The sequence below is a fragment of the Callithrix jacchus genome, chromosome 18, assembly GCF_049354715.1.
Source record: "Callithrix jacchus isolate 240 chromosome 18, calJac240_pri, whole genome shotgun sequence".
In the NCBI taxonomy this organism is placed as follows: domain Eukaryota; kingdom Metazoa; phylum Chordata; class Mammalia; order Primates; family Cebidae; genus Callithrix; species Callithrix jacchus.
In genome coordinates, this window is record NC_133519.1 from 9,566,307 (window position 1) to 9,632,424 (window position 66,118).

At 47.9% G+C, this 66,118-nt stretch overlaps 2 non-coding genes and 7 pseudogenes across 4 annotated transcripts; 1 reads left to right on the forward strand and 8 right to left on the reverse strand.

The window, feature by feature from the left end:
* Positions 1 to 3,007: 3,007 nt before the first annotated feature.
* Positions 3,008 to 3,081, reverse strand: TRNAN-GUU (transfer RNA asparagine (anticodon GUU)). The gene has a single exon. It is a non-coding gene; the product is annotated as a tRNA-Asn (tRNA).
* An 18,893-nt stretch (positions 3,082 to 21,974) lies between these two features.
* On the reverse strand, positions 21,975 to 23,256 carry LOC128930072 (zinc finger protein 64 pseudogene; annotated as a pseudogene).
* Positions 23,257 to 30,104: 6,848 nt separating this feature from the next.
* LOC103790554 (kit ligand pseudogene) lies at positions 30,105 to 34,033 on the reverse strand (annotated as a pseudogene). Its single transcript, XR_013529329.1, has one exon. The product of XR_013529329.1 is annotated as a kit ligand pseudogene (transcript).
* Positions 31,742 to 59,509, reverse strand: LOC118149175 (protein FAM43B-like; annotated as a pseudogene). Its single transcript, XR_013529328.1, has 2 exons — positions 40,587 to 59,509; positions 31,742 to 40,477 (listed from the first exon to the last, which is right to left on the reverse strand). The product of XR_013529328.1 is annotated as a protein FAM43B-like (transcript).
* Positions 36,208 to 37,355, forward strand: LOC100403805 (palmitoyltransferase ZDHHC16 pseudogene; annotated as a pseudogene).
* Positions 47,671 to 48,683, reverse strand: LOC144580194 (uncharacterized; annotated as a pseudogene).
* On the reverse strand, positions 48,849 to 49,717 carry LOC128928078 (uncharacterized; annotated as a pseudogene).
* On the reverse strand, positions 49,849 to 51,719 carry LOC118142822 (rab11 family-interacting protein 5 pseudogene; annotated as a pseudogene).
* A 759-nt stretch (positions 59,510 to 60,268) lies between the features above and the next one.
* TRNAE-UUC (transfer RNA glutamic acid (anticodon UUC)) lies at positions 60,269 to 60,340 on the reverse strand. The gene has a single exon. It is a non-coding gene; the product is annotated as a tRNA-Glu (tRNA).
* Positions 60,341 to 66,118: the final 5,778 nt, after the last annotated feature.

The following is a 66,118-nucleotide window of genomic DNA, read 5'->3' on the forward strand; positions in this document are numbered from 1 at the left end:
GCATATTCTGAGCTCGCTGTAGCAAGGAGGCAGCCACTGTTACTTGCAAAATTTGGCAGAGACTTGAAGGCAACCAGAAGAGTGGGAAAGCTTTTTAAAGAAAGGCTTCAGGTGTGCTGGGATTGGGGCTGCCAGCATGGTGAGCTGCAGACAGAGGAAGAAAATACAAATATTTTACCCCAGAATATATTTCTTTGGCATATTTCAAAGTGGCCGTCAGAGAGCCAGCAAACAGAAGTAACCCTGCAAAGCTGTCTTTTTTTTTTTTTTTTTTGAGACAGAGTTTCGCTCTTGTTGCCCAGGCTGGAGTGCAATGGTGCCATCTCAGCTCACTGCAACCTCCGCCTCCCGGGTTCAAGTGATTCTCCTGCCTCAGCCTCCTGAGTAGCTGGGATTACAGGCATGCGCCACCACGCCCAGCTAATTTTGTATTTTTAGTAGAGGCAGGGCTCCTCCACGTTGGTCAGGCTAGTCTGAAACTCCCAACCTCAGGTGGTCCACCCACCTCGGCCTCCCAAAGTGATGGGATGACAGGCGTGAGCAACTGCTCCTGGCAAAAATTCTTTTGTAGGGGAAATTTACGCCTGCAGAGAATCTGCATTAATCCGGCCTTCTCTTGTCAGGATTGAGAAATAAAAATAAGCTTTAAGCTCTACGACCAGACTCCCTCTTGGCTGACAGGACCGCAGAGAAACCTTGAAAACTGAGTTTCTGGCTATGACAGGATCGGAGGTTGCACATCGCACATGCCCCCTTAAAACTCCTCCCTCACTAACTGCCATTATGAGGCAGGAGAACAGCAGAGCGAATTGGAGGTTGGATAAAAGGCAGAGTGAGTAAAACAGAAACAAGCAAGGTGAAGGGACAGGTGGGCAAGAAGCAAGAGAAGAGGCAGAAGTTGAGCAGCCAAAACAAAAAGATTTAAAAAGCAAGCAATGCTGGGCACAGTGGCTCACACCTGTAATCCCACCACTTTGGGAAATGGAGGTAGATGAATCCCCTGAGGTCAGGAGTTCAAGACCAGCCTGGCCAACATGGTGAAATCTCATGTCTACTAAAAACACACAAAAAACTAGCCAGATGTAATGGTACATGCTTGTACTCCCAGCTACTCAGGAAGCTGAGACAGGAGAATTGTTTGAACCTGGGAGGCGGAAGTTGCCAAGAGCCAAGATAGCATCACTGTGCTCTGGATGGGGTAACAGAGCAAGACTCTGTCTCAAAAATAAGCAAAAAGCAAGCAAAGACCCCATGGCTGGCAAGACCCAAACCAGTAAAGGGGCAGCTGCTCAGAGCTAGGCATGTACATTAGAGAGAAGAGGTATCCTTAACATGACCCCATACGATAATCAGCACATTAAAGCCCATGCATATGGACTGCATACATGCATGCACTTAAAATTATGGGATGGAGGCAACGTGCAAGCACACAAGGGCCAAAGTAACTAGGCAATCTCCCTATCAATCAAACGGCAAACACTGGCTAAAGATTAGCCGTCCTTGTGAAGAGAAGGAAAAAAGCACACATAAAAAGACCCAGTGTATACACCGAACTAACACTGATGTCACCTCCAGAGGTCAGGCCACTCTCCCCTCTCTGAGTGTTGCTGTGCTTGGTAAACTTTGCTTTGCTGCTTTGTCTGTGTCATGTACAGGTCTTTGTTTGGGACACCGAGAACCTGGAACTGCGTGGCACCATCTGGTAACAATTAGGCTTGTTTGTCCTAAGGGTTAACACACCAGCCCTCCGGAAAGGCTTGTTTCGCCGCTATTACCAACGAACGGCCTGAGGCTTTCCCTCCCATTTGTGATTCTGAGCAAACAAGCACCCGCATTCCCTCCTGATAAGAGACCACAGACCTGGGAATGAATCCGGCCAGCCTACGGAGGATGAACAGTGCGGGTTTTCATGTCCTCGGCTTCAGCTTTTGACGTCAGAAGGCCACAAACGACACTCTCAGATGTTTGCTCATGCCACCATTTCATGAACCCGGTTTCATGGAGAGGCACACAGCTTAATTGCACGTATGCACATTTTTCCTGTCATAAATATTCATATTGGAATATTATTTGGTACTGCTCCTGTGAAAGATACGTTCTCAGAGCTTCATGAAATTGGAGGCATGATATAAACACTGTAATGCAGCAATGGCGCATCCAGTTCCCTGCACTATAGAAATATCTGCGGGGAAGACACAACCGCAATGACCACACACAGGTGTACAAGAATGGTGACTGCGGCGTTCTTTGTCATCCTAAAACTGAAACCAACCCCATCTCACAAACTTTTTTTTTTTTTTTTTTTTTTTTGAGATGGAGTCTTGCTCTGTTGCCCAGGCTGAAGTGTAGTGCTGCAATCTCGGCTCACTGCAGCCTCCATCTCCCAGGTTCCAACAATTCTCCTTCCTCAGCCTCCTGAGTAGCTGGGATTACAGGCGCCTATAATTGATAGAGCAATTGCTCTATCAATGTGAACATGGGTCCCATGGAGAGGCACGAAGCTCAATTTCGCATCTGCACCTTTTTCCTTTCATAGATACTCATATTGTAATATTATCTGGTACTGCTCCCGTGAAAGGTACAATTGCAGAATGTACTCAGATTAGAAGCATTATACAAACTCTACAATGTGTCATTGGCGCACCCAGTTCTCTACACTACAGAAATATCAAATCCAGGCACATCCTGGGGATACTACTGACTCCTATTGTTAAAAAATGAAAAACTAGAGGCACATAAATTACTCGTTTAAGCGAATAACGGACTGAATTAGAATTTTATCGCACCAGAAGTGGGTTCCTGGCTCTCTGTTTTAGGATTCCTGAGGTGCACAGGTGTAAACCTGGCACTTCAGAAGATAATCTGGTTAAGAATCCGGTCGAGGAGGTGGGCTTGGCTTTGACTCGGATCAGTCATAAATTAGTGGCTTAGGACTTCGGGAAAATAAAATCTACCCCACTGACCTAGTGATTGACAATTCGTGAATGCTTTAAAAGTTCCAAACTAGCGTCCCTGGGTGGGCTCGAACCACCAACCTTTCGGTTAACAGCCGAACGCGCTAACCGATTGCGCCACAGAGACAGGTGCTGCGTTCCTACGGGGCACTATAGGTAGGGCGCACTCACTAAACTTCCTCCTTCTAGTCCATCCTCACAGCCCGCCGGCAGGACGATGAGCAAGGCCTTGGAAAACCGGAGAGACCGGAGCGGTCACGCTGGACACCCGCGCTTGGGAGATTCTGGAGCGAGGACAGATGAATGGCCTTCGCCCACCCCGCCCCTCGCCCGTTTCAGAAGCCCCCGGAATCTCCCTGGTCCGACCCCGCCTGAGCCCCCTAGAGGCCCAAGGGAAGCTGAGTGCCCGGCGGGCTCCCGGGATGGTTCTTCCCGTTCTTTGCGCCGGCTTCACCCAGTGAGGGAGCCTCTGCCCACCCTGCCCAGTCGCTTTAGGGGCGCTGCGGAGCTTTAGGGATCCTGTGTCCCGCACGGGGGCTCCACCAGGGCAGGGATGGGGTGAGGGTCGCTCGTGGGTCCCCTCGCGGGGAGCAGGGTCCTGCACTCAGCCGGGCGCACGACTAGGACTTTAGAATGAATCCATCGTTGCCCTTAGCTTTTAGTCCTCTGAGGAGCCTGAGAATGGAAATCATGAGGGCTTTTTCCACGGGGAAGTTATTTTCACAAAGGGTTTGTTGAGGTTGATTTCTGGGCACCCCGCGGGCGGCAACGGGCAGGGCCTTGGAGCACCTCCTGCGCGGTGGGGCCGGGGGCGCAGCTGGACGGCGGTGGGTCGTGGCGGGAGGGCGGGAGCCGGGAAGGGAAAAGCAAGAGCAGAAACAGAAACCGGGGAACGGTGGGCCAGACACCCAGACCTCCTGAAAGGCTCCAGTGGAGGCAGAGGCGGGACCTTCTGGAAGTGAACATTGGTTTCTTGGTTTTGGGGGGATTTTTTGTTTTGGTTTGTTCCTTTCAATTGTAGCAGAATGAGGAAACGGAGAGAGAACCTGAAAGAACCCCCAAACGCGAGGACCTATTGCCCCCCAAGAATAAGATCTTCCACAAGAACAGGCCGAAAACTAGGCGTCTGGGAATCCTGAAATCTTTGGAGAAGCAGCATCTCCTGACCCTCTGCGTTCTTTTTGACAAAGGACTTGCTTCCATTGTTTGTTCAATTGTCTGTTTGTTAAATGAATAAACCCCCTTCATATATCTTTCTAATTACAAACAATGCTGCAGTCGTCATTCTGCTCACTTCTCTCCGGCCACTGTGTGCTTCTCTAGGGTGGAGGCCTGGAGGGCAGTTGTTCCAGCAGAGGGATCACACGGCTTTTATTTCATTCCATTTTTCCCTTTGTTGCTTTATTAGCTATAACTCTTTCCTTATTTCGGCGACTGCTGTAGGGTTTCTGGGCTACATCTTTAATTCACCACAGTCGGCTTTCAAGTGACGTGACACCTCCCTTTCTGCCCTTTATCTTAGTGTGATCATGTATTTTTCTTTTATCAGTTAAAAGTTTGTAATTCGTTATTACTTTTACTTATTAGGTCAAATATTTTTTAGAATATCTAAATTCTAATTTAATTTAATCTAATCTGATCCCATCTAATTTAAATAAGAAAACGTGTAGTACATGCTTCCTAAAAGCCATTTCCAATATTCATTTCTTTGTGTAGGTCCACATTTTTATCTGGTATCCTTTTGCTTCCAACTGGAGGACTCTTAAGATTTCTTGCAGTGAGGGTTGGTGAATTATTTTAGCTTTTGTATGGTTTCTTTTTCCTTTTTTAAATTTTTTTGAGTCTCAGTCTGTCCCCCAGGCTGGAGTGCAACAGTGCCGTCCTGGGTCACTGCAACGTCTGCCTCCTGGGTTCAAGCCATTCTCCTGTCTCAGCCTCTGAGTAGCTGAGATTACAAGTGCCCACCACCATGCCTGACCAATTTTTGTGTATTTAGTAGACAAGGGGTTTCACCATGTTGGCCAGGCTGGTCTTAAACTCCTGACCTCATGATCTACCCGCTTCAACCTCCCAAAGTGCTGGGATTACAGGTGTGAGCCACCATGCCCGGCTGATAGTTATCATTTAAAGTTATTTCCCTATTAACCATTTTCATTATCTGTGAATTTCAGATTTTCCTAAGTAAGAACCTTAAGGTTACCCTGGGCATGATGACTCATACCTCATAATGCCAGCATTTTGAGAGGCTGAGATGTGTGGGTCCCTTGAGGCCAGGAATTCAAGACCACCCCTTCAAAACTCTGCCTTAAATACAAAACCAAACCAAACCAAAAAAAAAAACACTTAAGATTAGATAAATGTTGTTTGTTTGTTTTGGCCAATAACTCAAAACAGCTATTTTCATTAAACAAACAATATTAATCGCCTTATTTATCAAAAATTACACAAAGATAATTCTTTCTGGCCTGCATTCGTAGCTTTATAACCCTCATTTCAAATTTTGACACCTTATACTACACAGCAGAGATAAATATAAAACCACTTGAACAGTAAATTTAAATGAAAAGGTACATCGTCAATTCTGAAGCCATTTCTAATTCTGTTTTACCAATAATTTAAACCCAGTTTATTTACTAAAGATTTACTTACGTCACATGAACTTGTAAAAGCATTTGTCTTCAGGTCTATTTTTTCTGATAGTGTATTTAATTTACATGCTTTTTTTTCCCTTTAAGTCAATTAAATCGAGTTTTAAAAATATATTTTTAGTAAACATATATACACACATAATTATATAATGTATTAGACATGCTGCTAGGAGTAGATCTTACACATTCAGAAGACTCTTCTTTTTCCTCCTATTTTAGACTTCCAATTTTTTGATCACCTGTTTCGTTGCTCTAGGCAGTTGTCAGCTAGAGAGTCCTAATTTATATATTAAAGGAACTCCTCTTAGGTGAAACATCAGAGAGCAATATTTAGCTATCGAAGTATAGTGAGAAAGAGCCTGGCGCACTAGAGGGAGATGGAAAACGGATGCCAAATCAACAGAACATTACAGAAATCCATCCTAGGATTGCATGAGTACACCAGTTTTATTTAGATAGTTCTGAATTTAGTCTCTATCTTTTCATTGGACCTGAGCTCTCAGCAGAGCTCACACTGAATCCTAAATCTTCAATAGATAGAATTACCCTGGGTTAGGCTATAATTATTTTATAGTGCATTTGTTACAAAGATATTTCTCTAAGTGTCTAAACTACACCCTTTCTTATCTTAAACACCCCAGGAGTATCCTCTATTGTAATAACTATTTTAGTCAGTATTTCATTAAAAAAAATAGGTAGCACAATACAAAAGCAAGCAGTTTAAGATCTGACAGGAACTTTTCTGTTTACACTCTTGGGATTCCATCAGAAAAAACAGAGGTTTCTACCAAAAAAAAGTCTGGCAATCCCTCCATTTTCATTAAGAAATCCCAGGCTGTTAGAAACTATTTCAGGTCCCTCATGCAGCAGAGGGTGGCCAGGGAAAGGAGAGACAGACAGAAGTAACAGGAGAAACAGAATTCAGTCAGCTGAGAAGAAAAAGGACTTTTTCTCAAACAACAAGCTCCAAGAAGACAAAAAAAGTATTAACGACTTTTAAATAGATATATATTTTAATATATATTAACATATATGAATATGCACACATATTATATATGTTAATATATATTCATATATTGAAATATACACATTAAAAATCCTTTTAACCCTCATTACTATATTTCAGCTGGGACAAATAGCTGATATTTCTTTTTCTATTTCTTTTTCTTTTTTGAGACGGAGTTTCGCTCTTGTTATCCAGGTTGGAGTGCAATGGCGCAATCTCGGCTCACCGCAACTTCTGCCTCCTGGGTTCAGGCAATTCTCCTGCCTCAGCCTCCTGAGTAGCTGGGATTACAGGCACGCGCCACCATGCCCAGCTAATTTTTAGTATTTTTAGTAGAGATGGGGTTTCACCATGTTGACCAGGATGGTCTCGATCTCTTGACCACGTGATCCATCCGCCTCGGCCTCCCAAAGTGCTGAGATTACAGGCTTGTGCCACCGCGCCCGGCAATGGCTGATATTTCAAAAACAATCCAAATATCAATTGGAAAGAAATTGATTTAGGAACCAACCCAGATTGTCATGGTGAAAAAAGGGGCAGAAACTTAGCTACTGAACTGTAGCCTGGGGTACGAGGTGACGGCCATTGCTCTTTTAGTTTGGCTTGGCTAGCAAAAGTGGCCCTGTGATATAAATAAAGACCCTTAGGTACTCAAAACCTTTATTCTCTTGATGGCTGCTTTTTTTTCCCAGGCTCTCCCTCTTTTTTAAATTTTAATTTTATTATTTTTTAATCTTTTTTTTACCACCCAATTTCTACACTTTAGCTGTGGAATTTTTATTTTTAATTAATTTTTTTCATGGAATTATCCAATTCAGAGGCCTTCTTCCCCATAATTTGGAACTTTTTTTGGATTTGATCAAGTCAGAGAGAACTTGTCAAAACCAATGGAAAAGAAGGAAATTAAAACAAAACCAACCAAAAAGTTAAGAAAATTAATGATCGCCCAATTCATATGATTGCCGAGTGCTTTAGTGGGAAGGGGAAATTATGATCAGTTAGTTTTTAATCTTAACTGGAGTCATTCAGGAGAAATTCCAAGACAAAACACAGATTCGGTTATTTACCTAGGAATGGGGACCAGGCTGAAGACTGCTCTGTGACATCCTAGAAGCTGGAAAAAACTCAAACTCTCCTTCCCTGTTAGAAGTGAGCTGAGGGGGGTGAGGGCAAAAAAGAAAAACAGAAGTGAGCTGAAACCAGAAAGGAATTGCCTGCGCTCCATCATCACGGAAGTGGGAAAACTTGCCTTCATTGTTGGAAGCAGGTAAAACTCCAGAAAATGAGCTGGACAGCAAAATAAACCCTAGATCTCAACCACATTTTGGGAAATCAGGATTCTCTGGAGGCAGGGATCTCTGAGGCCTCAGCAAATTGTCCTATTGGTTTGAGCAATGAATATAGCTCAAGCTGGTACCAAGCACCAACTGGAGATTTGTCAAAGGTCAGGGCACCTCCACTCAGAATCCCCTCATGCTTATCAATTGTAAACCAAAAAGCCTGTGAGACAGATCTGAACTGACTTAGAAGGCTTATCATAGACTCTGACTCATAGATGATTTAGTCTTCCTATGAGTAGGAAGTAGCAGCCGGGTCAAATTGTGGGGACCTGGCAATAGTTTAGGTAGAACAGAGATTAAAGACTTTGTCTAAGCAGTAGCTTGGCAACTTCGGGAGCCAGCTCGCAATCCTGGAGGGATTAATGCTTGGCCTGAGATGTAACAACACTCCTCCAGGTTGTCTTTTAATGTGGGAAGTTCTAGTGTGTTTCTGTAGTGTGGAATGTTTACAATTAATGTCCTTGTCACATTTGCCAATACCCATGGCTGATCTAGACACAATATCCGATCACTGTTTAGCCCTGATGTGCATGTGAGGCTTTGGGCTGGTCATCTGGTAACTTCTCGCTATGCAGCGGGGATGCAGTAACTGGAACTTCAGAAGGAAGAGTTACCAGATACCTCAAAAGTGGTGAAGATATTAGAAGGCCTGGCCTTAGGGCCCAAGGAAGAGCAGGGTTTATGGGTAATAATCTGTATAAAACTGATAGGAAGCTATAAGGAGGGCTCTTAGAACTTTGGGGTAGGTGAAGGTTGGAGCCTTGATGAATTAGGGGCCTGTGGTTTCTTATACCATCAGGTGCCTGTACTCAGCCACCTTCAGCAGCTATCTGGCTCTAGAGAGCCATAGCATTCCAGGAGAGGAGAGAAAGCGGCACAAAGCCCTCGTGGTTGTGTCCCCCAATCTAGACAGACATAGTAGCATGCAGGGACAAAGCGAAACAGAAGACTAGGCAGAGACAATGTGAATCTGTTTACCACATATTGTAAATGCATTTAAAAATACTGTTAGCTCATATCTGCATGTAGCATAGTTATGAGGCTGTTGGACTGAGGACTTGATTTCTTTGTGACTCTCACCATCTTCAAAGTGAGCAACGAAGAATTTCTTCCTCATCGAATCACTAATGTGTTTTGGATCTCTCTGACTTCCTAGTTCACTGACCTCTGACCTCTAGACCCAGATTTTAAAGGCCCATGTGATTAGATTAGACAGCCTGGATAATCTCCCTATTGTAAGGTTAATTTAATTATATCTGTAAAATCCCTTTGCCATACAAGGTAATATAATCATGGAATTAGCAACCATAGGAAAGCTGCAGTGACTTTGAAACCAACCCAATCGTCCCATAGAACTGATGTTTGGCCGGGTGTAGGCTCAGGCCTGTAATCCCAGCACTTTGGGAGGCCAACGCTGTTGGATCACGAGGTCAAGAGATCAAGACCATCCTGGTCAACATGGTGAAACCCCGTCTCTACAAAAAATACAAAAAATTAGCTGGGCATGGTGGCGCGTGCCTGTAATCCCAGCTACTCAGAAGGCTGAGGCAGAATTGCCTGAACCCAGGAGGCAGAGGTTGCTGTGGAGATCGCACCATTGCACTCCAGCCTGGGTAACAAAAGCAAAACTCCGTCTCAAAAACAAAAGAAAACAAACAAAAAAAAACCTGATGTTTATGGTTTCTTTCAAATAAACCTAGAAATTGACCCTCCCAGTCTTGAAATTTGAGAAAGTTACATTTGTATTACCTGAGTTCCTTTCTCAGGAAATCAACTATGGGTCTTCCAGAGAGTATCAGAGAACTGAAATTTACCAGAGTGCCCCCTCTGGATAATGAGATGTGAGACCTCATCCCGTCCTAATTGCCTCAGCGCCCACCTGTTTCCTGTTGACAAATTCCTCCTTCCCTCCTCGCCCTAATTTCTCTTCTCCTGCATGTAGTTACATTTCTTCCCTGCTCTCTAAACTCCACATTTGAGTTGGTCGGAGAGCTGGATTTAAGGCTGATCTTTGCCTCCTCAGCTGCAGAGCCTGAGGAAAGCCTTCTTTCCTGTCAGTGACTGCATTTCTATGCAGTGAGCACAAGACTTAAACCCCTGGTGTTTCAGTAACAACTGTGCTAATAGTAGACAAAATAAACAAGAGATTTGTTTTTGTTTTTTTTTTAGATGAAGTTTCACTCTTGTTGCCCAGGCTGGAGTGCAATGGCATGATCTCAGCTCACCGCAACCTCCGCCTCCCAGTTCAAGCAATTCTCTTGCCTCAGCCGCCCGAGTAGCAGGAATTACCGGCACGCACCACCAGGCCTGGCTAATTTTGTATTTTTAGTAGAGAGGAGGTTTCTCCATGTTGGTCAGGCCGGTCTTGAACTCCTGACCTCAGGTGATCCGCTGCCTTTGCCTCCCAAAGTGCTGGGATTACAAGCGTGAGCCCCCATGCGCGCCTGAACAAGAGATTTTAACACAAGTTACCAAAGTCAATGAGGGGTATTTTGTAATGATAACAGGTTGATCTATCAGGAAGAAAGTGCAATTATAAACACAGATGCATCTAACCGAGCCTCAAAACACGGGAAGCAAACGATGACAGAAATGAAGGGCGGCAGCAGCTGCAGCAGGACGCGGGAAACTGCGCGCGGTGGGGGGGGGGGTGCGCGCGGGGGGGGAGTGCGCGCGGGGGGGGTTGCGCGCGGGGGGTGCGCGCGGGGGGGTGCGCGCGGGGGGGGTGCGCGCGGGGGGGAGTGTGCGCGGCATCCGCTGCCCCGCCGCCTGCACCCCCGGGAAGCCGCCCGCCAGCGATGGGAACCGCAGCTTGAGCAGCGGCTTGGAGGAGGACGCCCAGGACTTCTTCACCGCCAGGACCTGCTGCGTCAGGAGAGCGCCCCAGGGCAATGTTGAGAAAGAAAAGGAAACCAGGCTGGGCGTGGCAGCTCACGCCTGTAATCCCAGCACTTTGGGAGGCCCAGGAGGGTGGATCACGAGGTCAAGAGATCGAGACCATCCTGGTCAACATGGTGAAACCCCGTCTCTACTAAAAATACAAAAAATTATCTGGGCGTGGTGGCAGCGCCTGTAGGCCCAGCTACTCGGGAGGCTGAGGCAGGAGAAGTGCTTGAACCCGGGAGGCAGAGGTTGCAGTGAGCCAAGATCACGCCACTGCACTCCAACCTGGCACCTGCCTATGGAGTGAGACTCCATCTCAAAAAAAAAAAAAAAAAAAGAGAGAGAAGGAAACCCAGTTACATCAGCAAAGAGGAGATCAAAGATAAAGTTCAGGCCTGGCGCAGTGGCTCAAGCCTGTAATCCCAGCACTTTGGGAGGCCAAGGCGGGTGGATCACGAGATCGAGAGATTGAGACCATCCTGGTCAACATGGTGAAACCCCGTCTCTACTAAAAATACAAAAATTAGCTGGGCATGGTGTCACGTGCCTGTAATCCCAGCTACTCAGGAGACTGAGGCAGGAGAATTGCCTGAACCCGGGAGGCGGAGGTTGTGGTGAGCCGAGATTGTGCCATTGCACTCCAGCCTGGGTAACAAGAGCGAAACTCCATCTCAAAAAAAAAAAAAAAAAAAAAAAAAGAGAAAGTTCATAAATACAACTTAGCAGTCACAGAGCAGTTGAAGATGACCATGAATTCAAACGGGATTTACTTTTCAGACAGTACCCGTCTTGGAGGCAGACTTAAGCTGCTGTGCTGTGCACACAATTTACTGAGACAATCTCACCTTCCTAAGCATTTAAGGAAAGTTGAAAAGAAATAGAATTAGCAGCTATAAAATCTGTGTGGCACATCCTGTTTAATTTTGCACGTAGCTTGTCTTTAGGACATTGATGAGGTCTAGTGACAGTGTCGCCCAGCACGTTACCTTTATTGCTCAGGGAATGCCTTTGTGACTTTTATGCTGGTTTTACTACTCGGACTATGGCCTGGGTTTAAGCATATTGTTCTCAGCCACCTGGTTTGTCACTCATTCATCCCAGTAAACTTACATTTTGGAGGTGTTAGTTTCTCAGATTAAGACACTTGTTAGGACCTAAAGTAGTAGCTGATGGGCATCTGAATTTTTTTAACGACTTGAAGTAGACTGTCTAACTAGGCGTCCTCATCTGTATTCATCCAGAACCTCGCTCACTGTCATGCACACTACACATTGCCATTTGGAAACCTGCTGTGTTGAAATTCTGTCCGTTCATGGTTCTTGAAGACTGAGGTTTTTCCCCAAACACTGGTTACTGCGGGAGCATTTTTAATGTGTAAGTGAAGAAAAAAGGCCACTAAGGTCAAAGATTTTTTAAGAATCATTGTATAAATCGTTATGTTCTACTATGTAAGCTTTGCTGTAATACTGTTTCCTCTTCAGCATGCGGTGGTACAGGAAGGGTGTTAAATGAAGGGGAAGGATTGTGGGAGCATCTTAAATGGCAGAAGTAAAAAGTTACAATATTTATCATTTTGATGGGTTTCAGTTTATTTTTGTAGGGAAGGCTTTTCTCTCCTAACATTGTTTCTAGAGTGGCAAAGTTGTTTCCATTATTAAAAATAAAGCTATCAATTAAAAAAAAAGAACTGAAGGGAGAAATAGACAATTCAACAATAGTAGATGGAGACTTTAATGCCACATTTTCAATAATGGATGGAGCAACTAGGCAGAAGATCCATAAAGAAATAAAAGATGTAAACAACACAACAGACCAGACATCTATAGGATACTCCACACAACAAGAACAGTACACGCTTCCTCTCAAGTACGCATGGGCCATTCTACAGGACAGACCATCTGCTAGCCCTTAAGATAAATCATAATAAAAGTAAAAGGATTGAAATCATGTAGTTTTTGCAACATCTCACTAACTAATACTCTCACAGCACAGCTGCAGGTTAGCATGGAGGGCGTGAGGTTGTTGGCCCTCCTTCCTTCAGTTTGTCATGAAAATGGAGGCGACCATGGTTACACATGTGCAGGCCAGTAGCCCAGGCAAGTCAGACAGCTGAAGGGAAAAGACAGATATTCCATAAGAGTCTCCCTAGTGTCAGTCTCACAGAACCAGGGAGGAAGTGATCACAGGAAGTGAGGGGTGCGTCAGGGCACTGCTTCTCTTCTGCCTATCTGTGCCTGTCATTAAAACCTCAGCTTCTGTCCCACTAAACCCCATTGCACAGGAATGCCGAGGATCACCACCCACTGCCACAGACCACGCTGCGTCTGAGAGTATATCCTTAGGCCAGTGGCTTTGGGTCAATGCACATCTTTAGTGCTCCGTAAAAACTGCCTCAAACATATGAAATAGGAAGTTTATAAGTCATTCCAAATTAGGAGGCTACTACATGTGTTTAAAGAGATGCACATAAATTATTTCAGTGATTGTGACAAACTGGAAAGAGAGCTCGTGGAGTTAAAATGAAAATCATAAGTGATGAGCATAAAGTACATATATAGAGATTATAACACAAAGCAACTGACACATAGAAGAGGAGAGTGGGGTTAGGAGTTATGCATATCAAACTAGTCTTCTAATTAAATGAAAAGGCAACATGGGCCAGGAGTGGTGCTTACGCCTGTAATCCCAACACTTTGGGAGGCCAAGGTGTGAGAATAACTTGAGCCCAGGAGTTTGAGACCAGCCTGGGCAACATAGTGAGACCCCATTTACACACACACACACACACACACACACACACACACACACAATAGCTGAGTGTGGTGACATGTGCCTGTAGTCCTGGCAATTCAGGAGGCTGAGGCAGGAGGATCCCTTGAGGCTGGGGGTTTGAGGCTGCAGTGAGCTGTGATCACACCATCACACTCCAGCTTGAGCAGCAGAGATAGACCTTCCCTATTAAAAATCAAATTAAAAAATCTAACGTGCTTCCCCAGTGGGGAAAAAGATGCCAGTATAACACTGGTTTGCAGTAATAAGAATAATAAGACATTGACCAAAAGCCTTTTATTTTTTATTTTGTTTTTATTTTTTGAAGACAGGGTCTCACTTTGTCATCAAAACTGTAGCGCAGGGGCGTGGTCTTACTTCCCTGCAGCCACAAACTCCTGGGCCCAAGCGATCCTTTCGCCTCAGTTTCCTGAATCCCTGGGACTGCAGGTGGGCACCACTATGCCCGGCTCAGTTTAAAATGTTTTGTAGTGGCAGGGTTTCACTATGCTTCCCGGGTTGGTCTCAAACTCCTGAGCTCAAGGGATGCACCCACCTTGGTCTCCCAAAGTGCTGGGATTTCAGGTGTGAGCCACTGCACCTGGCCTCAAAATCCTTATGAGTAAATTATTCACACACTGAACAGAATATTCAGGGTTTTTTCTTACAGTATTAAAATGATGTGGAAAACTGGAGAATAAAGAGAAATACCAAGACTATCTAAAAGTGGGACATTTTTAATTGGGAAAAAAATGACTTCATGACCGTCCTCAAGACAGTGCTAGGACTTCGGGAAATATGTATTCCCTGATGTTTTCTATGCATTTGCAATGACAAACAATGAGAATGTGGGTAAATTTTAGAAAGAGAGAGGCCTGTGGTTTTGTCACAAGGGTATATAAAGGTTGAGAATGACTGCTGAGGGCGGGGTCTCCATTGGTGGTGACTTCAGAAGAGACCTTGTGTTTCCACACGGCCTAGACACCTGGAAGACAGAGATCCTAATGTTCCCCGATGCCCCCACTTCTGATTCTGCTGCTGTGACTCCAGACCGTTACCGCACACTTGTCTTAGCTCCGGCCTTCCTGTCAGTCTGAACCACAGACAGTACCTGGGACTCTAAGCTTAACCACCTCATGCCTTGTGTTTGTGGCTAAGGATATTCAGAGTTGTGGGATGCTGACAAAGTTCACCCCAAAAGTAACTTATGACTCAGATCTGCTGTCTTTACACCTGTTTAAATCCCCTTTTTTATGTGAAGAATCTTTATTGAGGTATAATTTACATACTATAAAATTACCCATTATAATTGTGGAGTTCAATAATTTTTAGTAATTTACCCAAGTAGTGCAACCATTCCCACAATCCATTCATTTGTTTTATTTTATTTATTTATTTATTTATTTTTAGACAGATTCTCACTCTGTCACCAGGCACCAGGCTTGAGTGCAGTGGCCCGATCTCAGCTCATTGCAACCTCCGTGTCCTGGTTCAAGCAATCCTTCTGCCTCAGCCTCCCAGGTAGCTGGGACTACAGGTGCGTGCCACCACACCCAGCTAATTTTTTGTATTTTTTAATAGAGACAGGGTTTCACTGTGTTGGCCTGGATGGTCTTGATCTCTTGACATCATGATCCACCCGCCTCAGCTTCCCAAAATGCTTGGATTACAGGTGTGAGCCACCGCACCTGGCCTATTTGCTTTGAATGTATTATTTGTTTGGGTTTCTTCTCCCTCGGCTCTGGGTCTACTTCCTGCACCAGCTTCAGCATGGCAGTATCTCCCACCACTTGTTTTGGTCCAAGGGCAGAAATGAGCATCCTGGAAACCAATCAGTACTAATGCTCTGAATTGGAAAAATGCCAACAGAACTTCCGAGACCTCAAAGAGACATTCCTGACATCCACAGCTACTGCCTACTCCCTGGTCACCAACCTGAAGAAATACGGTAATTCCCAAAGGGGCACGGTCACCAAAATAATAAGTGATCGTCCATCTCTCCTCTGTGTAATGAAACGCTGCAGACTTTGTTTCTGTCTAAATTAATTTATCCTGACTACACTCCCAGAAAGGTAGAAGTGGGCATTTTACTCTCGATTTGCTGAGGACAGAAAAGCTGAAGTACAGAGGTGTAACATTTGCAGGGAGAGTGTAGTGAGGAATAGAGACTAAAACCTTGGTTTAGGGATGAAACTCTGTTTCCCCTCTCAGCAATGCATAGCAGCTTCTACAGACATGTAATAACACTGCTGGGTAAAACATCTCAAGATTCAATTTAAACTTTTTTGAGAGCATCCATTGACAAAGCACTCTGCCAGCAGCACCAGGGTGAGAGAAGTAATAGTGTACCCCATCTGCCTTGAAGGAACTTCAAACCGCCTGTTCTCGGTGAGTCACAGGTACGTGGAGATGTGGACTTCCATAGCGGACATGGAGAAAAGTCCTGGCGCCTGGACCAAGACTCTCTTCCCCTGTGAGTTCAAATGAGCCCTTCCCCATGCTCTGCTTACATTGACGTATTTCCAGAAGATCACAGACTTTGTAACAGCCCTTCTGTCTCTCCCTGAGTATCAGCTTTGCGGACAGCAAGCAACTGCAGGTGGACCTCCAGGGTCAGAGCCCTGAGACACACGGCCATAGTGAGCACAAGGCCAAGGGCAGCAGACCGCTGTTCCCAGGAGAAGACCAGGCCAGGGCAGGGGCTTTCCTTTCCCCTCCACAGTCAGCTCTGACATTGGTAAATCCCCTGTAAAATCCCAAACTCGTTACTGATATGGGGTAAGGGAGAAGCCGTAATGACAAGGAAATGTGGGAACCAGGGCAGGAGAGGAACAGGGATTTGGAGGACTCTGGTTAACATTGGAATTCAGTTTGCTTTCCAATTTCTACAGTTACTCTAAAATAAATCATTGCGGGGGTGGGGGGGTTAAAGTTGCTGTCCGACTTACTGTCATGGGAGAGTGAAGCCAAAAGCCCACTTGTTAAAGAAGTGAAAGGATGAGCTTTGGTGTGTGGAAAAACTCATTTTTTAAAAATTTCATTCATTATCATTGTAGGACAAAATTTTCTCAAGCTAGAGAAATAGAAAAACGTTACCTAAGATCTTAGTATAAAGGTATTACTGTGCAATGATTAAAGAGCATATACCCCAGAGCCAAATTTCCGGGCTTCAAATCTAACAAACGGATCATCACTCTGCCTCAGTATTCTCGTCTGTGCTGGAAATAGATTGGTAACAACCTCTTTGGATGGTGGTGATGGTCACCTGATGATAATTCTTAAAAACCTACTGTGGCAGTACCATGACAAACGCTGTGTTGGTTCTCCCTTTAAAACACCACCTGTTAGCATTTGGGCATCTGTCATTTGAATCTTCCTCCTCCATATGCAGTTTTACACAGTTGTATCCAGATGGATGTTTAAATCTTTGAAATATTTTGGGATTATTGAGACTCTTGACTCAGGACAACCATCAGTCCTACGGTTCTCAGTATCTTCCCAAACACACAGGAAGTCATTATTTCATGCCCTCACGTTCATGTTTTACTTAAGAGGCTGTAAGGCTTGGTACACTGGCTTAAGATTGAAGTCATGGCTGGGCATGGTGGCTCATGCCTGTAATCCCAGCACTTTGAAAGGCCAAGGTGGGAGGATCATCTGAGGTCAGGAGTTTGAGACCAGCCTGGCCAACATGGTGAAACCTGTCTCTACTAAAAATACAGAAATTAGCTGGGTGTGGTGGTGCACACCTGTAATCTCAGCTCCTCGGGATGCTGAGGCAGGAGAATTGCTTGAAACCGGGAGACAGAGGTTGCGATGAGCCGAGATTGTGCCGCTGCACTCCAGCCTGGGCAATGAAGTGAGAGTCCGGCTCAAAAAAACAAACAAATAGATTTGGAGTCAGACCTCAGGGGATGTAAATTCTGACTTCACCTCGTTCCAGCTGAATCGTCTTGTTAGGTTACTTTATCTGCCTGTGGGCTTTTCTTTCCTCAGCTCTAAAATGGGGAGTAGTTGAGAGATTGGGGAATAAAGATATGGAAATCCCAGTGTGAAGCCTGGTACTGGGGACACTTTATCCTTGAGATAGACCCTGTCTCCTGCACTGCAGTCAGTGACCCTGCAGCAGCAGGTCCAGCCTCCCACTGATGCAGCGCACCTGTCTTTCCTCAGAGTGTGAAGAGGACAAAGATCTTACAGAGTCTGTGCTGGAGGAGGAGCTGGAGTTTGAGGAGCGGGAACTGGCTGAGTTGCCGAGACCAGCTGCAAGGCTCCGGTAAGGAGGTACCTCTGTGGGAAGTGAATCAATACCGTCTGAAGTGGGGCAGCCCAGGCTGGTGAAGAAAGAGCAAATCTGTGCAAGGAGAAGGGTAGAAATGTACAAGCAGACACAGAAATAGACTAAGGCCCCAGGAGGCTATGGCGTAGCTAGCTCTCTAGGGTTTTCCACTCTAGCATATTAATAACATGGAGACAGCTGCCTGCGTTGAAATACTTGCAATGTGGCTTCTGTCTGTGTGTCCTTGGTCAAATTTACTTCTGCATGTCATTTACCTGGGCTACCTCATTTATAAAATGAAAATACTGACAGAATCTACCTTAGAGGGCTATGAAGATTACATGCACAATTACAAGCAGTTAGAACCATCTCTAATGCATATAAAATCCTGAACAACAATTTTGTTAGGATTATATTTGTTTCCATTTATAGGTGTGATGATTATCATTAATGGACTAAAATTTTCCATAGAGATGATTTTCTGAAGTGCCCTTGATGATGGAGTATTTCTTCTCCAAGCTTGTTTTAAAAAGCATCATCCTAGGTGGAGTATTAACTGGTAAGGCTTTTGGATAGATGATTGAGCAGCTGTTGCATGGAAAATGAATTATTAATTTGCTCGGGACCAGCATTGCCTATCCTTAGAGGGTTTCAGACATAAGGCAGAGTGTAGTATTCAAAACTTCCAATCCTTTGCTGAAATGAAATCATAGACACTCAAATGTGTAAAACTCACCAAAGCAGAGATATCTGATTGAAGCGGGGGTAACACTGGAACCCGTTTCTCCTCAGTGTATGTCTTAACTTCCCCTGACACTTTCTAGAAACTCTAAGGACTAGAGTTTGAAAGGTGACCTGTAGATAACTACTTAGAAGAACAGCACAGCAGGGAGGACACTCAGGCACTAGATGGGGTGGACGACGGTAAATGTTCACTCCAGCTCTGGGATTACACGGTTCCACACATTAACTGAGTAACCACATGTGTGTGTGTGTGTGTGTGTGTGTGTGTACATGCTACTGGGTGCTGTATGTTGGGTAATAGGTGGCGCTGTCTTTAGATTCACAGAGCTCACACTCTACATTGAAACCCATGTGTATTAGTCCATTCTTACACTGCTATAAACACATATCTGAAACTGATATGTGAGACTGAGACTGATTTATAAAGGAAAGAGGTTTAATCAGCTCATGGTTCTGTGGGCTGTACAGGCTCTGCTTCTGGGCAGGCCTCAGGAAACTTACCATCATTGCAGAAGTTGAAGTGGAAGCAGGCATGGTCTTCATATGGCCAGAACAGGAGAGAGACAGAGCAAGGAGGGAGGTGCTCCCCTTTCAAACAAGCAGACGTCGTGAGAACTCACTCACCCTCACGAGAACAGCCAGGGGGAAATCTTCCCTGGCAGTCCTCTGGTTTGGAGTAGAGGTGGGACAGGGTATTTGTCCCCTTTGAGACTGGAGTAGGTTCTGTGTGAGAGTAGCAGTAGGACAGTCACAGGCTGACAGTCTGTGGCAGGAAGAAAGGTTACAACTGGAGAGTCCAGAGGGCAGCTGGGAAGTGTTCTCTTAGCTGGGGAACAAAAGACATTTTAAACATTTTGCTCTGCTTCAGACAGCTGATGTCATGCTGATGATTCACCACATCAGGGACACACTGTCCAGCGGGCTCAGGCAAGCCTGCCAGGCCACATCGCTAAAGAAACAACCTGAGGCCTCCTGTAATGATTCTCACAGGGCAGTCTGAACACATGTGTAAAGGGTTGCGTCCCTGATCGTAATGGAACCTGCTTAACTTCCGGCCAGCACTTTCTAATGTTGGTTTGCAGAAAACTGCACAGATAAGAAAGGTGAAGACAGGCAAAAGCTACTGGCTCCCAGGTAACTCGAGATGATGAAGGGCTGATCATGGACCAACCAAATCTAGAGACGATTCCAGGGTTCAAGAGGTTAAAGGTCCCAGATCCAGAAAAATCTAGAAAAAGCAGAAACTGCTGATTGTCCCTGTTTTGTTCACTGATTATACAACGTGTCCTTTTACAAAGGGTTCTCTGTTCTCTTTGCAGCTCTTCTGTTGGTTCCTATTTCTTAGTAATTTCTCACATTTAGTTAACTAGTCAATCTTACAGAAAATTAAACTAACCAGGGATCCCTGGTTTCTGTATCTTTAAAACCTATATGGTTAAACCAAAGTGAGATGCCTATTTGCTTTCTGCACAGTTGTCCCAAATTCTATTGACAGATATTTTATTTTTATTTATATTTTTGGTAGTTTTATTGGAACACAGACAATTGTTTTTTTTCTTGCAATCTATGGTTGCTTTTGTGCCAAAACCACAGAGCTGAGTCGCTGCAAAAAGATTTTATGCCCCGCCACACACACACACACACACACACACACACACACACACTCTGCTGGAAGTATTTAATATCGGGTTCACAGCTTCTTACTCACCTCTGCTCTATTGGCAGTCCGAGTTTGATAGGTGATACCAGCTTGGATCTAAAACCCTTACAGCCCCCACAGCTGTTAACAACAACAACAAAAGCCTTCTAAACAGGCGGATGGCTTTCCTTTTTATCTGAAGAGCTGTAACAAGAAGTACAAGGAACGTTTCTGTGATTTCAATCTATGGGTTCCCCCTTGAAAGGTCAACAACCTTCTAGAACAGAAATGCAGCTCAGACTCATGGCAAACAGCAGAAAGGTAACAATAGCACCAGCACTCAGTAACCAAACACTTTTCTGCTCAAAGCCATTATCTCCACGGAGACTAATTCTATCCTGGGTCTCTGCCATCATTTTAACCTTTTCTTCTTACAATAGAGATTCAGCGGTACAGCATCACCCACCTGATGTAAAACTTAACGGGGTCAGATTTGCCCAAACTACCGCCATTAACAAAACAATCTAGTTCCTCTATTTCACAGGTGAAATAGTCTCTTCTATACAACCTATAAAAGTTGACATCTTTCTTTCCTGGTTTACCAAGAACAGTGGATCTACTTAATCTATTTCACTTCCAGAGATATTCAGCTTGATGAGGGCACACAAGAATTTATATTAAAAATCACAGTATTTGAAGGAAAGATGCCAGAAGTAGAAACCAAGCAGCTGTGGGAAAGTGATATATCTCCACTGAGATTTCATAGCCTCCTAAGGGTCCATCTATGAGAAGAGGCTGGATTTTCCATTGTCAGTTCAGCAAACGCTACATGCTTTGTGTGATGAAACAGATGCTGGTGTGAGGGTGCCCCACACATCACATATCCCGTCCCCAAGTCCAGGGGCCACTGGGGCTCTAGACTTTTCTCTCCAAATAGAAGTAAACAGTTTTGAATTCCACAACAGATAATACACACAGGCTGGGCTAGTTAGCTTGATATTTGGTGCCACCTCCAAGTCAAACTTCATTTCATTTTACTACAGTAGAAACTCACTGAGAAATCCAACATGCGTGTATCATCAAGCTACTGAATGGGGCGGGGGTTGGGGGCGGAGACCGGGGACGGAGACCCTCGCACCATAACTGCCCATGGAGGACTGCAGAACTCAGTGTTCCTTACGTCACGCTAGCACGATTTGCCTTTTTACTGCAAGGCAACAGGTAAAAGAAACCACACAAACATGTAAGGCAAACACTCTTAGAATGGTCACCCAGGTTATGAAACAGGTTTTCCAGCAACCCCGGACCTTTCATATACACCTTCCTCACCTTAACCCTTCCTACTCTAGGGATTAGCTTCCGTTTTTCTGTATCATCTAACTAGTTTAATAATTCCACCAGAGATGGATCCGTTCTAAAATTGGAATCCATGACGTAGAAGCTAGCGCCATCAGATAGAGCAGGGCTCAGCAGACCCCACGTTTGAATGACCAAGTCGACTTGCTCAATAATCCTCGAGGAAGAGACAAAGGCGACAAGTGTTTCCAAAGCACTGCTTTGCTTTCGTCCCTGTTGCCCCAGCGTCGCCTCTGGAGGCCTGTGATGCGGGAGCAGCGTGGTGCCCAGAGCCTGTGTCACTGGCCTTGCTCTTAGAGAGCTGGGCAACAGCACTGCTCAGAAGTCCTGACAGCTGATGATCCTCTTCAGCTGAGCTAGAGGTCTTAGCTGGGTTCTAGGGGGGCCTCGAGCTGCCCACAGAGACCAGGGTGCTGAGCTGCCCTGAGGCGCTGCTTTCGGGTGGGAAGGTGACCAAGTCTGAGTTCCTGTTCTCACTCTGATCACTATGCTGCTGCTTGGGGCATCTCAGAAACTCATCCCTGGCGAAGGAGGCGCCACGGGTCTCACAGCGAAAAGCTCTGTGTCACGATCTTGGCCTTGTGTTGGGAGCTGCTCTATCTGGGCACTTCTTTGCCCAGAGGGGCCCAGTTCTCCATCTTGGCCTCGTCCCTGTGCACCTTGTCCATGTGCTTGGCCAGGCTGCTGGGCCGCTTTATGTCAAAGCTGCAGAAGTCACACTTGAAGGGATGGTCCTTACAGTGGACTCTGCTGTGCACGCGCAGGATGGCCGCGCTGGAGCAGGAGTAGCTGCACTCAGGACACTTCTCCGGGTGGTCAGCCTGGTGCAGCCGGCTGTGCTCCAGGAGGTCAGCCCGGTCCCGGACCTGGAAGGCACAGTGCAGACACTTGAAGGTGTGCTTGATGCGGATGTGCGATTTGAGGTTCGCCTTCATGGTGCAGCGGACGTCACAGAACTCGCACGTGAAAGGCTGCTCCCCAGAGTGCACGATCATGTGCTTTTTCAAGTCGAGCTGATTTTGAACTTGGCACTACACAGCCAGCACTGGAAGGGGGTATCCCCCGTGTGGGACCGCAGGTGGACGGTGAGCTGGCTGGAGTTGCGGCTGGCATAGGGGCAGAGCTGGCATTTGTATGGCCGCTCCTCCGAGTGGATCCCCAGGTGCTTCTTGAGGCTGCCACTGTCCACGGCGGTGCAGTCGCACACGTCACGCTTGTGTGGCTTCACACTGGTGTGGCACCACACGTGCATGATCAGGTTGTCCTTCCGGCTGAAGAACTTGTCACAGAAGTCACACTTGTGCGGTTTGTCTCCCGTGTGGATTCTAAGATGGCGGTCCAAGTCTTTCATGCCATGCATAGTTTTGAAGTGGCGACCTGGGTAGCAACAGTTGAATGTCCTCTCTCCAAGGGTGGCGGTTTGTTCCCTTGACTCTGAGGCAAGAGTGATGACAGGGGCCTTCTGAGGGTCACTGCCTTCAGTGGAGAGGCAGGTCGCTTTTGGAACATCATTATCAAGTTCCGAAGCGGGCTCCCCGCCCCCCCCACCTGCGGGGCCACCTCCGCGCACTCCCGGCGCACAGGCCGCGGCTCCTCGGAGTTGAGATGCTGAGGCTTGGCATGCTTGCGCCGTGACATGGCGCGAGGACTGGGTTCCCGGCGTGTCCCTAGGAGTAGCCTACTTCACACATTGGCAGATATTTTATAGCCAGAAAATTACCCTGAAAAGCAAATTGACACCATACCAAGTATTTAAAGCTCCGTGTCTAAAATCCGCAGAAGCCCTGGGAGGTTCCGTTGTCTCCGGAGCCGGTACTCAATGGGCCACTCCACATAGTATTAAATAAAATTCGTATGCAGCATTTGAAGCCAATAGTGTGGGTCTCTGTGTGTTCTGAGTGCCCTGAGTGTATTGTGGAGTAGTTGCTGAGTCTGCTGCCGTATCTATGTGCTATGAGGTCACTGCACTGATCACTTGCTGATCTCACTTCTGTACTAGGTCTAGGCACACTATACTCCCAGTCGAAAGTGGATTTATCCTTCCTCTTTGATAGGATGGTCCCTCTGGGTTTTGGTGCCTCTTCCATGAGCTTCAGATCAGAACTAGCTAAGAAGCTGTGGCTCTGGGCTGCCTTGGTTTAATCCCTCCTCTTGCCTACTCCACCAGGCTCAGGTTGCAGGTCGAGTCGGAAGAAATGAATGAAATCCTGGAGGACTCATGACTCATTCCAGCTGCCATGACTCCCACCAGCTTCCCAGCAGCAACGCCTTCCTGTCTGATGCACAGGACCCCTCTACTGTGGATGTAGCCAGTGAGTGCTCCCTTTATAAGAAAAATAAAGGTCCATTGACCTCTCAATAGCTCCTACATTCTACAGGCTCACCATCTGCATCTAAACTGAGAGATGTTGTTTTCTACAGGCAGGCCCTAAAGATTCTCTTTAAAAACATGATTAGGCTGAACACAGCTCTGGGATCAAGTCTCAAGCACAGGTCCCTGGTGGGTCAGGTAATTTGCTCTGTTCCTGTCCTCACCTCAGTCCCTCTGGCCCCCCCCGGCATCTGTAAGCTGATACAGTCAAAGCAGGCTGGAATGGAGAGAGTGTAGAGGATGCAGACTCCCTGCCGCCGCTGCAGCGCATGTACAGATCTGCTTACCAGCTCTCCTTCTTTAAAATAGGACATCTTACCTTCCTGAATTTTTTTTTTTTTTTTTTTTTTTTTTTTTTTTTTTTTTGGTGGTTGTTGTTGTTTTGATACAGGGTCTCTGACTCTGTCACCCAGGCTGGAGTGCAGTGGCATGATTCAGCTCACTAAAACCTAAAACTCCGGGCTCAAATGATCCTCCCACCTCAGCCTCCTGAGTAGCTGAGACCACTAAGCCTGGCTATTTGTTTTGCCAGGGTCTTCCCTTGTTGCCCAAGCTGATCTTAAACTTCTGAGCTCAAGCAATTCACTCACCCCCACCTCCCAAAGTGCTGGAATTATAGACATGAGCCACCGTGCCCTGCCTTCCTGAAATACTCTTGATAATCACAGTTCCTGAACAGTCTCCCTAAGCTGTTCTAGCCATCCCAAGAATGTTGGCAGGCTTGCCAGTATGTTTGGAGGTGCTGTTATAATGGTTCCTGGGCTTCAAGCTGCAGTCTCCATCTCCCCTTGGGCGCTTGCTTTCCCATAAGATTCCATCTGACTACTAGAGTCTCAGGGGATTTCTGTAAAGACAAAACTTTAATCTTGGGAACACTTTGTAAGTAGCCAGGATTCTCAATCTTTGCGCAGCCCCAAGGTATTGTTAAGATCTTTGTAAGTTTAGTCTGAATGATGTAATTCAGTCTAAACCAATGACGATGATATCTGCTACAGAATAGGCTGAATCTAACAGCAACGTCACCAGCCTGCCCTCTTCCCAGAATAACTCCACTCTCGCCACTGGAGCTCCTCCGGGTATATACGAGCCCCTTGGGTTGGTAACCTCATTGGTGTCTATAGATTCAAACCTCAACCGATATCTCCTCTCCCTTACTTGAGTGTTTGAATTCACTTTAGGGGCAAAACTTTGGGTCGTTAGGGGACCATACACCTTATATATTCTTCTAGGCAAGAGAAAAAGACTATATGAATTCACTCACTGAGCTTTTATAGTAATATAAACCGTATTAGGCTTGTCATTTTGTCAGTGGTGGGTATAGGTATGTGGCTTCTATTACTCTATTACTTCATCCTCTGATGAAGGCATCCTTATTTTTCTTTCCAATGTCACTGTAAGGTGCAGATCAAGGTCTTTACCAACTGTTAAAGATCTGGGTTAGGCAGAGTGGTTCACACCTGTAATCCCAGCACTTTGGGAGGCCTAGGTGGGTGGATCACTTGAGGTCAGAAGTTCAAGACCAGCCTGGCCAACAAGGGGAAACTTCATCTGTACTAAAAATACAAAAATTAGCCAGACATGCTGGTGCATCCCTATAGTCTCAGCTACTCAGGATCCTGAGGCATGAGAATCCTTTGAACCTGGGAGATGGAGGTTGCAGTGAGCCAAGATGGGGCCTCTGCACTCCAGCCTGGGTGACAGAATGAGACTCTGTCTCAAAAAAAAAAGCTCAGGAGAAATATTTTGTAGAGAGGTAGTACCTACAAGACATCTCGAGGAGGAGGTCACACCTTTCCCAGTGCTGGTAAAGCCCTGCTCAGAGACCTTCAGTGATTTCCCACCTCCTTCCACCTGCCTTATACCTCCCATATCTCCATGTGGGAGGCAGCGCTGTGGAGTTTGCTTAGCACTTGGCCGTGCTTTGCTGGAAACCTGAAGAGCTCTTACAGGAAGTTGCCTTTTGTTTTCTGATGAGAAGATGAAGTTGGCAAAAGAATGGTGAAAGGCAGGGATCTTGATGACAGGCCCCTGTCTACCCCTCTAGTGATCGGCATTCTTCATTTCGCATCTCACTCCATGTCCTGGGGGAATGGCTGCAGGAGAGGAGACCCAGAGCCAGCGGCAGCACCTGAAGGAAACCCTTTTCATCAACAACTGCCTGCGAGAAAAGCTGGAACGTTGTCTCAGCAGCTTTGAGGGAAAATAGGGCAGGAGAGGCTCAAGTCGGTCTGTTCTGGTACTATGTATTTTCTAAAGGCATGTGACTGGGGCAGAGCTTTATAGATTTCAAGCACATTGACATACTTCACTTATTCACTGTAAATGTCCCAGCTAGAGAGGTAGGGCTGCTACTACCATTCCCCCTTATAGGTGGATAAATAGGCTTTGACAGAGATTTGCCTCCATCTCAGGGGTATCTACCTCCAAAATCGTTCTCATGATTCCTAGGCTGTCTGCTGTCATCTGCCTGCTGCTGTACCCTGCCTGCTGTCTCCATGCTTCTTGTGTGATTAGCATTCAGTAAAACACAGGTTTCTGAGCACCCCATGTAGCAGAATGAGAGTCTCCTCTGCTGCGATCTCATCAGCTTCCCTTAGGTCTTGGTTACTCTTCATTCTACCACTCCAAGGCCATTCTCTCCAACCCCCTCCTCCTAGATTGCACTCACACAGAACCATCATTTCACAACATTGTACTGGGCCAGAAGAACAGTCACCAGGTCCCTTCCCACACCAAAGCAGCAACTATTTTGGAAAAGCCTCCTTCATATTGCAGCCATTGGGCATGAATCCATGTGATGTGCTGGCATTTGTTGAGAAACATGTGAAAATGAACCTTCTGCCCCATTGCACTAAGTTCTACCCCTGAGTCCCCACAGACTCTTCCTGGGCTAAGATAGAGACAAAGAACATGAAATGTGCAGAAAGCATTCTCTTAAGCAAATGTGTACAACATGTCTGAATTGTCATGATTTCCTGGAACAGGATGCGCTTCTGAGCTCTATGGGAAGATACAGATTCCATTGTCCAGCTGCATAATGAAGACAGAGTTCTCAGAGAATACCAGAGACTCCCCTGGTTTACCCGAATCAAATTTCCAGAGGTAAGTTCAAAAAAGCCACAATATGAAGTCACTCTCAGATGGGTCCCTTCTTTTGTCACACCCCACTGTGGAAACAAAAGAGCACGGGGAGGCCAGAGCTGCCCAAAGCCTCATGACCCACAATTCTCATTATTCTCAATGTAGAGAGGCTGCTTTCTAGATGCTCCCCCTACAGGCCCCACACTGCCAGGCTCCAGGACTAAGCAGCTCTGAGAAAGACACTATTTAGGTACAAGCCACACTCCACTATTGCAAACTGAGAAGAGAAGATCAAACTTAAAAGGTGAAAAGAATTAAGAAAACAACGATTTTAACTGAATACTTTTTATCAAGATTAAATCAGCTTTCCCCTAGAGTGCTGAAGGAATAAGAATCATAATCTACGTTCTAAGTTACCGGTCTCTGAGGAAGTATGAAATCAAAAAGGTGCCATAGGCCGAAAACAGCACAGAAGTGCTCATTTCAAACTGATGGAAATAAGACACTGAAAAATTGAAATCAGCATGGGTCATCTGGCCCTTGGCAAAATACACGTTTGCTGGTTGACATGATAACATCCCAGCTCCCTTCGAGTGCCTAGCTCTTACCACTGAGGAGAAAAATCAAACAAAAACAAAAACGTTCAAACACAAAAATGTTCACAAACCTGCAAAGGCTCTTCAGCCTGTCCCTTAAACTCCAGACCTGGTACTGACCAAGCTCTGCTGTGCACAGTGCCCACCTCAGGGTCCATTCTGGCACAAGTTCGGTTAGGTATAAGCCAAGATCACATGGGAGTTTTTTGTTTCTTCTAACCCTCTCATTCCTATGTTTGCTTTTGCTTCCAAAGACCCTTCTGAGTGAGGACTGTCCCCAGACTACTGGAGTCACTTAGGCACAAGCTGGCCTGATGGTTCGGAGCTGGCAAACATGGGAGTTTCTGTGAATCCCACAGCACCCGGCAACCCTGCTGCAGAGTATTTCCCCATGACGTGCAGGTGTCTAAAAGCCCAGCTATTGACTTGAAGGGAGGCTTTGGGATGAATGAGCTTTGGGAAAAGGGAATCCAGAGGCCAACTTTGCCTTGGAGTCCAATTGAGAAAGATAGTGATTGACTTGAGACGGTGAGAGTCGGAAAGAAGCCTGTGGTGAAAGAGAAAGAGAATGGTGGGAAATAAGGTGGGTCTACTTGGTGGGAAATAGGGCGGGTCTACTCAGTGGCTTTAAGTCATTCTGTCACGTTATAAAGCCTGATGAGGTTTTAACTAACATAAGTGCCTGAGCTCTACACATAGAGATTCTGATTGAAATGCTTCCAGGTGGGGGAAGCCATGAGCAGTCTTAAAGAGCTCCCAGATAATTGTAACATGCGGCTAGAGATTAAAAGGACCGTCTATCTACTAGAATCTCAATCACCAGCACAGAGGTGTTGCAAATGTGCAGTTACCTCATAGAAAAGGCTTAACATCGGCCATCGATGGAATTTGCCTTCATCTCTCAATGGACTTGTCTGCACAGCATGGAAAAAGGAGAAGAGAAAAAGCGGTAGAAGGATAGAGTGAACCTACAGTTTGCCTATGTAGAGCAGTTTCTCAAACGTTTTTGACCACAAGATGCAGTGAGAAATATACAATTCTTTGTGATCAGCTTTTTAAAGCTCATTGACTATGTGTAATGCGTCCTCCCTAGCATTCACGGAAAGCCTGCGGTAGTAAGCAGTCCACTCTATTGATTTCACAACCCACAAGTGCTTCAGAATTGCAATTAAAACATTTTCAGCTTTGCTCAGCCTTTTTATCAAGCGAACTCCCAAAGAACATTTGCTGTAAGAGAACATTGACTATAAACAGATTTCTGTGAAGCCTCATTTCTGTCCCAGCCAGCAGGACTCAGGAGTCCCTAGAGCCTGTTAGTGTTCTCTGGATTGAAGCCTTCGCTCTAACTTCCCCTAAACTCTGATGTGGTAGAAACGTGTGAGGCCTCGATTCTCACCGCAGGCCTCTCACTCTCAGGTCATCTGGCCTTAGCCTCTCGTCACCATTGTCTCCTTTGGCTAAGATGGAGCTGCACTTGGTGGTGTCTGAGCACCTGCTGCTTCCGCATCCTAGGGCTCTTCCCTTGGCACCATCACTTATTTAAGAGGAATAGGACGTGGATTTAGGAGGGTTATTTCTCTGCAAAATATCCTCTCTTTTTCCTGACAAGCTGTTTCTGAATGTGCATGTTTAAGGCTAAGCAAATCCCTTCCTGGGAGGTGTCAAAGACCCTTATTTCTCTCCATAATACTCCTCTGGAGTTGATGGTGAGGAGGAGGTAGGGACCTAGCTAGCTCATCTGCAGTGGGCTTGAGCAAGGTTTTTAGAATCATAAGGTGAGTGGGTCCTGTGTCTGATGCCGCAGGCCGCTAGTTCATCTCAGGAGACTTTCTTTTCCATCTGTTATTAGTGTCTCCTTCCAGACTGTAGGTCACTACCAGAGAGGATCCACTTAGCCGCACTCAGTTTGCACCTGGCCTATGTCACCACCCAGCTCTCACTCAGCCTCAGTTAGGTGTCAGCAGCACCTGACCACAGATGAATGTTCAGTGCTGTGTGTGTTTGTCTGTTTCAGGTAACGACTAATGTTGGAACTATGAAAAGTTCTTCTCTACTTTTAACAAAGCTTAGTCACAGTTACTCAGTTGAGAAGAAAAACTAAAACAACAGAACAATTGAATGTCCAAATACGAAAGCTCCATCTCTGAGAACCAAATTTTACATCCACTCCAGATTTGTGCTCCAAATGAATAGTTATTTGTAGAAATCATATCCCTTCACCCTGCAAATGTGATAACTGCCTGAGAGACAGTGATGCCTGGATTCACAGATAATCCCCTTTCCCCATCCTGTGTATAACTGGAGTCAACAGCAGCTGGGGGAAAATGGCAAGGACTTGGAATCAAGACTAAGTTAGAATAACCCTGCTGTAGACTATTTATCAGCTTCTCAGCTCTTCAGCATATGTCTGTTTGCCTTGAAGGATGAGAGTTTAGACGCCTCTGACAATAAAGTTTATTGTATACACATTCTCTTGCCTATGATTTTTTGGTACAAATCACAATTACAAACTTTCTTGCTCCAGCTAAAAGCAGGAAACTCAGTCGTGAGTGTGTTCACTACATGTATGCCACAGAATAATAGCAAACATTTTGAACACATCTCTTGATTCCAAAATTAATGTTAGCACTCAGTAGTGAAACTACATGTATCTCCAACTCTGGAAGCTGCAGGCAGGATATCCTGTTTCCTTGCAAGGAAACATCCATAAGCAGGGCAGCGTCACACAGGTGCATTCCTGGGAAACCCAAGGAAACAGCGATAGTGACGCAGAGCAGGTATGACCCCAAACTGGTTCTTGGCCTGGGAAATTTCTTCCAAACTGTAGTTTCCTTTCCTGGGCACACTGCCTAGGGGTTAGCCCCATAGGACTGGTGCCTGTGGGCTACTAGCTAGTTGTATTTACATGCACTTTTAATTATATGCCAATGAAGAGGTAGGTTATTCAGAACTTTCTAGAAAAGGGACAGGGACTTTCCAAATATAAAGTAACTCCCAGGCTATTGCCAAGGTGTGTTGCCATGGCATTTCTAAACTGGTCATGGTCTCAGTGGGAGTGTCTTCGTGCAAATGGCAGTGAGGGCAACTAGAGGTCACTTTTTTTTAATAAGCAAAGATAAATTCCTATTTTTTCTCAAAGCAGAAATGACACAGTTAATGTCCAAGCAGCTAGCATCCAAAATAGTGTTCATCATTTTTCTATTGTTCATGCATTTTATTAAACTTTAGTGTTTTAAAAATCGGCAATCCATGTAACTTTCAATGGACCAAAACATTTAATAGGTAGAACACATCTTTCCTCTCCTACCATGTCAGATTTAATAATTTGCTTAATTTGTTTATTTAACTCTATTGATTAAGACCATGTCCTTGAGTGTTAAAACCAAGCTACTAGGTTTGAGGACAAAAGTACATTTATTATACTCTCAAGCACACTAAGCAGCATTTTCATATGCTCAAGCAAACTGAAACCACTGGTTAAATAAATCAAACTACTAGATTGAGAAGTATCTACTATTCTCAATCTACACACAACCTATACACATAACTCATAGTAATCTATATCTATTTTCCTGAAAACAATTCAATGCCACACACTGAGATGGACCTATCAGCAATTAAATTGATGTCTGGTTTTATGACAATCAAGTATCCATGGGATATCTGAGGGCGTGAACACCATAATAAAGTTTCTCAAAGCACCTGGGTTATATCTTAGAGAAATTATTCGTATTTAAGGAACCACAGCATGTTAGAGAAGAAAGGGACTGTAGGAATCATCTGGGCTCTTTGGTACAGAAAAGAGCAAGGGCCACTTACTGGAGTTGTATCTGGATTAGCTTTGAACAGAAGCTAAAATCCAAATATATTAGAAATTCTTGGATTTTTGAAATGAAAGCAAAGCTAGCAATGAGTTTTTCATGCCCTTTTGTATCTCTATATTGAAAACGGTCATCTCACGGTTGTAGAACATGGCAACACTTATCACCAAGGTTAAGTTAGAATGGAAAGCTTTGGATTCCTTTGTGTGTACATTCAAGACATGTTAAAAGGACCTTCATCAAAGTAAACATAATCAATGAGAAATCACTCATTGACTTTAGTCAGATGTTTTCTTGACTATAAAAAAAATTGGCAAGGGATATTCACATAGTGTCTTACAAGTTCTAGTTTAAAAGCACAATATCCATCTTGGGAATTCCTGCCACATTCACTCTTAATATGACAAACACTGTCACACATTTTAAATAGCACGCTGACATGCATAACTACATAAAGCTTTCTTTTAATTTTTAATTCATAAACCTTAGTGAATATATAGTGCCTGATTTTAAATAAATGGATCCTTTAAATAGATAATGGTGATTATGCTATAAATAACTAGTTTAGCGATTCCTTGCATTCCAAGTAACCTAGTTTTCAACACCCATATTAACATGTGGGTGTGGTTTTCTAACCTTAGATACTAAATATCATGATTTATTTTTATTCTCTCCTGGGGTGGAAATTGAAAATGGGACCATATTACATTCAGCGTTTTCTCCTAAGTCCCTTTACATAGCTTTGTAATAGTTGTAGAATATAAACATGTCATAACATATTTTGCAAACACAATTTATACACTCTATAGCGGTCAAGGGAAAACGCAGACTTTTCCAGGGGTGCCAGTGTCCTCCTCAGCAAAGTGCTCTGCTGCTCGGTGTTCTTAACTTCTTCCTGCGATGACTCTTTTGGAGAGTCTCCCCTCAGCCAACACGTAATTCAGTACTGTCTCCCTACATGGATGGAACCAGGCAACCATTTACATGTGTTTGGCGGGATATGGGTGAGCATAGTTTACATCAGGAAGAGATCAAAATCAGACCCATATAACTCATCAGTAACTATAAACTGACATGTTGCCAACTCCAATCACAGTTCCCACTGCTTTCTATACTGTACAGTGGCTGATGCTACTGAGTTTTACACATTTTTTTTCCAGATCCCTTTGAGAAAAATTGTTACCGCTACTATCCAGGCTGAAATCTACTTGCAGTGACCAGGATAACTAAGGCTGCAGTTTGTAGCTGGGGAATAAAGCTAGGTGTTTTTTTCAGTATTTAGACATTTCTGGGGCCATGCAAATGGTGCATGCAGTCTGAGACACGTGCTTTTCTTCCAACATCAGCCGCAGGTACTATAGAGTCCTGCTCCATGCAAGTTCTTCCTTATAGATGATTAATTCAGTGCCAGTTTCACAGTAAAACATTCTGTTCCAATTTCAGAATCATCCATAGAAATAAGTCATAGGCAGCAAGAACAGATAAAGATGTGGTCTGTCACTCCAGACAGAATTTGAATTTGTTTAAAGCTGCTTAATTTATGAAGCAAACATGAACTGTTACCAGCCAATGTACGAAAGTAACAGTGTCGATACAAGCCACAATTACACTTCTTGAAATTCTCTTTCTTTCTCTTGCAGCATAATTACCTCATTATCCTCTTCATTAGTTCGTGTATTTTCAACTGTCCTTGTAAGACTTGGCTGTCTCTTTTTCCAGTATAAGGCTCCAAAAGCAAAGCCAATTATAAGAGAAAAGAGGGCTGGCAATGCCATGGCTTCCCAGTATAGGCCGGAATCTCCAGGGGGATTTTTGGCCTTCCTATTACCGCTACTGCTGTCATTCCTGAGGGAGTTGGCTGCAACAGAGGGTAACATCAATGGTTTTGTGGCACTGACTCTGGACTCTTTCTCAGGACTTAATGTTGAAGCAGCCATACAATCACTAGTTTCAGATGCCACTACAACGTCCTTAAAGGCATCTGAAGATCTATTAAAAATTCTAAAGAATTCTTCAGGAGTAAAGAGCCTGGGTTCTGGGCTCTTGAATGGTTTTTTTAGATCCTTAGATGAGTTTTCTTCCACGCACTCCATAAGGTCATCCAATGTGTTCACAAGTTTGTCTATGATAGAATAATTACTCAAGCCTTCAGAAATATTTGAAAACTTGTCCGGAAGATCAGTCAAGCTGCTTAACAACTGTACTACCATCTCACTTAACCAGCAATGACTTGGCAAAACATCCATCCCGGGGACATATTTGAGGGTTATCATATACGCTTTCGGAAGATTTGCCACCAATTTAGTGACGTCTTTTACATTATTAGTCACACGATTCCTGCAGACCCCTCCAGTTTTGACGAAAAAATTAAATAGGAACAGTTGAAAATAAATGCAAGTGAGAATCCAAGTTTGTGTCTTCTTCATAAGGAAAGGCAGCGCTGCGATCCACCACGAGCAGTGGTGTGGCGACTCCGTTGAGCTGTTCTGGAGCTTCAGCATACTGCACGAGCAGCGGCGGCAGATAGTCCACGCATTGGGTAGCCCGAAGCGCAGCGCCCTCCCCACTGTCCGTGCTTCCTACGCTCTTCTAGTCTCCGCACCAGGCGGTGAGTGAGTAGAGGTCACTTTCATCCTCATAGGCTGCTTTCAGCAGGCGTCTCCTCCGCACCAAGCGTTGACCAGATGCTGCTCTGTCGGTGGGATTGTGACTGGAAAATAAGTCCTGCTGGCGTCCTACCTCATTTCCCCGTGGAGATCACATGCTCCTCCTTCATCTTACAGATGGTCTTGCAGAAGGGCAGAGGCTCATGGCAACTGCTTCCTGCTGATGTTATGGGCACAGACCCTGCCTAGCATCGGAGAAGTCGAGTCTCCGGAAACCTGTTCTAAACGGCCGAAAGGCAGCATGTCTTTATTTGCTGGGTCAGAAGAGGGAGTGGGTTGGAAGCCGGTGCCAGCATCATCTTTACATGGAATTGTTGTAATCTAGAAGACACGAACTTCACAAGGAGGTTCAACAAGCAAGGACCAAAGATAGGTCCTAACAAGATACCTATTAAAGGTTCTAGGACAGGTAAAAAGCAAGTGTCTGCAAGTCTTAGGAAGGATAAAAACCACCTGTCTGCTGGTGGAGGTGCCTTCATTGAATTCCATCAGCAGCGCAAAGCAGTAAGATAGAAAACATCATAATTAGGAGTCAGAGAAAAACTGAGGCCTTCATGCTCATCCACAGCATCTGGTTATTAATACTTCTCTGTGCATTTGCAAAACAATAGCTTTAAGTCATCTGGGTGTTTGCAAGTGTAGGTCATGGCATCTTCCTCTGGCATCCAGGAGGACTCCTAAGAAACTCTGAGGCTCGGCATGTTGGCTCACACCTTTAATCCCAACACCTTGGGAGGCTGAGGCAGGCAGAGCATGAGGTCAGGAGTTCAAGACCAGCCTGGCCAACATGGGGAAACCTCTTCTCTACTAAAAATACAAAAAAAAAAAAAAAAAAAAAAATGAACTGGGGATAGTGGTGCATGCCTGTAATCCCAGCTACTCAGGAGGCTGAGGCAGGAGAATTGCCTCAACCCAGGAGGCAGAGATTACAGCAAGCTGAGATCATGCCACTGCACTCCAGCCTGGGTGACAGAACAAGCCTTCATTCCTCCCTCCCAGCCAAAAAAGAAAGATAAGAAACTTTGAAATTTAACAGCAGTAGAAGTGCTTAATAATTCCTGATAGGGGCCCTTTCATTTTAGTTGTAATTGATTCTTGGGATCCTTCTTTCTTAGTTTTTAGAAAGACTAAGTCTCCTGGTTGAATGGGGAAGTTAATCCTTTTCCTTGTGGGAGAAGGTTACATTTCATTTCCATATGCTTGAAGGGCCTTTTAAACCCGGCCTAAGCTGATATTCTGTGTGTCTTCATCAGACAGGAGGTCTAAGGTTAAAAGGCCTTCCATGTCATTTCAAATGGACTAAGCTTTAAAGTTCGCTTCGCAAAGAGCCATCCTCACATGCAAAAGGGCTATGAGTAGGAGAGAAACTCAGGACTCTGAGGTCCCCTGAAAGAATTTTGCCGATGTCATGGGCTGGCTTTCTATGTTATATGAAGATTGAGATCTCCATGAGGAGTGAAGATAGGTAATGTGTAAAGCTGGGGCATTACCTCACTGGGTCACGTCCCTGTGAAGAGAGGTCAGTTAACGCCTTGCAAACCTTTTGGTAACCCAAATCTTGGGGTAATTTCTTTCAGTAAGAATTTGGATAAGACAGTATGCAACTCACTGCTGGGCTGGGCTGGGCTGGGTTACTGAGTTCACATCTGCTTTTGTCCCAACCTCCCTCCCCGAGGGTTGGCAGCACAACCAAGCGAGATCAACACAACCAGTTTGTGGTGTGTAAGTGCACACCAGGGGCAATCACGGCTGGAAGAAACTAAGACCGACATTGTACCGGCGAGGCTCTAAAGACGTGTCCGCAGTGCCCATGCCTACGGACTGGAGCTTAATGAAAGCCTAAGAGAAAACAGAGAGAGGAGATGACAAGCCGCTCCCTTTACCGCGCTGTTCTCGCTGCTCTTCATCAGGCAGCCGGCAAGCGATGAAAAGATGTAACTGTGGCTGGTGTAGGTGCCACTGCCCGGGCTGCCCTCCTCCCAGTTACACAGACATTCGTCTGCAGAAAAAATGCTCTATCAGTCACTGGCCCCAGAAGCTCTAGGCCGTCCAGCCTTCCAGCTTCGATCTCTATCCAGGACTCTGTACGGGAAGCGCTCACTTACCGGGAATGCGGTATCTGATGGGTGGCGCCATGATTGCCACTGTCCCAAAACCCAAGTGGAAACGAAGTCGACTTCTCATTGGCCAAACCCAGGCACAGTTCTGCAGAACCATGCGAGGCCAGCGGAGCCTGCTGCTGGGCCCGGCCCGCCTCTGCCTCCACCTGCTTCTGCTGCTGGGCTGCAGGTGCCGCTGTCCACCTCTGCTCCGGGGTCTAGTACAGCACTGGCGCTATGGCAAGGTCTGCCTGAACTCCCTGCTCCACCTCTCCTTTGGGGGCAGTGACACCACTGTCGATGCTGCCTTTGAGCCTGTCTACTTGCTGGTAGACAAGGTGATCCGCTGGTTCAGAGTGGTGTTTGTTGTGCTGGTGATTTTGCTGACAGGCTCCTTTGTGGCTGTCGCCTACCTGTGTGTCCTGCCTCTCATCCTCCGAACCTATTCAGTGCCACGACTCTGCTGGCATTTCTTCTCTGCCACTGGAATCTGATCCTCATTGTCTTCCACTACTACCAGGCCATCACCGCTCTGCCTGGATACCCACCCCAGGGCAGGAATGATATTGCCATGGTCTCCATCTGTAAGAAATGCATTTACCCCAAGCCAGCCAGAACGCACCACTGCAGCATCTGCAACAGGTGTGTGCTGAAGATGGATCATCACTGCCCCCGGCTAAAGAATTGTGCAGGCCCCTATAACCATCGGTACTTCTTCTCTTTCTGCTTCTTCACGACTCTGCTGTGTCTACTGCAGCTATAGAAGCTGGGACCTTTTCCGGGAGGCTTATGCTGCCATCGAGAAAATGAAGCAGCTCGACAAGAACAAACTACAGGCGGTTGCCAACCAGACTTCCCACCAGGCCCCACCGCGCACCTTCTCCTTTCGAGAAAGGATGACTCATAGTAGTCATGGTGCTGCTGACATGGATGGAGTGCTCGGTGGTAGTGTAGCAGCCTGGAACACCTGCCTCAGCTGTGGCCTTAGCTGCTCTTTCGACCAGGCCATTTCCCCTAATAATAAAAGTGTCTCCCTCTGGTGTCCCCTGCAGCGAATAATTATTTCCTTTGGGAGTTGGGCAGCATCTAAAAGTTCTGAGTAAAGTTGTTTGGGGGACCCTTTCCTTCCCTATGGCTGCAGGAGCATGGAGCTCCAGGAACCCAGATTCACAGTCCGCAAATACATTGGCTCTTACGTTCCGTTTGTTTGCTTGTTTTGTCAGAGTCTTGCTCTGTCGCCCGGGCTGGAATGCAGTTGCGTGAGCTCAGATTATTGCAAACTCTGCCTCCTGGGTTCACGTGACTCTCATGTCACAGCCTCCCAAATAGCTGGGATTACAGGCACCCACCACCACACCTGGCTCATTTTTGTATGTTTAGTAGAGACGGGGTTTCACCATGTTGGCCAGGCTAGTCTCAAACTCCTGACCTCCATTGATCCACCCACTTCTGCCTCCTGCCTCCCAAAGTGCTAGGATTACAGTCGTGAGCCACTGCCCCGACCTTAAGTCTTCCCATAGTTGGAATGTCCTAATTAGAGCAGCTAACTCTGCTTTTTGAACAGAAGTATGAGAAGGTAAACCCTTGGCCTCAATGACTTCTTGTGGGCTAACCTACCTTTCTTATTCCCTCATAAATAATGCTATTTCCCTCTCTACACTACTCAGCATTGGGGTTAGACAAGGGCTGGTCTTTAAGGCTGGGCCTTCTAGAGCTCTCTTCCATGGTTTCCACACAGAAGTCCATGAGTTGGGGATCTGTTTCTTGAGACGTGAGGTCCAGCAACAGCGTAGCAGGGTTTAAAAATCAGCATACTCTAAGGGTAGCATCTGGGAAGTCATGCAAAAGGACCTGATAATTAAGCAGCTGGTCCCCTGGTAGCCGTTGGTATACATTTGGCTCCAGGACCCTCTGTACTGTACTTCGTGGGGGATTAAGTGGGGGTACTATGACATCTCATTGTTGTCCTAAGGTAAACTTACTGGCTTCTTCCACCAATAGAGTGATGGTAGCCACAGGTCTCAAGCCTCCTGGCCGCCCAGCTGCCACCTGCTCTAGCTGTTCAGGGAAATAACCCACTGGTCTGAAGTAGTTCCTGAGCCTTCCAGTCAGAACATCCAAAGCTCTCCCTTGTTTTTCACACAGCAGGTGAAAGGTTTTTCTAACTTTGTGAGTCTCAAAGCAGGGGTTGTTCCTAGCTTTTCTTTTAAGGTTAAGAATGCCTGTTGACAGGTTCCATTCAGATTCAAAGGCTTGTGACCACTCCCTCTTGGAGGTTCATAGAATGGTTTTGCTATGAGCCCAAACCTGGGAATCCAAACCTGGCAGAATCCAGCTGTTCTCAAAAAGCCTTCTGAATTTGAGAGAGGTGGAGTGCCAGATGGTCCCTTTTCATCCCTGGGCCAAGATCCTGGTCTCAGGAGTGAGCATGTGTCCCAAATACATGACGTTACCCTTTGGACAGAAATTTGGGCCTTTGAGGAGATACTTATGCCAAGATGCAGCATAAGTAGACACTCATTTTTGCATCTGAATGGACTAATCCAGACACTCATGCTGCATCCTGGCTTACTTGGACTGTCCTGTCCCCAAGGTTTTAGGACAGTCCCCATCTGTTTGGCAATGCATTGGCAAAAGAGTTAAAGGAACCACCGTTAATTAATGGATCCCTCTTATAATATATGTAATGCAAAAATGTATTGGGAGTCTATAGGGGTAAAGGTTTTAAAAGAAAACATCTTTTGCATTGAACACTGAACCAATCAACATCTTCAGGGACTGGAGTTATTATGGCGTAAGGATTAGAAGCAGTGGATGACCGCAACTCCTGCCTAATTACCTGCCCTGAGATCCTGAACAAGCCTATGTTCCCCGTGTGGCTTATTAACAGGAAAAATGGGGGTGTTACATTGAAACTGACAGAACTGTAGTAATCCACACTTCATTATTAGGGGATGGATGCCTCTCTGAGCATCAGGTCTAAAAGGATATATTTTTTTTTTTTTTGAGACACAGTCTCACTCTGTCATCCAGGCTGGAGTGCAGTGGCACGAGGCTCACTGCAACCTCTGCCTTCCAGGTTTAAGCAATTCTCCTGCCTCAGCCTCCTGAGTAGTTGGGATTACAGATATGTACCACCACACCCAGCTAATTTTTGTGTTTTTAGTAGAGACGGGGTTTCACCACGTTGGCCAGGCTGGTCTCTAACTCCTGGCTTCAAGTGATATGCCCACTTTGGCCTCCCAAAGTGCTGGCATTACAGCCGTGAGCCATCACACCTGAAAGGATATTGTTTTTCCCACAGATAATTAACACCGGGTTTTAACATAACCTGGACTGGGTACCTTAACTGGTACATTCCAGGAACTTCCGTGTTGCACACAGAGGGGTCTACTTGAGAAGTAATATGTGGTGGAAGGAGGTTTTTTGTTGTTGTTGTTTGTTTTTGTTTTTAGTGACAGTGCTGAAAAAGCAGGTCCACTTTATTTACAATGATCAGTGACACATAGATCTTTGGGCTTTTTGTGGCCTTGCAGAGACACCTGGGGGGGTCCACTCCCTTGGTTGGGTTAACACACCCTCCTTCCTCGTCCTGCTGGGAGAATCCGCAGCTGTCAGGACCCACCTGCTCTGAGGAGCGTCGACTTGGGAGCAGCTCTGCTGTGTCTACTTTCTAGGTAGTTAGTGTCCCCAAGCACTGCCAAAGGTTCTCCTTACCTCCTTTGAAGCCCCATCTTGGACCTGGTTGAGGGGCCCCTACGAAGGGACCACATACACCCATCTGCAGAGAGATGGGGCGGGTGAAGAATCCCGTGGTGGGTGCCAGGGCAGCGGCCTGGTGCATGGCTGTTACCTGGCCTAACCTGTTGTTTCAACGTCGGTGGGACCGTCCCAGTGTTCTCCAGAGGCAGAGCAGTCAAGTCCCAGGAGTCCTCCAAGGGGTAGAGAGGCGGGGCTTGGGCGTGGGAATTCCTCCCAGCGTGTATGGCAGCGGACTCTGCCCACCACCGGCCCGGCCTCAACGCTCCCCGGCCGCTAGATTCTTCCCCTAGGAGAATGCCTCTCCAGGGTAATCCCCCACCCCCGGCACAGGGAAGAAGGCTGGGGGGACCAAGGGCAGGGTCGTTGCCTCCACCCTGGCCAGGATCCAAACCCACCCTCCTGGATTTCTGGAAACTTACCCTCCCTTCTCTTGAGAGGATGTTTTGGAAGGGAATGAGGAGATCTGTGGGCAAAGAAACTTGGTGTAAAGCGTAGGGGGCGGGTCCACAATGGCAGGCCCGGGCACTATGGGAGTGGGGAGCGAGGAACACCCGCAATAATCAAGGGCATACCAGGCATCATCACCCTGAGCCAAAATGAGGCGGCGGGGCAAACAACACGGAGACCACAGGGGAGACACGGGCCGGGGACCTGGGCAGCGGAGGCGGGCAGGGCCGGGGTCGGAGGCTGTGAGTCTGGTGGGTTGGGCCTGAGTCCTGTCCCTCCGCTCTCAGCGCGCCTGGCCCTCCCGCTCCCTGGGGCCGGCCTTCCAGCCGCAGGGCTGCGGGAGCAGCTGGGGCTCGCAGGCTGCACGTCCTCAGGTCTTGGGCCAGGCTGAGCACCTCCGGCCGCTCGCGCTGGGGGGCTCCCCTTTCGCGTTTCTCCGCGTCGTCGTCGTCCTCCTCCTAATCCTCCTACTGGATGCTGCTAAGGCGTGGCTCCCCGCGGCTGCGCTCGCTCGGCTGCGGCCGGTAGGCGCACTTGGCGTTGAGCAGGCGGCCCAGGGGGGCGCGGGGCACCTAGGCGGCGGCACCCCCCGCGCGGAGGTGCTGCCGGCGCAGGTGGCGCGCGTCGCTCTGGTGCTGCAGGCGCTTGAAGTCGCTGGAGGCTGCCAGCGCGGTCTGGCGGAGCAGGAGGTCCAGGACGCGCGCCTTGTGCGCCCTCGCCAGCAGCACAGCCTGGCAGCGCAGCACCACGGCCTTGTGGCGCGCCTGGTGGCGGTAGACCCAGGCGAAGACGCGCGGGTGGCGCCCGTCCGCGGTGCAGTAGGTGATGCGCAGCAGCAGGTAGGTGTGCGCCGGCCTGCGACCCCCCCGAACCCCCGGCGGCGCCGCGCTCGCAGGGCTGCATGAGGATGCCTCGTGGCCCCAGCGTCAGCTTCATCTTGGTGCCCCCGCCCGGCCCGCAGCGAGCCCAGATCTTGCCCACGGCGTCGTTGGTGCAGCCGTCGCCCTTGGCGTGCAGGGTGACGGCGTTGCCCAGGTACCACACGGTGTAGGTCGGGTCCTCCGTGTTGAGCTCCACTTTCTGGCGCCGGCTACGGAACACGCGGCCCAGGCGCTCCAGCGGCCAGTCGGGCAGCAGGTCCGGGCAGGAGCGCAGGAAGCTGGAGCGCAGCGACGTGTAGGCGAGCGCCGGACTCAGGCTTTTCGCCTTGCACTTGGCATCGTCCTCCACCAGCACGAATTTGTTAGGTCTCTAAGGTAGCATCAAAGCGCAGCCAAAGAGGCTGGGGTCGTCGGGAGCTCACCTGCGTCGGGAGGTCGGGGGAGGGAAGGCGCGCAGAAGTCCACCGCCCCGGAGTCGCGAGAAGCCTGGCAGCGCCGGAGACAGTCGGTGTCCGGAGATGCCCAGTGCCAGGCAGGGCTAGCTTCGCAGATGCTCGGTGCCCAGCAGGGTCGGCAGCCAAGGTGCCGGACGGCAGCCAAGTGGCTGGGGACAGCTTTTCCCGGGAGTGGCTCCAGCCGTTTGGGAAGGGAGGAGGGGCCGATGTTGAGAGTGGGGTCAGCTGGACACCCCCAACCCTAGCCCAAATGGTGGGATTTACACGTTCCCTGCCACCGCAATTTGGGTCGCTGGAGCCGCTGCTCGGTGGGGCCGACCGAGAGCGAGGCTGCGGTGGGGACTCTTTCAGTCGTCTTCTGTTTTTGTTTTTGTTTTTGTTTTAATCTGCATTAAGGCATGCACGTAGAGCTAGGAGAATTGTCCCTTCCCAGCCTGTGGCCTTCTCTTGAGGTGCTCCAGATTGAACTGTGGCCTGTAGTTGGGAAAGTAAGTCTCTTCCCAGTAAAGGAATAAGGCACTCTGGAATAAGCAGAAATCTGTGGGAAAACACGGTTCCCCAGAGTGCAACTAAAGGAATGGGTGAATCTCCTGGCTTTTGGAGGCCATCAGTCCTCATTCCAGTATAGGTGTGAGAAGACCGGGGCCCCGAGGACTAGATCAGAACTGAGAAGGTGGCTCCCGTGTCCAATAACTCAATATTTTTACCTGCCATGTCAGAAGTTACCTGAGGTTCTCTGTAGAGATGGTAAGGTGTCTGGTGGAAGCTGTAGGGAACCTTCGGCCCTGTCAGTCCTCTGTTCTCTCAGCCCATAGGGATGTGGGGAGCTGAGACTCCCTTTGGAGCCTGAGGCAGTCTTTCCTCCAGTGGCCCTCTTGCTTACAGAAGGCACACTGATTCCAGCCCAGGGGCTGACTGGCTGGCCTTCGTCTGGGCATTCCAAAGCCACTCTTACAACACTTTCTCAGGATGGGTAATCCAGAAGCCATAGGAGACTGAAAGCAGCTGCTAACAGTTGCACTTTTTGGTCATTTCTTTTGGTTTTCTCCTCTTCCCCTGCCCTGTGGCTATTGTTGTAAACTCCAAAAGCCATGTTTAAGAGTTGGCTCATGGAATTTGGGGTCCCATTCCTGCCTTTTGTAACTTTCTCCTGATGTCAGGGGTAGACTGAGTAACAAATGCATGCCCAGAAGAGCTCGCCCTTCCGAGGTGTCTGGGTCCACATTAGTATATTTCCTGAGTGCCTCAACCAAGCAGCCCTGAAGCAGAGCAAGATTTTCATCCTTCCGCTGAGTTACTTCTATCTTTGTCGTAATTAACTGGCTTAATCACCCACCTGTTCATACCTTCTGTTAAACAAGTTAGCTGTGATTTCTACATTGAGGATCTTGGGAACCCTTCTGGTAATCCCACTGAGGGTCTCTATGCGGAACTGCGTCTCCTTCTACGTAAACAGCATGGCCTTGGAGAGGAGCAGCTACTCTATCTGCAATTCACAGGCAGCACCCAGAATCCTTTGCTTCTCCTCTATAGGACAGCAAGTGGATAATAACATTTGCAAGTTGTGCCAAGTTAAATCAAAAGACACCATCACCATAACAAACTCTTCTGTGAACTGCCCTGGATCCTTCAAAACCCAGCCACATTTCTTTTTGAATAAAGCCAATTTGGACATGGGAAATGGCACGCAGACTCTGATTATTCCCATCTCTGCCATCTACCTCCCACAATGGACACAGATTCAATTTCAGGGGCTGATGTAGAGCCCCACTCCTGGTGGTACTGGCTGGGCTTACTTCCTTGGGCAGTGGGGATATAGGCTGGAGTTCACTGAATAAGGGGGGTGGGTTCCTGATGACACTGGGGTGGAATCCTGCACTGGACAACTGGCATCACCCCTCTCAAAATTGGGGGCTGAGAAGACCCTGGGGAGGGCATGGGCCTTCCAGGGGGTGCTGCTAGAAAGGGAGCAGCAAGGATCTCCCATGCAGTTTCTTGGTGCCTAGAAGTAATATGAGCCAGACACATCCTGCCATTGACTCTTAAGTCAGAATCCTGGTAGGGGGCATAAAAGCCTGTACATAAGGAGCTTCTCCCCATTTTCCTTCCTTTCTATGAATAAGTCCGATTGTGAAATAGGTCAATTTCACAATTGTCCAGTGCAGGATTCCACCCCAGTGTCATCAGGTCAATGATGCAAAGAACCAGTTTCAGGCCAAGTTTCCTGTTCTCCCAAGAAAATGTGCTTCTTTTCCTTTGAGCCATCGAATTTGAATTTGCTCCAATTGCCTAAAAGACACCCTAGTGGGGAGTCCTTTGGGAGGCTCGCCGTTGCCCCATGTCTAACAAGGATCTCCACTCCACCCAGAGGTTTTTCATTTTTCTTTCTTTCTTTCTTTTTGCAGTACATGAATGTTTTCCTCTTCATGAAGTGCTTAAAGCATGAAGAACAAGCTCTTTACAAACAGAGTTACAACTAGGAAGGCCAACAGCAAAGCAGAACCATGCCTGCGCCCTGCCCACTCTCCTCCAAGTGTGGCTAGGAGGGAAACACCAACGAGGACCCTGGGCTTCGATTCAAAAACTCCTCTGAAGACATCCATGCCCTGGGCATTAGGGAGGCCCACAGTCAAAGGGCAGGGCCAGAGCTGGGGCTGAATAAAACCCAAATGAAGACCCAGTAGGGGGGCAAATCCCCCCACTCTCAGAAAAGATACTTACTTCTCTAATACCCAGTGACCCCCAAAAAGCATGACTGAAGCCCTGGGGACCAGTGGACACGTTTCTCAGCTCTGAGGAGTGCAGTTTAAGGTAGGTAACACTACAGGGGCTCTCCTCCATGTGCGGCGCTCCTCTGCTCCATCCTGGAGGCAGACGGACATCACCCACAGGGCACGTGTCTGCCCAAGCCCTTCCAAGCAAGCCCACAGGCCATCTTCTGAGGAAGCGGTGGGCCCAGAGGAGCTCTCGCCTCCTCACTAGGCCATAAGTATCCTCCTTCAGTACCTCACCGCCCCTCATTTTTGCTAATTCAGGGTGGCCCAAGCCACCAAGTTTCCTTACAGATGCCTTGGGAAGCCTGCCTTATTTTCTTTCTTTCTTTTTTTTTTTTTTAATTTTTTATTGGATTTTAGGTTTTGGGGTACATGAGCAGAGCATGCAAGACAGTTGCGTAGGTACACACATGGCAGTGTGCTTTGCTTTTCTTCTCCCCTTCACCCACATTTGGCATTTCTCCCCAGGCTATCCCTCCCCACCTCCCCCTCCCACTGGCCCTCCCCTTTTCCCCCCAATAGACCCCAGTGTTTAGTACTCCCCTTTCTATGTCCATGTGTTCTCATTTTTCATCACCCGCCTATGAGTGAGAATATGCGGTGTTTCATTTTCTGTTCTTGTGTCAGTTTGCTGAGGATGATGTTCTCCAGATTCATCCATGTCCCTACAAACGACACAAACTCATCATTTCTGATTGCTGCATAATATTCCATGGTGTATATGTGCCACATTTTTCCAATCCAGTCTATTATCAATGGGCATTTGGGTTGATTCCAGGCCTTTGCTATTGTAAACAGTGCTGCAATGAACATTCATGTGCATGTGTCCTTATCCTTATAGTAGAACGATTTATAGTGCTTTGGATATATACCCAGTAATGGGATTGCTGGGTCAAATGGAATTTCTATTTCTAAGGCCTTGAGGAATCGCCACACTGTCTTCCACATTGTTGAACTAATTTACACTCCCACCAACAGTGTAAAAGTGTTCCTTTTTCTCCACATCCTCTCCAGTATCTGTTGTCTCCAGATTTTTTAATGATCACCATTCTAACTGGCGTGAGATGGTATCTCAATGTGGTTTTGATTTGCATCTCTCTGATGACCAGTGACGATGAGCAGTTTTTCATATGATTGTTGGCCTCATATATGTCTTCTTTCGTAAAGTATCTGTTCATATCCTTTGCCCACTTTTGAATGGGCTTGTTTGTTTTTTTCCTGTAAATCTGTTTGAGTTCTTTGTAAATTCTGGATATCAGCCCTTTGTCAGATGGGTAAACTGCAAAAATTTTTTCCCATTCTGTTGGTTGCCAATCCACTCTAGTGACTGTTTCTTTTGCTGTGCAGAAGCTGTGGAGTTTCATTAGGTCCCATTTGTCTATTTTGGCTTTTGTTGCCAATGCTTTTGGTGTTTTGTTCATGAAGTCCTTGCCTACTCCTATGTCCTGGATAGTTTTGCCTAGATTTCCTTCTAGGGTTTTTATGGTGCCAGGTCTTATGTTTAAGTCTTTAATCCATCTGGAGTTAATTTTAGTGTAAGGTGTCAGGAAGGGGTCCAGTTTCTGCTTTCTGCACATGGCTAGCCAGTTTTCCCAACACCATTTGTTAAACAGGGAATCCTTTCCCCATTGCTTGTTTTTGTCAGGTTTATCAAAGATTGTATAGTTTTATGTATGTTGTGTTGCCTCCGGTGCCTCTGTTTTGTTCCATTGGTCTATATCTCTGTTTTGGTACCAGTACCATGCTGTTTTGATTACTGTAGCCTTGTAGTATAATTTGAAATCCGGTAGTGTGATGCCCCCCGCTGTGTTCTTTTTGCTTAGAATTGACTTGGATATGTGGGCTCTCTTTTGGTTCCATATGAAGTTCATGGTGGTTTTTTCCAGTTCTGTGAAGAAAGTCAACGGTAGCTTGATGGGGATAGCGTTGATTCTGTAAATTACTTTGGCCAGTATAGCCATTTTCACGATATTAATTCTTCCTAACCATGAACATGGAATGTTTCTCCATCTGTTTGTGTCCTCTCTGATTTCGTTGAGCAGTGGTTTGTAGTTCTCCTTGAAGAGGTCCCTTAAGTTCCTTGTGAGTTGTATTCCAAGGTATTTTATTCTTTTTGTAGCAATTGCGAATGGCAGTTCGTTCTTGATTTGGCTTTCTTTAAGTCTGTTATTGGTGTAGACGAATGCTTGTGATTTTTGCACATGCCTGCCTTATTTTCTACAAGCAAACTAGGGGCTGGGCCAAAGGACAGACACTTCATTTCAAAGTGCACTGCAGCCAAGCCAGGCAAGATCCTGGGACAGAAGGGACAGGCTGGGACAGCAGCTTATGGAGGGATGGGAGGGCAACAGAGGCTTTTTCCTAAGTATAGGTGTCTCCCAAAGACACCTAAAGTGGGATCTCCCACTTACAGGCAAGCTGACTGGTCTAGCATGGCTAGGTTCTGAGGCCAAAGTGAGAGCCAGCGGGGCAGCCCCAGGCCTGCCTGCCCACTTGCCCAGCAGCAGTTTTGATCTTGGGATCCTCCTACTGGGGTTGACGGATGGGAAGAGAGCAGGAAGGCAGAGGGAGCAGTAACTTGGCCAGACCAAGAGATTAACTCCAGGAGAGGGAAAGAGCACGCAGCAGGGCCACTCATTCTCATTCCCAGGCCCTGAGAGAGCCATCCCTATGTATTCAACAGGTGGGAGGGGGATGCCACATGGCAGGAGAGGTCAACATCCAGGGGCTCTTGACCCTGTCCACAAAAGGCACATTTTAGTTGGTTTCCAAAAGTTCGAACCCTGCAGCAACACAGAGTTTTGGCATCTGGACAAGCAAAAGAATAGACACGGAGGCTTGATCCCCAAAACATAAGCAGCCCCAAGCCCCAGCCTGGAGGAGCCTACTACACGTTGGAGGTGGGTAAGAGCTGGAAAAGCAAGGAGGTGCTCTCCCTGCACCCCACACGTCCCCACGTGACACTGTGGAAAGGTCAGCAAGCAGCCTCAAGAACATGCGCCATCTACCTCTGTCCACAGGCCACTCGCCCCACAGCTCGAAACTGAGACAGACTCAGGACATGCAGAGACTGGCCCAGATCACACAGGCTCCTTGCCCTCAGGGGAGGGGTATAGGGCTGAAGAGCAGGCACCCTGGTTGCCCATAACTCACAAACAGGCAGTGTGGTCCCCCACTCCCACTGCGGAGCAGGCTGACGAGCTCATGGTGGGTCAGGTGGTAGAACTTGGCCGACTGGTCCAGCACAGCTGAGTCCTTCAGCCTTTTGGTGTCCACCGTCTGGCCAGCCTGGGACGCCCGGGTCACAGGCTGAACGCTCCTGGATGTGGCTGTTTTGAGCTTCTCCAGCCCACTACTCAGGGCTGTGCTGACTGGAGCAGGACTGCTTCCTGCCTGCTGTCCACAGGGGGCACTGAGGGGCTTCACGGGGTGGGGACTGGCACTGGGCTGTGGCTCCTCAGCCAGTTTTCTCCAAGGGCAGACACTGGAGACAACTGGAGGACAGGCAGACAACAAGGAGAGGCTGCGGTGGCTGCAGTGAGGTCCTCCCCAAGTGGGGCAGGGAAGCACCCAAGTGGGGAGAGCTCAAGGAGGCCAGAGAGTGAGCCTGGCTCCCCTGGTGGTGGGGAGGATGAGGTCAGGGGCCAGGCTCCAGACAGGGGAGAGCACAGAGGGCTGGGCCCCCCATGGTGGTGGCTGGGCCTCCCAAAGTGGGAGAGGAGGCAGTGGAAAGTCAGGCTCTGGGTGGGGGGTGGGCAGCTCTTCTGGGCCAGAATGAATAGAAGATTTTCTGGACCCTAGTGGGGATGCAGATGAGAGACTGGGAGGATCTTGACTCCCCTGAAACAAGAAGGGGTTCAAGGCATCCTCCTTGGAGACCCACACATCAGCCTGCTGGGAGATAACTGATGGGGACCCAGCCCTTCTCCTACTGGACCCTGGCCCTGGGACTCAGGATCCTGGGGGCCTTCTCCCATCTCTGGAGATGCCTGCTTGACTCTGAAGAGCCAAGCTCTTTGAGAAACATGGTGTGAGGGCAGGACCCTCAGGGAAGCTGGTGGGTGCAGACAGGCAAGGCCCAACATGGGGGTGGGGGGTGGGGGTGCTGACATCCTCCACTAGCTCTTCCAGGCCAGGCTTGTCCAGCAGAATTGCAGAGGAGCAGCTGTCAGACTCCTCTGACTCGGGCTTCTCTCCCTCCTCCTTTGTCTCTGGGGAACTGACAGCCAGTGCACTTGGGGAGGCACCTTCTCCCTCTGTCTCTGTCCCCCTGTTACTCAGCCCGCTTCGGCCTTCTCCTCCTCCTGGGATCTTGAGGGTGTGAAGAGGCACGGTGGCTTGGGAGGTGGGACACTGGGCTACAGTCCCTCGTCAGACACCCACTCGGGTATAGGCTCGGGCACCAGCAGGGGAAGCCCCTCACTCCCCTTGGGGCTCACAGTTTCTGGTGATTCAGGCTGCACCTGGGGCAGAGGCTCATCAGACTCTCCCGGCAAGATGAGTGAGGTCATCTCAGCTGCAGGAGAAATGGTGACCACATCCCAGGACCAGGCATCGTCAGCTGTCTCAACATCAGGGCAAAGCTGGTTTTCACCTCAGGAGGCCTGATCGTCCTGGCCCTCAGCAGTGCTGTCTGGGCCCAGCAGCCTCTCCCACACACTGATCACTTCTGGGGAGCTCAACAGAGACGTCCCACTGTCTGCCGGACTCTGCCCTTCCCCTTCTGGGGCTGGCGGTTCCCTGTCTGGTTCTGAGGCTGAGACTCTCAGCTGCAGCTGGGCTGATGAGGTGGGCGGGCCAGCCCGATGGCCCGATGGGCCCCAGGTCAGCTGTACTCACGCTCTGGTGGTCCAGTCCCAAGTCCACAGAAACCCTGGGCTCCAGCTGTATGCTGCTCCCACCTCTTCCTCCTCCTGCCCTGGGCTCTCCCTCAGGCTCAGGCTCGGCTGCTGGTGCAGTCATGGCACCAGGGCCTGGGTCTTGCAGCCCTGCCGCCTCCAGCCCCACTCCTGCAGGGGCCAGGATCTTGCTCCTGGCCTCTGGACGCAGCCTGCTGGCAGCAAAGATGGTGAAGGTGTTGTCCCACTCAGGCAGGGCTTTCCCAGGGGAGGCCAGGGATGGGACTGGCCCTCAAGGCACTGGGTTTTTTTTTTTTTTGAGACGGAGTTTTGCTCTTGTTACCCAGGCTGGAGTGCAATGGCACGATCTCGGCTCACCGAAACCTCTGCCTCCTGGGTTCAAGCAATTCTCCTGCCTCAGCTTCCCGAGTAGCTCGGATTACAGGCACGCGCCACCATGCCCAGCTAAGTTTTGTATTTTTAGTAGAGACGGGGTTTCACCTTGTTGACCAGGATGGTCTCGATCTCTTGACCTCGTGATCCACCCGCCTGGGCCTCCCAAAGTGCTGGGATTATAGGTATGAGCACTGGGTTTCTGAGTTGGTTCCTTGGCTTCTCTCAAGTCAAACCAGCTACTCTTGGCCTTTTCCTCCCCACTGAACGAGTAATGGGGGGAGGCCCCTAGGGCAGGAACCCCTTCTGCCCCAGAGAGCTTCGGCACCCCAACTCGCTCCGACTTAGGCCCTGGTGGTGGTGGTGGAAGAGGCCCGTCTGGGGCTTGTGTTCCTCCTTCCGGGCTCCCTCCTTCCCTGCCCACAGCCTTAGAGGAGGCCGCTATGGGTGTGGCGACCTGGAAGGGCTTGCCCTCTGGCAGCCGGGCCCCACCACCTCTCCAGGGAGCTGGCCCCAAAGGCCAGGACTTCAGCCTGAGCACTGGGATCCTCCCGTCCAAGCACCGCCTCTGAGCTGCTGTTGCTAGACTGCCTCTGGCCCAGGAGTCCTCTGTGGAGCGAGGCCCCTCCTTGGAGGCCCGAGATGGAGCCCCGGTGAAGCACAGGGGCCTGGGGCTCCTAGTTGTAAATGTGGTTCCCATTGACACGGAGCGAAGAGCGGGAGGCAGCATCCAGGTGGCCCTGAAGGTCGAGAAAGGCCCGAGGAGGAGCTGCGCGCATCTGGCTGGCCTCGTCGCTGTAGGTCCTCTTGTGGGTGAACTGCTTGGGGGACTGTGCGGATTCCCCACCCCCTTCGGTGGACAGCCAGCTGCTGCGGCTAGGTGAGCGGGTGAGGAGCTCGGCGCCAGGCCCCTGGTAGGCCAGGCTCCCACTGGCTGAGGACAGGGTGCTGTCCGAGCCCAGAGATGTGCTGGACTGGGTCAGGGACGACGTGCGCAGCTTCTTGGCTTTGCCCATCTTGCCCAGGCCACCCGGGTCAGGATCCTCTATGGCACTGCTTGGGAGGATGGCAGAGGCAGACTCCAGATCATACTTCTTCTTGCCCTTCATCTTGTCCTTGATCTTGCTTTCCGAGGCGGGACCTTGGCTTGTCCTTGATGGACAGGTCAAACATGCTGGCGCTCAGGTTCTTGCGTGTGAACTGGATGGTGACTTCGATCTCGCCACGTTCCTTCTCCTTGCCTGCCTTGGAGTTCAGTTTGTACCACTGCGTGTCCTGGGCGCGGCCTGCGCCGAAGACCTCGCCCAGCACCAGCGTGGCCTGGCCCGGTAACTTGCCGACGCCAATGAGTCAGCGGTGCCTGGTGTGAGCACCAGCTCGCAGGCGGCGGCGGAGCCCGCGGCCCAGGGCGCCTGGCCCGCGTCCGCCTCCTGCGCCCGCAGCAGGTCATCCAGGGCGCCGGGCGGCGGCGGAAGGAGCAGTCCTCATGCCGCTCTGGGCAGCCTGAGTCTTCTCCACCACCCACGTCTGTACTGTCGCGGCCCACCTGGATCACCGTGTACGCCTCCCTGGTGCTGCCCGCGCCCGAGCTCTTGCCCGCAGCCGGCGGGCAGGCAGCACCGTCACCGGGACGGGCGTAGGAAGCCAGCGGGAGGGCCCCGCCGCCGGCTCCGCGCCCCGCACCAGGGCCAATGCAGGGAAGCGGCGGACGAGGGCCGGTGCAGACCCCGGGACCTGGGGACAAACTGTCGCGCCGGAGGGCGGTCTGGAGCCGGCTCCGAGCACCGCCGCCGCTGCTGGCTGGGATGCCCCGCCGCTCTGCGACCCCAGAAATTTTTCTAAGTCTAGCAAAAGCCCAGTAACATTTCCTGTCAAATTCCCACCTCCTGCAGAGAAGATAGAAGTACAGGTAGGAAAGCGTCATGAAAGTGGACTACGAAACATGATTGAATTCCACAGAGAGTGAAGAAAGCATTTTAGTTTGGGCAAAGAGGGGTTAAAAGAAACAAGGGGGTCACAGAAGGGAGGAAGGGAAGGTGTGAACAGTGTTGTCCCCTGAGCTGCCAGAGAATCTACCCAGCAGCCACAAACACTGAAGAGAAATGTTTGGGCAAAATGTTTGGGTGGCTGCTGCTTGTCTGCCAATATGGGCAGTTGTCACTTGGGTTGGGGGCCCAGGAACCCCTGCCTCCTGTGACCAAGAGTTCAATATGGCCTTGAGCAAGGTCACATAGGAAGGGGCCCGCAACTGGCTGTTATGGAAAATGGTAATTTTTTAACTTAAGGGCAGAGAAGATGACATCCGCACTCCCCCTGGGGAGGGGCTCTCATCCACAACCCTTTAGGGAATGTCAGTGCTGAAAAGCCCAGAGCATCCAGGCGGAGGCCAGCAGTGACAGTGGGACTCTCACACCCAACAAAATGCCAAAAACCCAGAGTGCCCAAACATCAGCCAATGAGGTTCCCCACACCAAATGCTGGAACTCCAGGGGTGGCCAATGGTGAACCCCAGAGGCCAAGTTGGGGCCACAGAGCAATGTGACTCTGGCATCTCAGGGTCCACACAGTAAGGGACTCTCACAACCCAGTGTCCTGCCTTAAACAGTTCTTGACTGTCCTGTCCTGTCCTGTGTCTTGTCCCGTCCCATCTTGTCTTATCTTGTCTTCACTTGTCTTTGTGGTCACCAGAAGATGCAAGGCAGGACAACCCCAAAATTGAGGCTTAGCCCAGGAGAGTTCTTGGCTCTTCCCAGGTAAGAACTCAAGGGCAACCCAGCGGTGAAAGAAAGCAACTCTGGTTAAACTGGTGCTGCTTCTGGTGGAGCCGGTAACCTGTAGGCAGCGTGTGGGCTGCTAGCTAGCTGTGCGTATACCCACTTTTAATTAGATGCTAATTCAGAAGTAGGTTATTCAGAATTTTCTGGAAAAGGGATGGGGCATTTCCAGAACCATATAAGGTAACTTCCTGTGTGTTGCCATGGCATGTTGATGTTTTTATTTATAAACTGTCAAGGCACTGGTGGGAGTGTCATTGAGCTAATGAGCATTGAGAGTAACTGGAAGCAGCTTTTGTCTCCATCTGCTGATTTTGGTCAGCTTCTTCACCACACCCTGTTTGGACCAGACCCTTCTCTGATCAGCCGGGCCGCCCCTGGAAGGAAGTCCTGCCACTGTCCTGCCTCAGTAGACTCTCTGCCAAAGAAGCATCTTTAGAGTTTGCTATTTACTCATGAACCAGAAAAACCATCCTGTGCAGGCCAAATTCCCACCCTCGAGATTTCTGTAGGACCAACAGGTAAAAACAATATACCCCAACGGGACTGTTAGGTTTCAAATAACTTACTCTCCTTTGGATTTATTTTTCTGAGAATGAATTCTTCATACACATTGACTTGTCTTCTGCAATCCAGTGTAAAAGTGGCACCTCTTCTTCAGAAGCTTTGAAACATACAAATTAGCCTTAAACTTACCTACCGGACTTTCAGGCTAGAAGGCTGATTCATGTAAGGACTAAGAAGACATTTCACCCATATCCTGGGTGACAGGAGAGGATCCCTTAGATAGGTTTGTACAGCAGACTGGTAACCTGCACTTTCTTCTAGCAGTGAGAGGTACTGAGAGCTAACAGTCCTCGTGCAAGGCAGAGACAGACCCACAGAGAGCCAAATTTTAGCCTAGAACTCAGCCAGCTCTTCACAGCCCCCATGTGTTCCATTTTCCTCCACAACTATTTACTTTGAAAGATTTCAAACTTATAGAAAAGTTGAAAAAAAGGAACACCTCTACACCACTCACCCAACTTCAACAATTAACATTCCTTTGCCTTTTCTCTCTGTCTACACACACCTACACACACATGCATATTTCATAGTAAATGCAGGAAAAGAAACTCCACTCCATTCCTAAATATTTCTGCATGCATTTCATGAGATTAAGGATATTATCCTGTATAATTATAATACAATTCAATGATCAAACCTAAGGATATTAACATTAATTCAATAATATTAACTAGCATATAGTCCAGATAAAAATTGTCAAATTGTTTAGAAAATGTCACATCTATACACATGTATGTGTGTATATAGATATTTATGCATATACATAATGTGTGCATGTGTTATATATACACACATAACATGCTATGCATAAATATATATACATATATGCATGTATGTTATACACATATAAAACACATGTACACATTATGTATGCATAAATGTCTTAATTTAATGATATGTTTATGCATAAATATCTTAATTTAAAGATATATACATATCATTAGCTGAAAGCTGCCTCTATACATATTTTAAAGGTTTCTTCATATGTAGTGAACTGTAACCTAACTGAATGTGTAAACAGCCTGTAACCTACTCTCTCTGGTTTTTCTTTGAGACAGAGTCTCACTCTGTGGCCAGGCACAAGGCTGGAGTGCAGTAGCGCAATTTTGGCCCACTGCAACCTTCACCTCCCAGGTTCAAGCAATTCTCCTGCCTCAGCCTCCCAAGTAGCTGGGACTACAGGCACGCGCCACCACGCCCAGCTAATTTTTGTATTTTCGGTAGAAATGGGGTTTCACCATGTTGGCCAGGATGGTCGCGATCTCTTGACTTTGTGATCTGCCTGCCTCAGCCTCCCAAAGTGCTGGGATTACAGGCGTGAACCACCGTGCCCAGCCAACAGCCTGTAACCTACTCTTGTGCCAATGACTGAGTTTGGGCCAATCAAAGGTGGCCAACTGTTCAAACTGAGTTCAAATAAGACAAGCTCAGAGCTGCGGCCAATCTGACTATTTTTATATCTCACTTCTGTTTTCTGTAAGTCACTTTCCTTTTTCCATCCATAAATCTTCTTCCACCACATGGTACCACTAGAGGCTCTGAACCTGTTCTGGTTCTGGAGCTTCTTGATTCAGGAATTCTTCTTTGCTTAATTAAACTGTGTGTGTGTGTGTGTGTGTGTGTGTGTGTGTGTGTGTGATACCTTATATACATATGTAATGTATATATGCATTTGTATACATAATATTTATTTATTTAAGAAAGAGAGAAGTGGGTTGTGGTACTGATGTTATTCCCCAGGTTCCCAGGAAAGTTCCTCAACTGCACTTTAGTTTCCTAGAACGGTCCCTCCATTTCTTTGTTTTCGTTGCTAAGTTTTTGAAGGGGATGTGCCAGTTATCTTGTTCAATATCCTGCATTCTGATCAAACTAAACATTTTTTGAAAGAACAGGATATAGGAATTTGTGCTTCTTACCACCCCACCTGTCAGAAAGCCAGCGATGCAAGAACAAAATATTGTTAGTATTTTCACATCCAAAGTATTAAAGGAAAGCAGCATCTGCCAGCAAGTTTACGGTGTGCCGTGGTGGCATAGTGACGAGCACTTTGCATTGTGAATGCAGAACCTCGGTTCCAATCCAAAATGCTGTGTCTGGTGTCTTTTGGGTAGAAACTGAGGTGTCTTTTGGTTTGCTTTCAATCCCCGCACGGGCTGAGTCCTTCAGCGGGGTTTACCACTGACTGCTGCAATGCAGTGCGGTCAGGCAAAGGGAAGGAGAGCCCCCACTGCACACACCTGGGGCCCAGGACACGCTCTGTGTCTCACCGTTGAGCAGAAAATATCCCAAAAGGTAAAGCGCCACCTTTCAATCCGCCCTGGTGGTGGCTTCCACTATCGCAGTGGGGTGGTCATAACTGGTTTTTACTGCTCTTCACAGTGGCTGAAACCATTATTTGTGGCCAGAGAATGAGGCGTACCACTGACTTGCCAGCGTGACCCAGTGAGGACCAGCAGAACACCCCTGGACTAGGTTGTTGGGGACTGGGAGGTGCCTCATGTCTGGGCATGCATTGAACCACCCCACAAGGAGAAATGCCTCTTCTCAAGACTTCTCTGTACTTTCCACTCAGGAAACTGTGTAGTCACAGCTGTTCTTCTGGTTGAGATAGTAGCAAGGATTTGGGGGTGGGGAATGAAAATGAGCTTTTACTGAGTTTAAAATAAAATCCAAGCTCCTTGCCATGGTCTACACTGACTTGTCTCCATCTTCCACCTCCCAACCCCCATGTTGATGCTAAAGAGCAAACTAATGAAATGTAATTCATATAATGTCAAATTCTAATACATTAACTAGACAGGTTACTAAATATTGACAAGTGAAATCATCACCCAGATAAAGTTACAGAAAATTTCCATCATCCCAAAAAGGTCTTGACACCAGGCATGGTAGCTCATGCTCCTAATCCCAGCACTTGGGAGGCTGAGGCGGGAAGACTGACTGAGCCAGGGAGTTTGAGACCAGCCTGGGCAACATGGCAAGATCCTATCTCTATAAAAAAAAAATTTTCAAATTGAAAAAATTAAAATAAAACTTTGTAAAGGTCCATAGACCCCCTTCCAGGCAATCCCACCATCCTCCACCTAATCACCAGTCTGTTTATCACCACAGATTATGCTGCTCACTTCCTGAAATTCACATAATTCACTCTTTGTGTTGTTTTTCCATGTCTTTAATACATATCTACATTATTGTACGTATCTAGTTGACTTGGGTGTTACTGGTGAGCGCTATTCCAATGTGTGAATACACCACAGTTGACGGACACTTTGGTTATTTCTGGTTTGGACTATTATGAAAAAGGCTGCTGTGCATGAATATCCCGGCACAAATCTGTTTGTTCTGTGTTTTCTTAGATTTTCTATTTGTCTCTGTTTGGCATCTATTAATCACAGGACAATTACAATAACTATATGTTCTTATTTGCTGTATTTTTTTCTTAAAACAATTTACTGATGTGTGTTTGGTATACTAAAAGCTGTCCATATTTAATGAACACAACTTGCTGAGTTTGAAATAAGTATAGACCCATCAAATTATCACCACAATGTATATAATGAAATCATTTGGCTGGGCGCCGTGGCTCACACCTAAAGTCCCAGCACTTTGGGAGGCCCAGGCTGGAAGATCACTTGAGGTCAGGAGTTCAATAACAACCTGGCCAACATGTTGAAACACCGTCTCTACTAAAAATACAAAAATGAGTCAGCATGATGGCGCACACCTGTAATTTCAGCTATTTGGGAGGCTGAGACATGAGGATTGCTTAAACCTGGGAGACGGAGGTTGCAGTGAGCAGAGATCACACCACTGCACTCCAGCCTGGGCAACAAAGTGAGATTCCATCTTAAAAAAAAAAAAAATCACCTCCAAAAGTTTTCTCCTGCCCTCTTTGCTTATTATTATTATTTTAAGTTTTATATTCTAATTGATGAGAAATAATTATACATATTTATGGGAGTACATATGATATTTGATACATGCCTATGGTGTATAATGATCAAATCAGGGTGTTTAGGATATCCATCATCTCAAACATTTTATCATTTCTTTGTGCTGGAACATTTCAGATCTCTCTTCTTAGCTACTGTGAAATACACTATATACTGCGGTTAGCTGTAGTCACACTACGTGCTGTTTCCTTTCTGAGATTCCACCAACCCCCTGATGTTCCAGCTGCTATGCTTGTCCACACTTTGTCCTCTGTTCCTTTCATCTAGGAAGACAGTTTGGTTTTGTATTGTAATTTAGCTAACCCAAGTAAGGTGGACCAAACTTCGTTCAATAAACTAAAAATAAAATCCTAAGTCCCTCAACTGACTAAATGGACCTCCCATTGGCCAATGTGACCCTGGACAAACCTTAAAAGCTGAGACCCTGGCCAAGAAGAAACAGGAGGCCAGACAAGCCTCATTATATTCCCACCCTTTTGCAGTTTGAACAAAACTGACCAATCGTAATGTTATCATAGCAATCATAAGACTGACGGAACGGGCTCTTTATGGCACTAAGACACCAAATTATAAACAGGACCTAGGACCACGCCAGGCAAGGGTGAAATCACGCACCCCCTACAAGTAAAGAATAAACTATTTTCTAACTGCCACAGGCTTTTTCTCTAGCAGCTGAACAAGCCCTGGCCTGAGTAGAGGAGTGTGGAAGCACTTGCTGCTCACCCCTCTCTAGATACTGAACCCCTCTTTCCACAAGCCGTAACTGCAGCCTTGATTGGACAAGACACTGATTTCAGTAACTTTCTTCTGATGAGAAGGCCAGCGACCATGGACTGATTCTATCAGATTTACAGTAGCTGTGCATTTGCAGGCCTTTGTGTCCTGAAAAGACCTTTGCCTATAGGGCCTAATTGTAATGCATTTAAATGCTAAGTATCCACAAGGTGAACAAGGTTGTATACCATCTGAATGTCTGTTCAATAAGCATGCATGAGTTCCCCCTTCATAAATATTCATGAATCCTCCTATAACTTGTCCAATATGTTTGTTTGGCCAACTCATTCAACTTAAATTCCTGTCTTGCCCCTCCCTCCCTCAAAGTGCCTGCTTCTGGGCAACAAAGCGAAACTGTCAAAAGAGAGACGTACACAACGGAAGGAAGACAGAAAAAAAGAAAGAGAGGGGTGGGGGGAGGGAAGCAAAACAATGGGCAGTAGGTGTGGGGTGCCTTGGGATTCTACAGTAGTTGGGACCCTGCCTGCCTGCAGCAACCTCGGTTCTCTTTCTTTCTTTCTTTTTTTTTTTTTTTTTTGTTGTTGTTGCTTTTGAGCATAAACTCAAGATTTTAATGTCTTCATACAAAAAAAGATGACACTTAGAACTGGCTCACTCGGCCCTTTCTCTTCTTATCTCCTCCCATTCAAAATGCTCGCGTCTCTCAGCAGCCAGCATTCTCCTAGATCCACAGTTGGGCTCAAGGCACTCAAGCCTTAGCATAATTTCTTTGTAGTTTTGGCTTTTTTCTGGAAAATGGGCTTAGTGCCCACCACAGCCACTCTGCTTCCTGTCATGACGCCGCTTTCCCTGGGCATGCAGAGAATCCTGGCCCTTCTTGTGCTGTGTCACTTGTGGGAATGATGCCTGCCACACTTCTTACAGAAAGTCTAGCGGGTTTTAGGAACATTCACCATGTTGGTGTGAGCGCTGCCGGCACCGAAAGCAGCAACCGCGTTTCTAATCCTAATCCCGGTACAGTCTGGCTATAACTTGGACCCACTCGGGGGAACCCACGTGTCTTTTGGTTTGCTTTTAATTTTTTCACCAGCTGCGGCCTTTATCTGCAGCCAGAAAGCAATAGTTCACAAACAAGGGACCCAAAGAGAAACCTTCAACGTGCTCTATGTCTCACTGTTTAGCAGAAACTATGAAGCGACTCTCAACCTGGCTGGTCTGCAGCTTCAGGACAGAAGAGAGAGAAGGAGAGAGAGAAGGAAGCCATAAACGTTTTTGGGTGGGCGCGATACCATGTCAATCTTGAACCCGGTTATGTGAGCGCAGCCCTCTTCTAGCACAAACACCGTTTCCCATATTAAGAAAATCACCGGGATCAGCAAGTCTAGAGTGCGATGAGGAAGGTTCACTCTGGGAGAGCCCCCTTCGTCACCATGGTCTCTCCCCTGCCAGGTAAGTATGAATGAGCGCATAACCTGCAGGGACAGCACAGCCTCCTCTCCCCTGGCGGTGTGCTCACCCTTGCCATTCTTCCACCAAAGATGGAAGCTTCCGCTTTCTCTCCGCCAAAGATTCCATCCACGGTCACCCACGCGACTACCCAGGCCTCCTTTCAGCAGCGGCTCCGCCCCGCAGCCACCACCGTCTCACTGCAGCTGCTCTACCCGCCTCTGCCGAGTCTGTGCACTTCACCCCCAGGCTCCCGCTCTCCCCTGATGTTACTGCGGGCGCGGGGTTCTGCGTGGAAAAGGGGAAGCGTGCGCCAGTGCTTGGCAGAGTACAGACATTGTGGGATTCGACTGTGGTACCATTGTTTTGACGTCCCGGAGCTGATTTTTACACCTGCCTTCTGCTTAGGACACCGGCAGCAGTTTTCCGTTTATGCCTCCTCCACCTGCTGCCTTTGGTCAGCGAACATCGTCTTCCTCCACAGCTCAATCTACAAACGGAAGGGCCCTGGAGGACACGTTCCGCGCTCACTCCCCTCCCATCCTGCCGCGCATCGCCTCTAGTCACCTCTTCCGAAGGCCTAAGAAACACGGTAGCTGTGAACGGAGGTGAGGAGGCTCAGCTGACCCGCCCGTGTACACACAAAGCCACAACTCGGCTTCGCCTCTCTCTTAGTTCGCAGCTCAGCCCGATCGGCGCCTCCCAGGCGGCGGCGGCAAAAAGGGTGGGATTTTTGTGTGTGGATCCGCTGGGGCTGGCATCTCTGCACGGCTGGGTACACCTGAGTGAGACCCTCAGTATCTCTCTAAAGCCGCTTCCGCGGATAACTGATAAGCCAGAGCGGTGTCTTGAGAGGCGGTCCACCGGGACTTAGCCTCCTTCGCCAGGGTTTGCACCTCACTGCGGAGACTTCTGCATCTGGCCCTTGGAGCAGGCCAGCTGACAGCGGAGTAAGAAGATTCCCCGGGGGAGGAAGGCTGGTGCCAAAAGCTTCCCTGACCGGGAATCGAACCCGGGCCGCGGCGGTGAAAGCGCCGAATCCTAGCCACTAGACCACCAGGGAGACATATAACAGCGCTTTCTCTCCTGTTGTTGGTCTGATGTGACAGTTTCCCTGTGCTCTGGGAGGACTTCGGCCTTGTGGGGGTCCCTGATGGCTCCTGGAGTCCTCTCACAAGGCCGTTCCCTCTTTTCTCCAAAAGAAGAGCCCACAGGCAACGCAATGAGTGCTCAGTGAGGCCCACCAAGGCCACAAGTCCCGAGTTCCTGAGCGAGGTGCAGCCTCCCGGCCACACCTAACCACTGACCTACAGATGTGCCTTTGCCAGGCGGCAGCCCGTGGAAAGGCGGCCGCAGGTTGCCAGAGCCTGAGCCACACACCAGGTCGCCCGGAGGAGGCGGGAGCGGGGAGGGACCCGGAGTGAGACCAGGATGCCCTCAGCATCATAAAGGGCTCAGACAGTTGCAGAAACCGAGGCGGGCTGGATGGAAAACTTTCCAGGAAGGATCGGGGCCCTGAACTGGTCTCTGACCTTCCCCCCTGCAACCTGCGACAACTGCCGTTTTCCCATCTTAGGCAACTGCTATGCCACCCTTCCATATGCTTCGGGCAAAACCCGAGTTTCCTCTGACGCTGGAGTTTTTTCCTCAGATCCAAGATCCAATTGGTCGCCAATTCTCGATTTCCCGTCGGCCAAGTGCGTGGACATTGACGACCTACACGCGAGTTTCTCTACCTCCGCGGAATAGCTACTTCGGGGCGGGGTGGGGGAGGGGCCCTTGGGTGGATCTGGGGTGTTCAGCGGCATCCCCCGCCTCCGCTGACCAGATGGATGCCAGGGGCTTGACGTTCTCCCTCCAGCTTCCCCCAGTCGCGGCCTAGTGTCCCAGCGGGGATGGGGGAGGAGTGTGAGGGCGAAGTTGCCGCCTGTTGAGAACCATTGGTGCGCCTAGTCCTGCTCTCTGAGCTTGTGCAGAGGACTCTCCAGATGAAGGCTCGGGGGTCCATCCAGCTCCAGATCCCCTCCCTCCCCCGCACAGTCGGACCTTAGGATTTGAGGCTTTTAACATCTGGACATCATGAGATTCTACCTTTAGGTCTTTTCTTCCCTTCTGTCCTCCAAATCGGCCTCTTCCGAGCCTATTGACCAAGGCCAGCCGGGAAGACAGCTGGGTTCACTCGCCTTTCCTGGAGCTTCAGGTCTCTTCAGTTGAGCCTGCAGAGAAGCCTTAGGGGAAAGAGCTGACCACTTCGGTCCTGTCCGAAAGGGATCCCTTTCTGAAGGGAAAGAAAGCCCGACTCCCGTCATATTGGTTAGGCAGAAGAGAGATCAAAGGGAAGAGAAAAAAATCCCATGAGGTTGCAGGATCTAGTTACCATTTAGTTGACCTAACCTCCTCTGGAGGTCCTCCCAGTGTTCCCGTGGCTGGTGAAGGTGAGTTGAGTCGCCGTCTCCAGTTTGCCAAGGCGGACAAAGCCGACGACAATGGGCCTGTCCACTATCTTCCTTCCTATGCACAAAATGCCAGCTCTTCCTGTTTCCAGCTGGCAACATCCCACCTGATGACCAGCTTAGTAAATTAGAGACTGTCCATGGGATTCCATCTCTGTCTCAGTTCGGGCTTCTGTAACAATGTACCATACACTGGGGGGCTAACTCACAACAGAAATCTATTTCTCACAGTTCTGGAAATTGGAAGTCTGAGATCAAGGAGCCAACATGGTAGGATTATGGCGAGGGACTTTTTTTCTGGTTATAGACTGGCACTTTCTCATTGTATCATCAGGGCAGAAAGGGGGTGAGAGAACCCTCTGGGGTCCCTTTTATAAAAGTATTAGTCCCATTCAGACCAATGGGACTAAATCCAGATTGTGCCGAGTGTTGCGGACTTTTTGTGAGTTCATCCGTCCTGCAGACGCCTGGAGATCCACTGTCCCCAGAGGGTGCAATAGACAATCTTTGGTCACAAGTCAGCAACCAGTATATGTGAGTGAGAGCATGTGTCCCACTCTGAAATGAGAGTGTATTCGTCCATTTTCACGATGGTGACAAAGACATACCTGAGACTGGGAAGAAAAAGAGGTTTAATTGGACTTAGAATTCCACATGGCTGGGGAGGCCTCAGAATCACGGCGGGAGGCAAAAGGCGCTTCTTACATGGCAGCAGCGAGAGAAAATGAGGAAGAAGCAAAAGCGGAAACACCTGATAACCCCATCAGATGGTGAAATGTATTCACTATGAGGAGAATAGCACGGGAAAGACCAGCCCCCATGATTCAATTACCTCCTCCTGGGTCCCTCCCACAACACATGGGAATTCTGGGAGATGAATTGAAGTTGAGATTTGGGTGAGGACACAGCCAAACGTATCAGAGAGGGAGGAAGTGACAGCATATTCCGATGTGTGTGAGGGTTTCATGACTTATTACCTATTTCAAAATTTATTGCCCTTTGTGAAAAAGCAAAACAAGGACTTGCCCTATCTGACTTTAAGGCTTACTATTTTCTGGGTATCTCTAATGGGTAAGAGAGGGCCCCATGCGATATTGCTACAGTTCCCAGATGAAGAATGGGAAAGACTTTATGTTGACCAACCACAGAGGCCTGAAAACCCAGGTCCTTAAGGAAGGTAGAGGATATCTGGACCCTGACCCAGGACCCTGGATGGGCTGTGCTAAGAGACCCCCACAAGGGAAAGGATTTTTTCCTGCTTCAGGTTCTCTGTTCTTCTGGGATTAAATGACCTGGACCCAAGTTTTTCCCCCAACACTGGGGATAGGGCTTTACCAAGGGCCTGGGATCTTGCTGTCCTAAGGACAGCAGAGCAAGGGGTGGAGGAGGAGCTCAGGTGGTGGAGGAGGAAAAATCAGGTGAGATGCGTGGAGCAGTTGGCTATACCAGGCACAGGGAGGACCCACTGGACCCAAGAGCCTGCATGTGAAGCCAGGCCTTGGGCCACATTGCTCCTCAAAGGGATGCCTCTTCCACAAGGTCTGCAAAGGGACTGTGGAAAGAGAGGCCTTTGGCCCATGCCTCTGAATGCTGTCCCACCACAGAGTGCCCTGTGGCCTTTGTCTTGCTTGTGTGGGACAGTCAGAACAGAGGCTGCAGAGCCTCTATACTGGGCAGCATCCCAGCCTGAGCGCCAGAGCTCAATGGGAAGGCCCTAGAGCAAGTAGAGAGGATGGCACCTTTTGGACAGAATGTGTGGAACAAGAGCAACGGCTCATCCCTTCAGGCTCCTCACAAAATGACAAGTCAGGAAGATCAAGGTGCAGACCTGATTTCCCATGCAGGGCTAAAGGCAGACAACCAGAGAGTGGGCAGCACCTGGGCCAGTGAGGGCAAAGAAGCCCTCAGTGTACTCCTGCCCTCAACCTTACCCCTCCCACCCGCATCCTGCACACCGCCTGGCCACCCTCCTCATAAGTGCAATAAGAATCCGGATTCTGCCTGGCCTGCTTGCTGTGGGAGGCACCATGGCCTGATGGAGCTTCAGGCAGGTGCAGGAAGATGCAGCTGGTCTAACTGGAGGTTGGGAGTCCAGGGTGCAGGAGGAGAAGCTTGGAGTGCAGGATTTGGTGGCATGTGTGTGGAAGTAAGCAAAAGAAAGAGATAGCTAAGCCACTGGAAATGCCTTAAGAATTCAGGTAGAAATTTCCCGGAGAGGTGCGCATGCAGGCGCCCACGAGATCCAGAACACAGCTGCCGCCTGACTGCAAGCTGCAGGCGAGCCCTAAACTGCTGATCTTCACACAGCCTCTTGGCCTCACAGAGACAGTTTCTGAATAGTCTTAAGGGCAGAGGTGCACTGAAGCCACGGTGCCCTGCAGCCCAGGATCCGAGTAAACTCTTTAAGGACCATTTATGGAAGATTTTTGAAACTGTTTTTGGTAACCCCCAAGCATGTTTTGGTTAGAAGTAGAATTTTAGAGGTCATCAATTTGAAAATTAAAACTAGAACTCCAGAACTCCTAGAGAGATAAAATTAAAAGAATACATCCAGTATCCTGAGTAGAAAGATTTCTTATAGAACATAAGCTTTAAAAATAAAGAAAATATAAGGCAAAATTTCATCAAAATTAAATGCTTTGAGAAATAAAAGTAAACTCCGAAGCCACCCAACCAACTAGACAGAGCCCTTCTTCACCAAGCAGACCCCAGAGAAGTCTTAGGTACTGAGTTCCTGGCCAGTATTTGGAAGGTCAGACACCTGTCCTTAGACTCTCTCCCTTTTGTGGTTTAGACACAACTGAGCAGTACTAATGTTAAAATAGAGACCATAAGACTGTCAGAGCAGACTCTGTACAGCAGGAAGATACCACATTATACAAAAGATGTGAGGCCACGCCAGGCAAGGTTAAGCCATGCACCCTCAACTTGAAGCATAAACTGTGTTCTAATTCCACAGGGATTTTTCTTCTTCATTTTTTTCTCTAGCACCTAAACCAGCTCTGGCCTTGAGATAAGCAATGCTGAAGCCCTCACAGCTCACCCAGTACCACACAGTGACTGAGCCCCACACACACATACAAGCCATAACTACAGCTTGACTTGGACAAGAGACCGATTTCAGTCACTTTCTCTTGATAAGAGACCTCTGGCTGTGGACGGTTCTGGACAGTGTACAGAGGCTGTGCACCTGATTGCCTTTGTGTCCCTCCTTCACCTTTTGAAGCATGAGGCCTAATTATAATGTATTTAAATGTTGTCTCCACCCCAAAGTCAACATGGGTTGCATGTAGCAGGCATGTTTCTTCAGCCTGCATGCAGCAGGACCCCTGAATGAATATTCAGAGCTCTCCTATTCCCTGTTGAATATGTATATGTGGCCAGTCAGATCAACATAAATACTTGTTCCACTCTCCCCTCCCTGGAAACCCACCTTTCCGGTTTCAGAAGGAGGGTACACCTCCCAGTCTGTCAGAATGGCCACCATGCATGCTTGAACCCTTTATAAAATATAAAATCTCCTTTCTAAGTTTATAAATTGTGTAATTTTTCAGTTGACAATTTTCAGTTGTCAGTCAAGCCACAGACTGGGAAAATTCATTTGCAATGTATTTATTTGAAACATGACTCAATTCCTGAATATATAAGAGAACTTCCATAGATCAGTAATAGAGAGCTAAGCCAATAGAATCAGACAAAATATTCGAATAGGCTTTCACAAAGGACAATTTCTTATATGTTGGAAGCCATAAGAAAATATGCTTGATAGTATCACTCATTAGGCAGGTATTAAATTAATTCTACATTGAGATAACACTCACCAGTGTGTGGCTACTTTTTCTCCCCCCAACACAGGCTCTCACTCTATCACCCAAGCTGGAGTGCAATGGCGCGACCTCCACTCACTGCCATCTCCCCCACCTGAGTAGCTGGGACTACAGGTGCATGCCACCATGCCTGGCTAATTTTTTTATTTTCAGTAGAGACAGGATTTCACCATGTTGGCCAGACTGGTCTGAGAGCATAGCTACATTTCGCAGTTAGTACACCAATTGCTGACAAGAATTTGGTGCCACTTCAGCTGTCATTGCTGGTGAAAAACCATTCTAGAAGACTGACAATGTATACTAACGTTCAACTTATAATCGGGTCATGACCCAGCAATTGAAGTACTTCCATGAATCTCAAGTGCACAAAAGACTGTTATGTGGATCACGAGGTCAAGAGATTGAGACCATCCTGGCCAACATAGCGAAACCCTGTTTCTATTAAAACACAAATATTAGTCGAGCGTGGTGGTGCAGGCCTGTAGTCTCAGCTACTCAGAAGGCTGAGGCAGGAGAACTGCTTGAAGCCGGGTGGTAGAGGTTGCAGTGAGCAGAGATCAC